Source organism: Vicugna pacos, chromosome 4 (assembly GCF_048564905.1).
Source record: "Vicugna pacos chromosome 4, VicPac4, whole genome shotgun sequence".
NCBI classification, from domain to species: domain Eukaryota; kingdom Metazoa; phylum Chordata; class Mammalia; order Artiodactyla; family Camelidae; genus Vicugna; species Vicugna pacos.
Genome location: NC_132990.1, coordinates 74,094,091 through 74,164,809, shown reverse-complemented (window position 1 = coordinate 74,164,809; position 70,719 = coordinate 74,094,091). Strand labels below are relative to the sequence as shown.

The following is a 70,719-nucleotide window of genomic DNA, read 5'->3' as shown; positions in this document are numbered from 1 at the left end:
CCAGGCAATGCTCCTGGACAGATAGATGAGGAAGGGGCCTAGGGAGGCGTCAAGTGCAGGCTGAGGAGGGAGGCAGGGAGTCCTCCTTGGGGTCCAGTGGGTACACAGCTGAGGTGGAAGTCCTGTCTGAGGGACGGCTCCGGGGATGGAGAGGCTTCAGGGGCCATTTGGCACCAGGGGGTGATGTGATGGCTTGGGCTTGGGTTGCGGATGGGAACTGACCTGGGCGTTGAAGGTGGGGCCCAGCCTGGAGAGGGCAGGAAAGGCAGGGGGAGGAAGGAAGGCCGCAGGTAGGGCAGGGGTCTCCTGGGAGAGTAGCCACTGGGGCTTTACAGGGGACACTGAGGGGGTTTGAGCGTTGGGACTGTCCTGGGAGCCGGGGCGTGGAGAAGGAGGAGCCAGGTGCCTCTGCATGTGCTTGTGTGCACACCCGTGTGTCATTGTATTGCTGGTTCCCCACGCTCTTATCTACCAGATAGATGGCTCCCTTCCGAAGGCCCCTGTCCTTTTCGGGTAAGGTGTCCATACTGGGGCCCTGCCTTAAGTCGGAATGAGGAGGGGGCTGCAGCCTCACCATCGCCCCTCCCTTATTAGCTGAGATTGAGAAACCTGGGGCAGCATGCGGATCTGGGCCCCGGGGCTGCAGCCTCATCCATTCTTCGCTGCACTGCAGGGAGCTGCGGGAAGGCCCGGAATAAAGGTGGCGCCTCTTACTGAAACTAAACAAAACCCTACTGGGGTCAGTTCACTGCCCCTGTCTCAGCCTGTCCAGAATCCCGGTGCTGGACCCATGTAAGCTGGCCACGGGGGAGAGGGATGGGGGCGGGGGGGGGCACGGGGAGAAGCGACCAGGGGGCATGTTCCTCCCAAGCTGGCCCCACAACCTCAGTCCTGGCCTCACTGGGCAGCCTCACCCGCTGCGGGAGGCCCCGATTCCTCCTCCCGCTGGCTGTGGGGCTGAATCTCGGCCTGATGCGTGGGCCGACGCTGGAGCCCACTGGGTTCCGGAGGAAGTGCTGGGTCTTGTGCTCTGGCCCCACGTGAACTGGAGGTGGGCTTCATGCAGCTGGTGGGGGGCAGCTGGGCCTGGAGGATGGGTGGAGATAGGGTGGAAACCACGATCCCAGCCTGGGCAAGGGCGGGCCTGGACTTTTCCCCCCACTTCCACTGCCAACAAAGGCCCCGCCAGGAGAAGAGGGCGTGTTTGTTCAGCTCTGAGACCGAGGGGGCAGGAAGCAGAATTTCAAAGCGATCTCACCCTTTGTTACCCCTTCCCAGCAACCCCCCCACCACGCCCCAGGCTGCATTCCAGAACCTGAGGGGGTCCTGCCCCGGGAGAAATCCGCTTAACCAGAGGCTCAGGTTACAGCGTAGCTGCTCCCGCGGAGCCGGGCCCTTCCCAGCCTGACATGGAACATTCTGGAAGGCTGGTCTCCAGGTCCACCCCATCCCCACCCTGGGACCCCCTCCAGGCCCTGGGGCCTTGAGAAGGAGGAGCTGGGAGGAGAGGAGAGAGGCGGGGAGGACCCGCGTCCTCACGGACACACTGGGTTCAGGTGGCTTTTTTTTTTTTTTCCACTGGGGGAGCCCGGACTCGGTTTCTGCCCTGAGTGGTGACCTCAGACTCAGCCGGCAGGGTGACTCCTGATTTGGCTGAGGTGGGCTGGGGTGAGGTGGGGGTCTCTCCTTCCAAACAGGGCAAACTATACTTATCTTCCTTTCAGGACTTTCTCAAGGTATACTTTACGCAAGATAAAGCGCTCTCGTGTTACGGGCACAGCGCTGTGATTTCTTACATTTGTGTCACTGTGTGATCACCACCCTGAGCAAGAGTCCCAGCAGCCCTGCCACTCGGGAGGTTCCCGTCATGCTCCACCCGGACAGACCCGCTAGCCTGACCTCCATCACCCTGGACCGTTGTGCCTCTACACACAAGTGCAGTCACAGCACCTTCCCTCTTGTGCCTGGCACTTTCACTCAGCATAATTTGGGGATTCAGCCATGGCACCGAGTGCATCAGGACGTGTCCTTTTTCATTGCTTAGTTTAACTCCACTGTTTATTTATCCCTTCTCCTGTCAGTGGCCATGCCAGTCATTTCTGATCTCTGATGTGTGAGGCTGTGAACATCGAGTACCTGTCCTTTTGTGGAGAGGGAGGGATCTGATGTGACACTTTTGTTTATCCTGATTCCCAACTAGGAGCGTACAGAGACACAGGGCCTATGCACATGCTGTTCCCTCTGCCCAGATGCTCTGCTCCCTGCCCTTCCTAGGGAGCCCTTGCTGACCCCGTGGTCTAATGATGTCTGCCAGATTCTGTCCTTTGGTTTTGTTGTCTTTGTGGCATTTACTGCCATTTGTAGCCATCTTATCCCTGTACTTGTTTCTTGGGTGTCAGGCCCCTACCCACAGGTTTCTGTTCTCTGAAGGCAGCCACTTCTGCCTCAGGTCTCCCAGTGCCCAGCACAGGGCCTGGCATGAGGTGGTGTCAGTCAAACCTTTGTGGGTGTGTCTGTAGGCCCTGGGAGGTGAGGACCCTGTTGGGCTCAGAAGGATAGCCTCTCCCGGGAAGGTTTCCTGCCACCATGACCTCTGACCCAGGAGGCCAGCTAAGAAGGGGTGGGAGCCAAGGAGGGGTGGGAGATCTGTGTGCTACACTCATACCTTCCTTATCTTTTGGCTAATGGTTTGTCAACAGTGTTGGGCTTCCAGGAGAGGGGAAGATGGGGGCAGAGTCCAGCCTTGCTCCAACTCCTTCCTCAGCCTGAGATGCTCAGCAGTCATCTGTTTTACCAACACAGGTGTTACAAAGTCTCCTTACTAAAAAGGGAGGTTTGGAAACTACAGCTGTAGGCAATGGGGAGCCATAGAGGGTTAGGGAGAGGAGTGCCATGGAGGATGCCAGCAGCGACCATCTCTCCCAGGTTGGTAGAAAGAAGGGCTGGACTCGATCATTTTGCCATCAGCCTTCTGTGGGCTGAGAACCGGCCACACTTATTTGGAAGGTAGCTTTAGGCCTGGGAGCAGAGTTGGGGGAGACCCAAAGGTCTTCAGAGCTGGGTGAGTTTAGCGCTTGAGAGCAGCAAGTTGAGATTACACAGCAGGAGCAGCAGACTTGCTTTGAACTGGGAAACAGTACAAGTCCCCACGAAAGACATTTAGACACTGTGCCTTCCAACAGGATGCAGGGACCCTGGTCCCGAGCTCTGGGGCTCCCTGGTGTTGAGTCCCATTGGCTGAAGGACAGAGGCCAATCACCCATCTGGTTAGAGACAGGGACAGGTGAGAAGCAGGGATCCTGAATCCAAGGCAGAGCTGGCTCCTCTCACACCGCCCTTCCCCAAACCCATCCCTTCCAGCCCCCAAGAGCTAGGCTGCTGAGTTCTCCCTCCTCAGACTCCTCTGTTTACCCGCTGGCAGGAGGCCCAGGGTGGTGCCTCAGGAGAGGCAGGGAGGCTGTGGAGGGGCGCTGCATTCCTGTCTGGCATTTGGCAGGGCTGGCCTGCTTCTGCAGGAGGGGGACAGGGCGGGGGGACCAGACAGCCAGCCGGCACCTGCCCGGACCCCGTCTCACTGCCAGAATTTCTGGGGGTGCAGAAGAGTCAGCGACATCATGGACACATTCAAGTTTACTGAGCCAGGAGTAACTTGGGAACACCTGGTGGTTAGGATAGGACCCGGCCTGCCCTGGGAGGCCCCCAGCCCCGGGGGAAGCCACAGTCTGGTGCTATGATAAGGGACACTGGCCGTGTGGGTGCACCAATGATGGAAAGAAGAAGGGAACCAGAAATCAGAGGAGGGCAGGGGGCCCAAGCTGGCCCAGGCCAGGCCCAGCACATGCATGGCTTTGGGGCTGAGCTGCAGGTCAGGCTGGCCGTAGAGGGGGTGAGTTACACAGGACTGGGTCCTCAGGGCCCCAAAGAGGCTGCCATGAGCCGAAGCTGATTCTCATCAGCGTTCTCCTGTGTAGATTAAGCTGTGGTCACCTTCCTGTTCCAATGCAGAGTTTCTTTCTCACAGTTCAGTGTGCAGCCGTCATGCGGGGTGGGGGAGGGAGAGGGGGAGGAAGAGCTTGCTTAATGCAGAGAGGGGAGGTGAGCAAGGAGGCGTCACCACAGATCTTTTAGCAAAAGATGCAGGCTACTCCTCACCGCCATTCGCAGCAACAAAAAATCCTGTCTAATTTTCGCCCAGTTGTAAAAACCACTTATATAGAAACACTTCATTTAATCCAGGGACAGCTCTGATCACCCTGAGTGCTTTCTGGGTGCAGAGACCTCTACTAAACACTCTATGCCCTTGACCTCACTGGACTGCAACCTTGTAAAAGGCGTGCGTTTATTATTCTTGCACACTGAGAGGGAAACTGAGGCCCAGAGAAGGTAAGTGAACGCCCATGTCACCCTGCTGGGAGAGGCAGAGACAGGATTAGAACTCAGACTTCCTGGTCCTGCCACCCACTGCTACCTCCACAGGGGGCCTGCTCACCAATCCTCAGGAAGGAGGTGGCAGGGGCAGGAGACAAAAGGGGAAAGTGTGGGAAGAAGGCCCGGATTCCAGGGCCTGCTCCACCTAATCCTAGTGGGGTGACCCCAGGCAAGAAGGAATTTCACTTTTCTGAGCCTCAGTTTCCTAGTCTGTAAAATGGGCACAGTAGTGGTGTCCACCTCACAAGGCCATTGTAAGGATGGCAGAATATTTTTGTGGACTGTTTCCTCTGTCTGGGAAGTTCCTGCCTTGCTCTTTAAATGACCGGCTCCTTCTTGAACTTTACATCTCATCTTGAATTAACCCTCCTCCAGGAAGCCCTCCCTGACCATCCCTATCCAGAATAGCTACCACTCACCTCTTGCCTTGCACACTGATTGCTCTCTCTCTTATTACCTTGCTTATTTCATCCCCACCCCTTGTCACCAGCTATGACATTCATTAATTCATTTGTCTGTTGTCTCCTCTCCACCAGACTATGAGCTCCATGAGGGCTCGGAGCCCCTCCAGTGGTCTATCGCCAGCATCTGGCAGGCTGCCTGGCAAGAGGAGGGGCTCAGCAGACACTTGTTGAAGTGGCGGGCGAATGAGCCAGTGAAAGAGGACACATGTAAAATGCTCACCTCAGTTAGTGCCTGCTACAGAGCAGTGGCTCAGAGAATGCTGGCAAATGTCCTTACTACAAAACAAACCCAGATCCAAATTTCGAGCCTGTCTACATAGGACACCTTTGGATCAGTCACTCCTCCAGCTCTACTGCCTTCAAGGGAGCACAGGGTGGGGCCATAGTCTTCCTCAGCCCCCAGCATACTTTGAGTGCTGTTTATAGTGGTTGTGGGAACAGAACGGGGACAGGCAGCGCTGGTATGGGGGTGCTAGGGGTGAGGAGGCTGGGGTGCAGGCTGAGTAGAAGCCAGGGTACCTGTGAAGTCCTCAGAGACCCCCCCTGCCCCAGCCCAAGTTGGGCTGGCTCCTCTGTCATTCCCACTCAACCTCTCCCCAGTTCCTTCCTAGCCCCAGAGCGCCTGTAATGACATTCATTTGTAGTTTGTCTAATGTGAGGGTCTTTCTCTAGAATTCATGGCTGCACTCCCAGGACTTAGCACGCACCCGGCACATAGTAGGTCTCAATAAATATTGGTTGAATAGATTAATTAAAAAGATGCATGGGAAGCATCTCAAGAGCTGTGGCTTTTTACTTTTCTGAATCACTGGTTTCTCCGAAAAACCCACAAAACCTTTGACACCCCTCCCTCCCATCATGCATCCAAAGCGGGACATATAATTTCAGGGATTTCATGGACCCCTTCCATCCCAAGGTCATTCATAAAGCTCAGCTTAAGATCTTTCTGTCTGGGGCAGGGGCGGTTCCTGAGATCTTGGGGAGACAGTGGGGAAGACGTTACCAGGAGGCACACTGGGGAGCCCAGCCTCCTCCCAGGAGGCTGGCGACGAACGGGGAGAATGAGCCCCTTTACTTTGGCTTTCTGCTGTCCAGGAGAAGGCAAGGCAGCGAGGACGAGGCGATCAGGCAGGAAGGAGAGAGAGCGGGAAACACAGGGCCAGGAGGCGAGGGAGAAGAGAGGAGAAGGAGAGGACGGAGAGTCAGGGAGGAGAAGGGGGCGTGATGGAGAGGCTCAGTCCCGCGGAGGGCAGGGCAGGGCGAGCCGCGGGGGCGGAGTGGGTGGGGGACAAAGAGCGGGCGCGCGGCGAGCGCGGCGCGGAGGCGCCGGGAGGGAGAGGGGCCGAGGCCGGCCGGCCGCCCGGGCTGTCTGATTTTCTGTCAGCCGCCGCTGATTAACGGGCCGCCTTCCAGCTCCGAGCGCGCCGCGCCGCGTTCCTGGCAACGGGACGCGCAGCTTCCTGGCGGAGGCGGGGCCTGCTGAAAGGTTACATTTGCACAAAGTGCCTCGGCGCGGCCGCCCGGAGGGGCTGCGGGGGGCGAGCGAGCCAGGCGAGGGGGAGAGAAAAGGCTGCGGCGTGCGGCGCTGCCTGGGTAATGGAAAAATTCCTCCGGGGGCCGCGCAGAGAAATATCAGGTTACACGGCGGCAGCCCACGCCGCTTCTCCGAGGGGCGCCTCCTGCCGCCGGCCGCCGCGGGCGGCCCGGCCGAGGGGGCGCGGGGACGGGCTCCCCGGGGCGCCCTGGGTCCTGCGCCCCAGCGGGTGCCCGGCCGCCTGCCCGGCAGCCCGAGAGCCCCAGCCTGTGCACCCCAGCTGGAGCGCTCTGGCCTGTGCACCCTCGCCGGTGCGCCCCAGCCCGTGCTCTCTGGATCATCGCCTTGCCTCCGCAGTTCCCTTCTCTGCCTCGGAAAGCAGGTGGAAGGGCCCCGTTTTCCCAAACCTTAATGTCCGGTCCTCCCTGCTGACCATTCCCCTCTCTCCAAGAATGCCGATGTATGGCTGGGGCCAGGCCCTGCAGTGAGGGCTGACTATTTGCTGTGACTTGGGAAGAAAATGTCTCCACTTGTGCCTGTCCTCGCCTTCCCTGGTGGCTTCCCAATTCTCAAAAGAACTGGGTTGTTGCCTCCCGCGGCACCGGCACCCAATTGTGTGGTGTAAGCAGTGTTCCTCCTCCCCACCCCTAGGCATTGCGTCACTCCCTGCTCCCAGACCATCTGCGGCTCCCTATTACCACCTCTACATTCTAGTTTACACACTTGGGTCCTGTCCAGCATCGGGGGTGGAGTGTGATGTCAAAACTCTCCAGCACCTGGGGTCCCCCTTGTCTGGTTGTGGCTGAGGGTTGAAGGGCTTCTCACTGAACTGATTCTCTCAGTAGAACACTGTATTCATTCAATGCCAGCTAGATATCAATCAGATTCTGGGCCTTGCACCGGGCTCTGGAGGAAGCCTGGGCTGCACCAGAAGCAGTCCCAGCCCTCAGGGAACACAGGATCTGGCAGGCAGAGTGGAGGCTGCCCACTCAGGAGGTTAAAATTTGGAGCCCAGTAGGTTTGGGTTTAAATTCTGCTCTTCCACTTCCTGGCTGTGTGTGTCCCTGGGCAAATTACTCTCAGAACCTCAGTTTGCCCAGCTGTCAAATGGGGATAAAATAACAGAGCCACTTCCTGGGGCTTAGCTGGCCAAATTTAAGGAGACAACACCAGTAGCTCTTGGCCTAGAACACAGCGACACTCACTCCGTGGGGCATTTCATTACTGCTATACTAGGGCCATTCTAGCACCCAGTGAATGGCACGAGTCTCAACTGAGGAAGCTTAAGCAAAGGTTCAGAAGGCAGGGTGATTTGGGACGGGGCCGCTGGGTGTGTCACGGTACTTCGGTGCACACACATTGACAGGCCCAAAGCATGACTTCCGTAAGGCACATGTACACTTGGACCAACCAAGGTCAAGGTGGTAGTTCTCCTGTAATTGGCCCTGGGGGAGCTGGGCCACTTGGCTCAGGGGCCTGTAACCCTGGAGGGCACCTCCTGCCACCTAGCTGAAACAGACATTTCTCTGAACCAGCAAAGCAGTGAGCAGGACCTGCTTCTGCCTCCCAGGGAAGGCTGGCCTCTGTGAGCCCAGCAGGGACAGACTGGGAAGGGAAGGACAGACCAGGGAAGGACGGGTCCTGTCAGGCAGGTTCCCTCCAGAGCTTACTCAGGCCCTTGCAGGAGCATTGGTCCATGGGGTCCTGGGCTTCTCAGAATATGGTCCAAGGGCAAGTGGGGCAGGGATGTTGGTGGCGGCGGGAGGTGTCAGGAACATTTTGTGCTCGCTGCTGCCTTGGTGTCGCTCCCTGGGCCTTGAGAACTGGTCTGCATTCAAAGAGAGTTCTGACTCCGTCTCTGAGCTGGTGACTTGCTCCAGGCCATTGTGGTTACCTTGACCCCTGGGGCTCTCAGCCAACCACAAAGTGACAGTTGGCATTGACCGAGTACTTAACACTCTCTATGAGCTCGCAGATACGGTCTCCTGGCAATCCTGGGGAGTAGGTGTCTGTTAAGTTCATTTTTCACAGATGAGGAGACTGAAGGTCAGAGAGTTTAAGCTACTTGTTATGCAGCTAGTCATTGGTGAGGCTGGATCCCAAAGCCAGACTTGCCAGAAACCAAGATCAGAACTCATAACGAAGTGCCCTGAGCTGCCTGTATGGTGGACCCAATGAACGAGCAGCAATAGGTATATTGGGTGAAAATCCACTCTAGCTGACAGGTGACCTCTGGTAATGTACCCATGTCATAGATGAGCTAGCAGGGGCTTTGCTTCAGTGGCTCACCTCAGGCCACATTGCTAAGGAGTGAGTTCAATTTAAAAAAAAAAGAAAAAAAGGAAGTCGTAGGATATTGGAGCTCTAAGGGGTCTCAGAGCCCGTCTAATGCAAAGCTCACTTTCCAGACAGGGAAACTGTGACCCAAAGAGGATCAGGGCCTGACCACCCACTGAATCTCTCTCTCCATCATCTTGGCCTGTTCACCCTGCCCTGTGAAGTGATGACCCCCTAATCTGTGAGTTCCATGGAGCTTTTGAAAGGGAATGGAAGGTGGATTGTGAGGAACAACCATTCAGTGAAAGAGTCCAGATTCTCATCCCATGAGAGAACTCCTTTGACACTCTGCCAAAATTTCCTGATGGAATTTCCCAAGGTTGGAGAGGTGGTGGGGAGAGGGGTGGAGGAAGTGGAGGTAGGGGAGAGGGAAGAATGCAGCCTAAGTCAACCAAGGTCACAGCCTGTCTTCTGGGTCCCCCCAAGTCCCAGATCTGACCTGCGCTCCCTGGCCCTAGGGAGGGTATAGTTGGGGCAGGGCAGGGGCATGGAGGGGTTCTGGGGTCCTTGAGAATGAGGGCTTCCATTGCTGTCCCAGCTCATTAGGGTCCCTGGATGCCTGCACCCTTTCTCCCTTCATCCTGTCCATCCCTCCCTCCCCTCCTATAGCGAAGAGAGAGACTCACAGAAGCCCATGAAGTCACAGCTTCTCAGCTCTGCACCTGAGCAATGTGAGTGCCTCTCACCTCTCTAGATCCTTCAGTCCAAGAAGCTGGGGGACTAATTGGCTGTGACCCTGACATTGAGAGACCAGGGCCTAACTTTGTGATGAAGAGTCTAACACGCTGCACTCATGCGTTCTACCAAAATTTGTTAGGCTCCTGGTTGGTGCAGGCAGTCCTATGCTAGGGACTGGGGTGAAGCTATGAGTGAGACAAACACGTGCCTGTCACCATGGAGCTCCCAGTCCCACGGTCTAGTTCTCAGTCTAAGGGTCCAATGTTTTGAGTCTATGAGAGCCTTATTTTGACAAAAGCAGTTCTATCAGAACTCTGATGTTGTGAAAGGAGGAAGGAGGAAAGAAGGGGTAGGGAGAGAGGTGGGGGGGTCACACGAGGGCACTAATTCTCGTGTACACGTTCAGTAAATTTAACCTTCTGAGATCTATCACACTTTCCGATATGAACGTCTTAAACTACCATTGCTAGTGGAAGAGGGGCACTTGTCTCTTTCAGAGGGCCATTCACCCAGGCATCGCAAATGCTCTGTGAACATCCATTAATGAAGCCACGATGAGATAGTTATCAACTGAAAATATATCTGCTGCACACGTTCAACTGGCTACTGGTTTACCGATTGTGTGACTTAGCCACTGCTGTCATCATGCTTGAATTCCATGACATGAGGGCATTAGAAAATCCAGTTCATCTCTGGTGATGTGCACAGAGGTGCTGGGGACACACTCTCCTGGAGACATCAATTCTAAGGACTCTGAATGGGCCCTCAGGTCTTGTCCATTCTCTGTCCTGGGGCTTCCTTTATGCTGGGAGCTTACAAAGATGGACCATGCATGCCAGACTCCTCCGGAAGAAAAGTTCTAGGTCAGCAGTAGCCTGGTTATCACTCCTGCAGTGTAAGTCTTTCCCTCCCTTTAAACCCTGAGTTCAGTAATCCTTTAGAGGATTACTCTGATGTTTAGAGCTTCTCCACTTCTCTGCCTTCTGCTAGAGGAAATTTCCTCTAAGTTCTGTGTTGGCATTAGGAAGCGGAGGGCGGGGGGTAGTGAAGGAGATCTACCAGATACTGAGCAAAGACCTGCTATGAGTCAGGCAGGAGCTGAGCCATCATGAATGGAAATTTTCCTCATCAGCATTTCCCCAGGGCACGGGGGGGATGGGACTGGCTGGCTGGCATGGAGGTCTGAGATCCTCTGGACATCTTAGGGCAGAATGGCAGGTAGGAGCAGAAGCCCCTGCTCCAGGATTTACTGGGACATGTGGCACCTCTGCTTGTATTCGGGTTACACCAATGGTAGAAACACAGCTGGATTTGCTTAGGAAAAAAGGGGAAAGTATGAGCTCACATATGAAACCAAACAGTGACAAGGGCAGGAATGGAGCCAACCTCAGTGAGGTCTTCCAGGTCCCTAGCTGTTCTTGCCTGCTTCTTTCTGCCTCTGAGGGACAGCTCGGTCTCATTCTTTTCCACTGTATATGTGATTTCTTTGAGGAGGTGGAGAAGGGTGATTTTTAAAATGCTGATTTCTTTTCTTTAATGGTTATTCATTTATTTAGTTTTTTCCTCTTCTTGAGTAAACTTTAATCTATATTTTTCAGGATATTCTCGATTTCATATATTTTCATATATAGTGGCATAAAGTTGCTTATACTACCCACTTAGGATTCTTAAAACTCCTCTATCTGTAATTTCAGCCTCCTTTCATTCTTAATATTGGGTATTTGTGCCTTTCTCCTCTTCTTCCTCCTCCTCCCCCTCCCCTCTTCCTCCTCCTCTTCTTCTTCTTCCTCGATTAGTCTTGCCAGATGTTTATCCATTTTATTGTCTTTTCAAATAACCAACTTTGTTGATCACTTTTGTGATTGTGGATTTCCTTTTCATTTATGCTCTTCTCTTTGCTGTTTACTTTCTTCAACCATATTTTTTTTAAGCTTCTTTAGTTAGGTAGAAACTTTACTCATGTAGGTTTAAGTCATTCTTGTTTTAGAGTAAATGCACTTAAGACTGTATATTTCACTATAAATGTCATTTTAGTTCCATTCTACAAATTTCGTTGTGTGTTTATCTTTTTATCCTCAGTACAGAATATTTCATAATTCCCATTTCTATTTCTGTTGATGTCTTTGAGGGGGCTCAGCAAATAACTTCCTTTCCTCTCCTGGATTCCTGGATTCTGATCTGAGAGATAAGACAAAGTATCTTGGTGGTGGGGGTGGGGCGGCTATCTTTTTTTTTTTTTTTTAATGATAATGATAAGGTTGGAGGGTGAGGATGAGGGTAGACATGCCAGCCAAATGGCTTTCCTAATAGAGAAAATGGGGGTTTGGCAGCCTTCACCCCTAGTCACTGTGATGCTGTGGGTGGTGGATGGGGAACAGAGAATGACCACTGCCTGTGGGCAGCTCACTCCCAAGAAGAGGAAGGAAGTTGGTGAATCAAGCAAGACCATTTTATTTCCCCCACATTGACCAGTCAGCTTAGAGACTCTTCCGCCCTGGGGCAGAGGACCTAAAAGGGCAGAGAAAGGCTGAAATTGTTATACTAATTTGCCTCCCTCCAGATAGGAGGAAACATCAGGACTAGGAAAGATATGTTCCTACAACAATTTCCTATTTGAACTCATGACATATTTAGGAGTGTGTTTTTTAATTTTCAAAAATACACCTGTTGGTGTTTTTAATCTGCCTTTGCTGTTGTTGACTTCTAGTTTTGCTGTATTGTGGGTGGAGAATGTGGTCTGCTTCATATCCACCTCAAAATTTGCACAGGCTTTCATTTATGACCCAACATAAGGGCAATTTTTATAAATGTTCATATGTGCATGACAACCATGAACCCATTCCTTTTGTGAATTCCTCAGTTCTTCCAAGTAATTCTTCCGGTTTTTGCTTTACTTATTTCAAGGCTAATAGTTAGATGTAAAAAGCTTATTATTGGTGGATCTTTTTGGTGAATTCTTACTTTAATCATCTTGTAGTGTCTTTATTAATATTTCTTTGCCTTAGGCGTATTTTGTCTGATATTAATGTTACTATGTCAGCTTTCTTTTGGTTAGTATTTGCCTGGTATATCTTTTCCCATTCTTTTATTTTCAGCCTTTCTCTTTTTCTTTTTCTTTAGAATGTTTCTGCTAACCAGCATGGTATTGTATTTTGTTTTGATCCAGTATGACATTCTCTGTCTTTAAAGAGACAAATGAAATCAATTTACATTTATAATGACTGTTGGTATATTTAGACTTACTTCTACCACTTTATTTTCTTCTTCTGTTTACCCTACCTTTAAAAATGATTACTTCTCATGTTCTGTCATCTATTAAATTTACAGTTTTTTATTCTCCTTTTTTCTCTGATAGTTTCAAAACTACAGCTGTATTTCTGTTATTGTCTTTGATAGTTCCAAAACTATTTATTTCTGTTGTTTAAATTTTTTAAAAATTATTTTTATTTTTGGGGGAGTAATTAGGTTCATTTATTTTGATGGAGGTACCAGGGTACACGTGCTCTACTACTGAGCTATGCCCTCCTTCCTGTTTAAATTTTTAATATTGATATCTAGATAGATATTTTCCCAACAATGTCCAAAGCAGGGCTGTCCCAACAGAAATATAATGAGTCATGTGTGTTATTTAAAATTTTCTAGTAGCCCCATTACAAAGTAAAAAGAAACAGGTGAAATTAATTTTTAGCAATATTCTTTATTTAAAATAATATATCAAAAAGCGTATTTCAAAATGTAATCAACATAACATTATTATAGATAAACAACAAGTTTATACTATATAGCACAGGGAACCACATCTAATATCTTGTAGTAACCTATAACGAAAGAGAATATGAAATTGAATATATTTATGTATATGTATGACTGAAATATTATGTTATACACCAGAAATTGACACAACATTGTAAAGTGACTATACTTCAATTTAAAATACATATATAGCATTGTTAATGAAATAGTTTATATTTTCTGTGCTAAATCTTGAAATCTGGTATGTTAAGTATTTTACACTTAACAGCACATCTCAGTTCGGACCAGCCACATTTCAAGTACTCAGTAGCCACACTTGGCTGGTGGCCGCTAGATTAGACAGCACATATCTGAGGTTATTCAGCCCCTCTGTACGCCTCCAGGTGAAGACAAGCACTTGAGCAATTTTTCAGTATCCTCTGAATTTCTCCTTCCCTCTTCCTTGTTACTTTGTTCTTTTTCATATCAATTTTATCGATATTTAACCTGCATGTAATGCTCATGCAATTCTGATGAGTTTTAAAAAGTGAATAAACCCACACAATCACCACCAGAATAAAGACAGCAAGCAACTGATTTTTGCTTTCTTCCCCCCAGATTAGTTTCGCCTTTCCCCAGATTTCATGTAATTGGGCTCATCCAGTATGTGCTATTTTGTATCTGGCTTCTTTCCCTCAACATGCCTTTGACATTCATCCCTTTGTTACATGTATCAGTAGGTTGTTACTTTGTTCATTGCAAAGTAGTCTTCCATTGTGTGGCTGGACCACCATTTGTCTCTCCATTCACCTGCTGGAGGACACTTGGGTTGTTTCTAGGTTGTGGCTGTCATGAACATTCATATACAAGTCTTTGGGTGGACGTATGCTGTCATTTCTCTTGGTTAAATACGTACCTAAGAGTGGACTGGCTGAGCTGTATGGCAGGTATTGTTTAACTTTATAAGAAACTGTCAAACAGTTTTCCAAAGTGGTTGTGCCACTTTAGGTCCCTCAGTGTTGTCTGAGATTCCCATTTGCTCCGCATCCTCTCCAACACTTAGTATCACTAATAATGCTGAGTATTTTTTCATGTGGATGAAAAATACACGTATTTTCATACAGAAGACATCATTTACAATGAAAAATTCATCTATCTTCTTTTGGGAAGTATCTGTTCAATTCTTTTGCCCATTTTAATTGGGATATTTCCCATTTTCTTATTGAGTTGTAGCTGTTCTTTAGACATTTTATATATTACTATTTTTAAAACTGAAGTAGTGTTGATTTAAAATGTTACATTAGTTTCTGGTGTACTATTACTCATTTATCAGTTATTTGTGCTGTGAATATTTTCTCCCAATCTGGGGCTTGCCTTTTCATTTGGATTATTTTTCTAAGTGGAATAATTTCCAGCAATTCCAGCACCAACTGTTTAAAAAGTGTCTTCTGTGTTGTGTTACTCTGGCATCTTCACTGAAATCAATCAACAGTGTGAATGTGGGTCTATTTCTGGATTCTCTGTTTTGTTCCATTGATCTATTTGTCCTTAGGCCAACATCTCATTGTCCCAATTACCATAACATTATAGTAAGTCTTGAAATCAATTCCTTGTTATTTTTATCTGGAATTTCAGCTCCACTTGTTTGTTTGTTTTTTTTTTTAACAGGTGGGTACCGTACAGGTTTACAGCATATCAACTGAATCTGGTTTGATGTATCTTACCATATCAGTCTAATCCTTAACATTGTCACTTGTACCATCTCCATCTTTGTGGAGGTCTTAATCTTTACTTGCTATGTCCCAGATGGAACCTCTTGGTTTTAGATGAGAATTTCTCTCTTTTGCAGACACTAGACACTGAGTGAGTGTTTGTGATTTTGCAATGTGCACATTATCACACACACAAAAATATCTCCCTCTTGCAGGCTTCTTTGCTTGGACGTATTTCCTTCTTGAACTAATTATATTCTTCAAGGTAAAATTTTAATTAGGATTATATAGCTTTTATAGTCAGTTGTTGTGCTGGAGTTGCTTGGTTGTCCCTCAATATCTGTTCCATCTATTTGCAGAGTAAGAGGATTTTGATCTGGGCAGATGGCCGTCTTGCTAAGGACTATGTTTTCTAGCCTCCCTTGACTTTGGCTGGTAAGATGCAGGTGGGAGTGATATATGTGCAGCTGACAGATCCTCCTCTGTAAAGGAAACAGTGTACTTTGCCCTTTCCCTGTTTCTGCTAATGGGAAGGTAGATGCAGTGGAGAGCCATCTTGAACTCTGGGGACAAGAGCAACGCTGCAGGAATCACAAAACAACAAAACATAAGGAACCTGAGGCCCTGACACCTTGAAGCTGTTATATGAGCTACTTAGGCCCAGACTGCTACAGAGGGAGAAATAAATTTCTGTCTTCGTGAGCCAGTAGAATTTTGGATCTCAGTCAGATCAGCCAAACTTCTATCTTAATATAATAATTAGATTTACCAATATCATTTACTAACTTATTTTTTCACTATTGCTTCTTGATATTCCCTCCTTTTCAGTTTATATTTCCTCTTGGCCGAGAACATTCCTTAGGAGGATTTTCATCAAGAGTTTGGGGGGATGAAAAATTCTTAGCTTTTGTAAGTTTGATGATGTTTTCATTTTGTTTAGTAATAGTTTAGCTAGGTATATTATTCTAAGTTAGTAATTAATTTTCCTCAACACTCTGAATGCCTGAAGGTGTTATTGCATTGTTTTCTTGCCTCTTTTGTGGTCAAGAGTTCTCATTTTGGCTTATTTATCATTTCTTTGTGGGTAACCTTTTATTTTAAATTCAATAGATTTTAAAAAATTGAAGTATAATCAGTTTATGGTGTTGTGTCAATTTCTGGTATACAGAATAATGTTTCAGTCGTATGTGCACATACATACATTCCTTTTCACATTCTTTTTCATTATAAGTTACTACAAGATATTGAATGTAGTTCCCTGTGCTATACAAAGAAATTTGTTGCTTATCTATTTTATATATGGTAATTAGTATCTGCAAATCCTGAACTCCCAATTTATCCCTTTTTACCCCCTGGTAACCATAGGTTTGTTTTCTATGTCTGTAAGTTTGTTTCTGTTTTGTAAATAAGTTCATTTGCATCTTTTTTTTTTTTTAAGATTCCACACATTAGTGATAACGTATAGTATTTTTCTTTCTTTTTCTGACTTATTTCACTTAGAATGACAATCCCCGGGTCCATCCATGTTGCTGCAAATGGCATTATGTTATTCTTTTCTAATGGCTGAGTAGTATTCTATTGTATAAATATACTACAACTTCTTTATCCAGTCATCTGTTGATGGACATTTAGGTTGTTTCCAACTCTTGGCTGTTGTAAATAGTGCTGCTATGAACATTGGGGTGCATGGATCATTTTGAATTAGAGTGCCTTCTGCTTATATGCCCAGGAGTGTGATATCTGGATCATATGCTAAGTCTGTTTTTATTCTTTTGAGGAATCACTACTGTTTTCCTTAATGGTTGTATTAAATTACGTTCTGTGGGTAACCTTTTTCCCCTTCAAGGTCGCTTTTAATATTTTCTCATCATCTTTGATATTCTGCATGTATCTGGGTGGAATTTTTATTTTTATTTATTTAGCATGTCATTTGTTGGGTTTATTTTGAGAATATGTGCTTTTTTTCACTTCTTGAAAATTCTCAGCTATTATCTCTTTGCATGTTGCTCTCCTATCATTCCTTCAATATCATACTTCTAGAAATTTCTGTTATATGTATACTCAATCTTCTAATGTTATTTTTCATTTCTCTTAACTTCTCTTATATATTTTCCATCATTTTTTCTATATTACCTCCTAAATGAATTCTTCAGTGCTGTCTTTCTATTACCCACCTCTCTCTTGGTGTCTGGTTTACAGTTTATACCATCTTTTGAGCTGCTTTGTCAGTGACTATAATTTTTATATCCATTTGTTCTTCATTCATATCTGTTTGCTTTATATTATGTTTTTGTTGTTTTTATTCCTTTCCTTATCTCTCTGAGGAGCTGAAGCATGTGTATTTAAAAGCATTTTGGTTTCATTATTCGAATTTCAACAGTAGTGATTTCATCTCCTGACTGAACTTGGATACGGATTCATCCCCAGTCAAGCCTCCAGTTAAAAACACAGCCTAGCTGACACTTCGCAGCCAAGGGAGACCTTAGTCAGAGGAAGAAACTAACCTCTACCCGGACTTCTGACCCACAGAAACTATGAGAAAATAAACGTGTGTTGTTTTAACTCATTAGATTTGTGACAATTTGTTTGAAGATTAGAGGAGTAATTATACATGTCCCTGTATTTGATTTATAGCTTATGAAGTTCCACCTTTAGTATGAGTGAAACTCTTGGAATGTATATACACTGAAGGGGATAGTCCACCAAAATGTGAAGAGTGGGTTATACATGGATAGGAGAACATGGGCTATTTTTATTCTCCTCTATACTTTATAGTACACCAAGTTTTAAAATATTATATCTATATGGAACAGCTAAAACTATTTGCTTAAGGTAAACATTTCATTAAAGAATAACAACATACTCATTGTAAGTGGCACAAATCTTAAACGTTCAGTTTGGTGAATTTTGACAAAGTGAACACGTCTATGTAATCACCCATCCATGACAAGAATCAGGCTACTAACAGCATCCCAGAAGCCTCCCCTCTCATCTCCTTGGTCATTAACTCCACAAAGATAATCATGAATTTGACTTTTATCACTGTAGGTAAGTTTTGCTTGTTTTCGAACATTTTGTAAGTGGAATCATTGAGGATATTTTTTTGTTTTTGACTTTTTTATTTAACATTATGTTTGTGAAGTGAATATGTTGTCCTGTGTAACAATAGTTCAATCATTTTTAATACTTTTTTAGTATTCTGTTGTGTGAATATACCACAATTTAGCTGTATATTCTACTACTGATGGATATTTTGGTAATTTTCAGTTTGGGACTTGCTATGGACTGAATGTGTCCCCCCCAAAGTCTAGATGTTGGAATCTTAACCCCCAGTGTGGTGGTAAGACATTCACTGGTCATTTGGACAGCCCCTTTTTTGATGTCCCTATACAAGTCTGTTGCCCATTTTCTGAATGAAGCTTTTTTTTTCACAGATTCTGTAAGAGTTCCTTATATATTCTGGACATGAGTTCTTTATTGAAAATATGTATTGTAAATATCTTCTACTCTAATTTGGTTTTTTTGTGTGTGAACAAAAGTTCCTATGCCGATGAAGTCTAATTCATCAATTATTTTTAAAAGATTAGAACTTTTTGTGTCTTACTTAAGAAATCTTTTCTTAGTCCAAGGTCTATTTCCAATTCTCTTATGTTTTCTTAAAGGTTTATTGTTTTACCACTTTCATTTAGGTTTATGATCCCACAGAAATTTATTTCTACACATGGTGTGTGGTAGGGATCAAGATTCATTTTTTTCCCATATAGATATCCAGTTTACTCAGTATCATTTACTGAAAAGAGTTGCCTTTCTCCCATTACACTGTAGGGACATCTTTGTCACAAAGCAAGTGACATATATATAGGTCTCTTTCTGCACTCCATTCTGTTCTGTGGTTCTGTGGGTGTATTTTTTTCTTCTATCTTTGTACAAATATCACACCATCTTAATCTCTTCAAATTTATAATTCTTAATATTTGATGTAAGTAACTCTTTCAATTTTGTTCTTCAGTATTGTCTTGGCTATTATTGGCCCTTTGTATTTCCTTATACATTTTAGAATCAACTTATAAATTTCCACAAATGTTTGCTGAAATTTTGATTGGAATTACATTAAATCTATAGATCAATTGGAGGAGAATTACATTCTTTCCAATATTTAGTCTTCTGATGCAAGCTCTTGGTATATTTATTTAGGTCATTAATTTTTCTCAGTAATGATTTGCAGTTTTATGTGTAGAGATATTGTCCATCATTTTCCCCTAGGTATTCAGTGTTTTCTGATGGTATTGTAAATGGTGTCATTGTTTATTTTCCATTTTATAATTGTTTATTGCTAGTATATAGGAAGGCAATTGATTTTTTGATGCTGACATTTTACCCAGGGACTTTGCTAAATTTGCTTATTAATTTTAGTCATTTAATTGTTAATTCTTTTGGATCTTCTGTGTATACAGTCATGTTGTCTGTAAATAGTACCAGTTTGTCCTTTCTTTCCAGTTGTTATACTTTAAATTTTTGTCTTGTTTTACTGCACCAAATAGGATCTCTTCTACAATATTGAAGAGAAGTGATGATAGTGAACAGCCTTATCTTCTTCCTCACCTCTGGAGGAAAACTTCCAGCATTTTGCAATTAAGTATGATGTTTGCTGTACTTTATGGTAGATATTTTATTAGACTAAGGAAATCTTCTATTTCTAGTTAAGAATTTTTATTCTGAATGAATATCAAATTTTATTGAATGCTTTTTATGCACCTACTGAGATAATTATATGATTTGACCCTTTATTTTGTTAATATTGTGAACTATCTTGACTTTTAAAAAATTTATAATTGCTAAATCACCCTTGCTTTCTGGAATAAACCCAACTTGATCATAGCATATTATTGACAACATTTGGTAACGTTTGTTTATTTTAAATGTAGCCTCTTTAATAGTTGTGTAACAGTATCCCATGTGGTTTTAATATGAATTTCCCTAGTGACTAGGAAATGAAATTGAGCATCTTTTCAGCTTCTTATTTACCATTCATATATCTCCTTTTGTGATGTGACTGTTCAAATCTTTTGCCCTTTTGAAAAGCTGTCTATTTATTGTTGAGTTTTGAGAGATCTTCACACATCCTGGGTGTGAGTTTTTCTTGGGTATGAGATTTGTAAATATTTTCTCTCAATATGTAGTTAATTTTTTCATTCTCTTAGCTGTCTTTTACATAAGCAAAGTTTAAAATATTTGATATAACCTAATTTATCATTTTTTCTTTTATATACTATGCATTTGTTGTCATATCTAAGAATGCTTTGCTTATATCCAAAGTCACAATGATTTTCCCCCTGTATTTTCTTCTAAAAGTTTTATTATTTTACATTTATCATTTAGGTCTATGATTGACTTTGAGTTAATTTTTGCATAATATGTGAGATAAAGATTGATAATCTTTTTTTTAACATGGCTATCCTAATTTTTAAACCTCATTTGTTGAAAATGTTAAAAACCCACCACAACAACTAGCTATCCTTTCTCAATAAAATTGCCTTTGCATTTTTGTAAAAAATCAGTTTGCCAGATTTGTGTGGCTCTTTATGGATTCTCTAACTTGCTCCTTTGATCCGTGTATCTATCCCTTCACCAATTTCATACCAATTACTGTAGTTTTATAGAAAATATTGAAATAGTGTGAGTCCTGAGAATTTGTTCTTCTTTTTTCAAATCATTTTGCTTATTCTGATTCCTTTGCCTTTCCATGTAAATTTTAGAGTCAACTTGTTGATTTTTACATAAAAGTCTGCTATGATTTTGTTTGGGCTTAGACTGAATCTATAGAGCAATTTGGAGATAATTTGCAGCTTAACAAAATTGAGACTTCCAATCCATGAACATGGTATATCTTTCCATTTATTTAGGTGCTTAAATTTTTTTCATTAGTATTTTATAGTCGTCAGCATACAGATTTATGTCCAAGTATTTAATTTTTTCCAGTGCTATTTCTTAATTTCAATTTCCAGTTATTCACTGTGAGCATGTAGGAATACTTTTTTTGTGTATTGTCTTATGTTAACTTATTAGTTCTTTAGAATTCTTTAACATAGTCGATCGTGTTGTATCTGAATAGAAGCAGATTTCTTTTTTTTTCAAGCTGTATGTCTTGTTTTATTACCTTATTACACTGATTGGGAATTCTCTTATGGTGTTGAATAGGACTAGTGAAAGCAGGCATCCTTATTCCTGATCTTAAGGGGAAAACATTCAGTCTTTCATAATTATGTATAACATGAGTAATCCACCATCAAATCCCACACCAAAGGTCTGCTTTCTAGGGTTTCAGTAAGCATAACTGAGGTGACAGTGAAGTTCCACGAATGTTTTAGGGAGTGCAATCCCAGGAAATCTGGAGTGGGAGAAGAGAAAAGGAGGGAGAAACACTGTGAAGATACATTCCTGAGCTGACCACTTCGTGATGTTAATCGCAGTTAATTGCTTGATCGTATGGTGGTACTTTGCACATGCCAGGGCATTAAGGAGATCCATGGCATTTCAAGCATCAGCAGCCACAGGGAAGTCCATGGGTTAGGAGGCTGAAATGCTCTCAGGTTATTTATGTGTGGAGTTAATCAGAGTCCATGCAGAATTGGTTGGGACAGAGCTACTGGCCAACACTCTTGTAGAATGGTGGAGCTGAGAGGATTCAAGCTGGCACTGGAGAGTATAAGACAAATTTATTTTTCAAATCTATCTCATCTGTTTTTAAATTTTTTCATTTGTATAAACGCATGTATTTTAAAACATCAAGTGGGTCCACAAGGCTTATTCTTAAAACTGCAGCCTCCTGTCCCCCATCCCCAAATCTTCCATTTGCTGCTCCCCAGGGGCAAGCAACTTCAACTCTTTTAACTATTGCTTTTGAAATTTACCTCTACATCACTAAATAATGCGCCTTATTATCCCTCCTTATTATCTGTCAACCTTCCACAATAGGAGATGAGGAAGTATCTGGTTTTCACCCCTCCCTCCACCTTCTACACACACACTTCCTGTCTCATCATTCTTCCAATACAGTTTAAATCATAAGTTAAAGTTTACATTATTGTGATTACATAAATTCTATTCACCCTTGTACCATGTAGACCACAATAGTTATTTTGCTTTTCTTCCACAATCTTTTGTTTTCCTTTTAGTTAATATTGTCTACATTTTATTTATTTGGTTGCTCAGTTTTCTATGTAATTATCATGAATTCATCCCAAAGCCTTTCCCAGCAGCACAGACTGCCCTTTAATACACCCAAACACATTTCCCAATTTGTCTTAGAAATGTTTTTCACAGACCCTCTGGTCTGTTCCAATTTCTTCTGGCTGCTCCAACAGGCCCTCCCTTCATCAGTAGCTTGAGGATTCACATTATTTCTCTTACGCATTTGGTTTCCCACATTAACCTCTTTCTTGATTTATTCCCTTGTTTACTAAAGGTGCATGTCCTCTAGTAAATTCCCGGGAAAGGATGCATGGGAGTTAAACTTCTTGAGACTGTTATTTCTGAAAATGTCTTTATTCTATACTTAAAATTGATAGTTTGGTTAGGTATAGAATTCTAACTTTGAAATATATTTTTCTCTGGATTTTGAAGGCATTGTGGTCTAACTTCAGAGTTGCTGTGGAGAAGTCTGATGCCATTCTGATTTTTGATGCTTTATGTAAAACCTAGTTTTTTCCTCTCTGGGAGCTTATGTGATTTTTCTTTTGTTATTAGTGATCTAAAAGTTCACATTGATGTGTCTTAGTGCACAAAAAAATACCCACTTGTTGAATACTGATTGGGCATCCTCAATCTGGAAACTCATGTAATTTAATTCTGAGACATTTACTTGAGTAATTTATTTGATGAATACTCACCCTTCTATTTTTCTGTTCTTTCTGGGACTCCTTTTATTTGGATGTTAGGTCTCCCAGGTTGATTCTCTAATGTCTCTAAAGACATGAGCTTTTTCTCTGCTATACTTTGTCCTTTTGCTCTGCTGTCTGGGAAATTGTCTCGTCTGCAACTTTATCTTTAAGACTTTCCACTAAGATTTTAATTTGTGCTGTGCAAGAGATGTTTTTTGTTCTCAGAGTGTTCCTTTTCAGTAACATCCTGTACTTGTTGAATGTGTGCTGTATCTCTTATGTCTTTGATGATACTAATATTTTTTTTTTTTGCATTTTCTTCTTATCGTCATCATCATCTGTGTTCCCTCCCAGTTGCTATTTACTGTCTGGCTCTGAGTTAGGAGCTTCCTTTGTGTGCCTGGTGATCCTTGGCTTCTGTACAGTCTGCTTGGAAGCTCAGATATCAGAATTGGCTGCCCACCAAGGACTCCACTGAAGGGTGATCTGGCTGGGTTCTTTCATTGAGCAACTTCTGATGTCACTGCCCTTAGGTTGTTCCTCCTAGGTTTCTCAGATCTGCAAAGAATTATCTTTCAATCTCTTGCATGGAGATTCATACTAAACCTGGTTGCCAGTTGTACTGACATGCAATGTGAAGACCTTCACTGAATTCCTCCATTTTTGGTGAGATGTCCTTGCCCCCAGCTGGATCTGCTCTTCCCCAGTGCAGACTCCCATGGTTTTGCCCTCCAGGCTATAAACGATCTGTCTTCTATTGGGCTATAGTAGAGGCAGTCACCTTGGGGGATGAGATCTTGGCTACTAACTGCTCTTTAAACTGTCTTTCAACAAGTCCTCTGTGGTTCCCTCTGCTTTCTCACCTCTGCTGCCAGAGGTAGCTGGTACTCAGTTCCTGAGCCTTCAGGGGTTCTGTGTGTCCTAGACTTTCTTCACTGCCAGCTTAGGACTCAATTTTTTTGCATTCCCTAAGTCGATTCCCACTCATCAGTCCGCTTTCCAATTTCAAAATTATCCCATTTTCTCTTTCATTGTAGTATTTTAAAACTTCCTTTTCTGCCATTTTAAAGGAGTTTCAGGAAGGAGCAGGGATAAGTGCCTGTGTTTAATCTACTATCTATAACCAGAAACCCTGGCTGTTCTGTTTTCATTACACTTAACTCTTTTTGATATTTCCCCAAATGTCTTAGTCGCTGCAATCACAGCTATTCTGTGGTCTTTATCTCCTGGGTCTATCATCTGAGGTTCCTGGGTTGGTGGGAGTGGGTGAGGCAAGTTTACTGTTGGTTTTGCCATTGGCTTTGTCTTTGACTCCGCTTCTGTTTTGTAATTTTTCCTTTGTGAGCTCATCTGCAGGAACCTTTTTCTGTGGGAACCCTGAGCAGTCTGAGTTGAGGTCATGGTCGTCTAGCAAGTGTTTGGATTTGTTTCTGCCCACTGCCCACAGGCATCTCCAGCCAGGGACCCCTTTTTGTATTAATTTCTTGCTTTCAGAGTCTCTAGAACATACAGGAAGCAGGGCAGTGTAAATTTAAATCCCAAACCCCTCGGGGCTAAGTCTGTGATTACAAATTCCCAGAGCTCAGGCTGTAGCAGATGAGCTTCTTGGTGATCTGTCTGAGCAGAGAGTGGGTTTTTTCGTTTTTTGGATTTTTAAATCCGCACCCACCTTTTCACCGAGAATATAGCTCTGAAGAGTCTGGCTTGGCAGTAGGTCTCATCTACAACTTCCAGCTTTGTGGAGCCCAAAGCCTTATTTCTTGTCCCCACTGGGGCTGTAAAATCCAGCCCCGGGCTGCTAAGACCCACGGCGCCCCCCGCCCCGCCCCGCCCATCCCTGCCCAGCACAGCGTCAGTACTAGCCCTCCTGGTTCCTGCTCTGGTTTTCAGCTATTTCTTTGTTTTTATCCCTGGGGAGTTTCCTTTCTTTCTTGCAAGCTCAGCCGTGCATTCAAAAGGATGTTTGTTATATTTTAGCCACCATTTCCAAGTACAATTCTGTAGCAGGAGGGTTTTCTGCTGTGTAACTCACAATTCTGCTGGAAATGGAAGTCCTGTGTATTTTGCTGGCTTCTACTGTCTTTTACATCTCTGTATTCCCCACAGCAGAGCATAAATAGAGGCCCCATGAATAGTGGGTAAATGGAATTGAATTGCCACCATTGGTGCCTGATCGCCTAACTGGCGATTTTGCCAAGGGCCACAGCAAAGCCAAGTCAGGGTGTCTCTGGTGGTCCTGCTGTTTGGAGCAGGAGTCTCAGAGAACATTCAAGACATCCTGGGCTGGACCCATCCAACCCGTGGGTACCATCTGATGTCCAGCCAGCCCTCCTTGGCACACACCTCATCACAAGCTCCGTCTCACCCTTCTTTGAACTTGCTGTTCCCACCCCCTTGCCCAGGCAGAGCCTCTGCAGTGCTGCCTGCAGAGCTTCCTGGGGCTGTTTGCTTGCTGGCCAGCCTCCTCCAACAGCCTTGCCCTCCCCAGGAGGAGACCGGGCTGCTTCCCTTCTCCGTATCTTCAGCATCCTCGTGGTAGTGTAAACATTGGAATCGCTGGATAAATTTGTGTCTAATGCATGAACTAGAGAGCTGGCATTCCCACAGAACCAGCTCCAAGCACTGAGTCTGGATTTTACAAAATCAAAGCAGCTGTTTCAGCCTGGTTGCTAAACCTAGCTTTATGCTCCCTCCCCTGAGGCAGACACTAGCCCTGCACTGGAGGAGCAGAACTGTCCACTGCCATTCTAATAAGGAAGGGGCAGGTCTTTGGGGTTTAAATGAACCCTAATTAGCCCTCTCTAGAGCAGCACTGCTCTCTGCCTGGGGGAGGGGAAAGAGGGACTCCTCCCTCAGCCCCTCCCCTCCCCCTCTTGCGGGTGGGTGGGGCTCCCGGGCCCAAATTTGGGAAGACATCACTTTCCACAAGAGGAACTGGGTGCGTGCGTCCCCAGAGCTGTGGCCCCCAACAGCTTTGTCTGTGGGTCCCTTTGGCTGCCAAGGTGCACAGATGAAAGGAAGGTCGCACTGTCCTGCTCACAGTGATTTTACAAAGCACTTTCCCTTTGATGAAGACGCACTTGGGAAGGGACTCGGCCAAGATCACTGCAGCTACAGTGAGTGAGCACTTGAAATGCAGCTCTTCTGAACTGAGATGTGCCTTAAGTATAAAATATGCACCAGGGTTCAAAGACTTAATGTGAAAAACCAAAGGGTAAACATCTCATTAATAATTTTAAATATTTCTGACATGTCTAAATGATAATATTTTGGATGTATTATTATCCAAATACCATGTATTTGTGTTTGTAATAATTGTAATAATAATACAAATATTATTAGAATGATGTAATGACAATAATACAAATATTATTAGAATGAATTCCACCTGTTTCTTTTTTTTTAAATTTTAAAATATATTGTTATTGAAGTATAGTCAGTTTACAATGTTGTGTCAATCTGCCAGTTCTCTTTTTACTTTGCTCTAATGAAGCTATCAGAAAGGTTAAAATGACCTACATGGATTGCATTTTGGCCACGTCTTATTAATGTTGGACAGTCCTGGTCTAGAGTGTGGGCCATGTGATTCCTAAGCAGATCTCCCTCCACTCCCAGCCCTGGGCACCACCACGTCAGCTCCAGGACAGACAGGGGTCTTTGCAGGCTGCTAATCAGGTCTCCGCTGAACCATTGATAAGCTGTCTGATCTTCCCTGGACAAGTCCCTGTTTCCTCATCTGGAAATGGCAATTACATCGAGCCCTTCCCCATGGCCCATTCATACCCTCATCACAAGGGCCACTAGGTGTAGCAGCAAGAGGGCGGGGCCTTGTCTGCTGTATCCTGCACAGAATGAACGGGAGCTTGTTCAATCCCACTTAACACCAGCTTATCGATGAAATAGCTCCCTTTGGCTGTGAAGACGAGCCATTCACAGTCTATTTTCCACCTTCGTGTGTGTGTCATACTCATGAGATGCACAGCCGTGGGCAGAACTGGATTTTGAGCACTGCCGCTGTCCTATTTTGGGATCTTTTGAAGGCAGAGCATGAGTTAAGGACTTAGGGGTGACCCGGGGCGATGGGAGAGCAAGGCAAGGGAGGAGGAGCCATGGGGGTGTCCTTCCTGCTGTGGGCAAGAGAAGGCTGCTTTCCACCAGGAACTCTGGACGCATACAGAATGCCTCCCAGAATTGTTTTCTGGAAGACAGGAGGCAGAGGTGTCCATCCACTGGCTCCTGTCCTCCATTGTGGAAGCTTGCTCGGCGGTCTTTACTCCCCACTCCTGAGCGGTCTGGTGGCTTCAGGAGGCCTTGGGAAAAACCCACCCAAGTGGAAAATCTGCCTGATGTAGCACAGTCAGCGTGAGTCAGGACTGTCCACCTCACTGCAGCTGAAATTAGAGGTGGGGCAAGGGGATGCACCATGGCACAGACATGTCTGCTGCAGTTCCTGAAGCTTCTAGACACCAAAAAGAATTCATAATTGCTACAATTAGGCAAAATCAGTAGCTCAGCTTAAGATCTGTGCTTTGACAGAATGGGCTGTGGCAACTCCTGGAAAGTTAGCTGAAATCTCTTTCTACTGGTTGATTGATTGATTGAAGTACTGTCAGTTACAATGTGTCAATTTCTGGTGCACAGCACAATGTTCCAGTCGTGTATATACATACATATATTCGTTTTCATATTTTTTTCATTAAACGAGACCTTTTTCTTTTGTTCATTCATTCATTCATTCCTCCATCAACCAATATTCATTGTACACTGCTTCTGGGACAGTTTCTTGCCCACCCGAGAAAGGACAGCAGAATGAAAGAGGGGGGTGAGAATGTCATTCTATCAACAAAGTGGAATCTTTCCTAAGGCATAAATTAGGTGTTACTTGCAAACTTCAGTACTTTAATCTCCACTGGTAACAGGGTACTGATGCTGCAAGTCACCCATCATTGGGTGACAGCACAACCCAAAGCCCCTGGCGAGGAAATTGTCTCTTCCTTGGGTCAAGGAGGACTTAGAAATGAATTCACCCACCCATCCTGCCTTCCTGCCATCGCTCAACCTACAGCCCCTGAGCACTACTTGGTGCCAGACTCTGTGCAAGTTCCAGGAGCACAGTGGTGAATGAGACAGAGCCCTGCTCTTGGGAGCTTACAGTCTGGGGGAAGAGAGGGTAGCACCTTTGCAGAGTCCAAAGGCAGGCTCCAAACCCTGGGGTAAGGGGGAGGGGGCTGCAGCCTGCTGGGTCTTGGAAAGCTTTCTGGAGTAGGTGCACTCAGATATTCACCCTAAGGCCTCTGAGCCCCAGATGTGAGCTTCTGGCACAGACCAGACCTGGCTGAACCCCATAACTGGCTGCTTGGCAGAGGACATTGGCAAACCCAAGCTAACTCCAGGTCATTTGCATATCATTTGCATCTATCTACATATGCAGTGGCACAGCCTGGTCTCTTATGCATTTAAATTGCAAGTTATTTGTCTCTCTTTGAAAGCTCTCATTTTTTTTCCCAAGGGGGGCTGGCTCCATTTCCCCTACTTGCCCTTATAACACAACACTCTGCTGAGTTTGCCAAGCACAGTGCAAGGCTGTAGATCTTGGGGTGCAATATATGTTTGTTATTCTGGCTTTTAGAGTACTTTGCCATTTGTAATGGGTTCATGGCAGCCTGGTGCAAAAAAGGAGTACTGACCATGTGTACCCTGTGTCACAGATGGGGAAACTGAGGAAGAGAATGACTAAGTGAGGTGCCCAACCTCATTCCCATATTGGAGGCAGGACCATGGCTAAGGGTCAGGGCTCCCGATTTCTGATCCCATGATGAGACGGCCTTTAGGAGTCATCTCTTGGCACAGGTGGTGGAAGGTGACCCAGAGAGGGGCAGGAACTTGCCCAGGAACTTGCGGCTAGTCCAGGATGCAGCCTTGGCTTCCACACTCTGCCTGAAGACAGTGAACCCCTCTGTCAAGGTGCTTGTTTTGGCCACTGTGTCACTGGCCTTTGCCCCTTCAGAGGGTGATGAGCCTCCCCATAAATACTAAGTGTATTGATGTCTTCCTCTCTGGATTGCTGTTTAAGCCTAGTGAGTGAGTGTCACTCAACCCAGCCCAGCCCATTTGATCAGGACTTGACTTAGCCCAGATGTGAGCTGGCAGGAGTCCTTGTTGGTCTTCTATCTGGGGACTGTCTCCTGCTGAGGAGGCACAGTTTGGGCCATCCCAGAGGGTGTAGGTCCCTCCCTGCACTCAGAAGATGCACCCCTGACATGACTGTGAAAACCAAACATGCAGACATCAACTTGTACCTTAGAGTGTCAACAGAGCAGAGCTGGGACTTACTCAGGGTCAGCCTTGGGTCTGGCTGACCATCATGTCATTGGGACTGTTTACTTGTAGGAATAGAACAGTGTAACTCACTGCTAATAGTGGCTCCTATTCATTGAGCACTTTACCACGTGCAGACATGGGACTGGGCTTTTGTTTAGGTTACTTCCATTTCTCATCCTGAAGACAGGGACTGTTATTCCTGTTACACAAGTGAGGCCACTGAGGCTCAGTGAGATGAAGAATTTTGTTCAAGGTCACACAAGCACCAGGGTCAAGACTCAAGCACAGGGCTAGCTGGTGCCAGACCCCAACAAAATGGCCTCCACTTTCCACTAAACCATATTGCTTCCAATGCCAAGTCTAAAACTAGATCTAACATGAGCACTAAATTGTAAGTCTTAGGCAGCATGATGTAGTAATCTATAAAGCATAGACTTGCCGGTAGTGGAGGAGTAGTTTATATCAGATTAACTTTCTGCTGATAACAATTATAAAATCTGGACAAAAACATATAAAAGAGATTTGTTTGGAACTACTGGAGAGTGACCAAAAGCAGGCAGAAACTAGAGGTGATATGAACCTTGAAATAAGGAAACCATACTGGTAAGAGACACATTTATCTGGCTTTCCCTCTAAGGGCATTGCCTAGTTTATGTAGTGCATGGGGGATAGAACTTAAGCAGAAAGCAGAAACCTTATTGACTGAGGAGAAAAAAATCCCAGAAAACAGAGCTGCAGAGGGAGAAAACTCCCTGCAGATTCTTGGCTGACTCTGGTATAAGGCATGACTCCATGGAGCCCAGAGGAAAACACACCTGAAAGGCTGAAAGAGCTGAGCAGAAATTTCTGCAGCTGCTTGGCATTAGGGTTACAGAGTTTCTAGTTCAAATCTCACCAAGTTAGAGTGGCTTGGTAAACACACCAGGCTTTTCACTGAGATCCTAGGAGATTGTTACTTAGGAGTAAGGACCAAAATAAACCTGTGCTAATAAAGTCTAAAACCAGGGCTTCACAAGATTGAGGTGAATGGCCAACAATTAGAGAGAAATGATATACAAAATTCTTCAGAGGAAGATAACACAATCCAGAAGCTCTACATTATATCATCACAATAGCTAGAATGAAATAAAAAATTACTAGATATGGAAAGAAACAGGAACATGTGACATATAGACAAGTTTTTTTTTTTTTTTAAGGTCAGTAGAAACAGATTCAAAACAATCTAGATGCTGGAATTAGTAGGCAAAATATTACATTATTATGATAAATTTGTTAAAGAATTTACAGGAAAAGGCAACTACAATGGATGAAAACATGGGAAATTTCAGAAGTGCATTAGTTACCTGGGATGGTCAGAGCAAACTGGGTGGCTTACAGCAACAAAAATTTATTCTCTCACAGTTTCAGAGACCAGGAGCCTGAAATTTGGTTGTGGCAGGGCTAATTCCTTCTGAGGGCTCTGAGGAAGTATCTGTTCCATGCCTCTCTCCTAGCTCCTGGTTGCTCAGAGTGGACCTTTGCATTCCTCAGCTTGCAGATGCATCATTTGAATCTCTCTCTATCTTTACATGATGTTCTCCCTGTGTCTCTCTCCACTCCTTATAAAGACATTAGTCAATGGATTAAGGACCCACCTTATTCCAGTATGACTTCATTTTAACGTACCTAATTACATCTGTAATGATACTATTTCTAAATAAGGTCATATTTTGTAGTGCTAGGGGTTAGAACTTCAACATATCTTTTTTGGGAGGATATGGAAACTTTTTTTAAAAAACAGATCAGGTCAAATTCTGAACTTTAAAATACAATGGATGTTCCTGGAGAATGTCATTCTAAGTGAAGTAAGCCAGAAAGAGAAAGAAAAATACTGTATGAGATCGCTCATATGTGGAATCTTAAAAAAAAAAAAAGAACATAAATACAAAACAGAAACAGACTCATAGACATAGAATACAAACTTGTGGTTGCCAAGGGGGAGGGGGGTGGGAAGGGATAGACTGGGAGTTCAAAATTTGTAGATACTGACAGGCATATGTAGCCTAGATAAACAAAATTATACCGTATAGCACAGAGAAATATGTACAAGATTTTGTGGTAGCTCACAGCAAAAAAAATGTGCAATAAATATATGTATGTTCATGTACAAGTGAAAAATTGTGCTCTATGCTGGAATTTGACAAAACATCATCAAAAGACTATAACTCAATAAGAAGTGTTTAAAAAATATAATATCTGAAGTCAAACATTACCATGGGATGGGACTAGACCCATTAAAAAAGGACCAGTGAGTTTAAAAACAGATCAATAGAAATTATCCACGCTGATGCACAAAGAGAAAAATGATTTAAAAAATGAACAAAGCCTCAATAACCTATGGAACAGCATCAAGCAGTCTTAACATACATGTAATTGGAGTCCCAGAAGTGGAACAATAGATGATGGAGCAAAAAAGGGTTTTTTTTTTTGGATGAAATATTGGCTGAGAATGTTCTAAATTTGAAAAAGCAATCAACCTACAGATCCAGGAAGTTCAGTGAACCCTAACCAGGATAAATATAAAATCGTACTTAGGCATATCGTGGCCAGAATGCTGAAAACCAAAGATCAGGAGACAATCTGGAAAACAGCTAGAAAAAATATATAATAATCATGTATAGGAGAACAATGATGCAAAAGACAACAGACTTCTCACAAAAATAATGCAAGTCAGAAGACAATGGTACAGCATCGTAAAAGTGATGAAAGAAAAATTTGTCAACTTAGAACACTTTCAGGAAAATATATTTCAAAATGGAAAGATTAAAAGATTCTTGAAGAGACAAAAACAGAAAATTTGTTCCCAGTAGACCTGCATTATAAGAAAGGTTTTTAGGCTTAAGGAAGATGATACCAGATAGAATAGCAGATTTATAGCAGAAAAAAATAGCACTGGAAATGGTTAAGTATGTGAATAGAAACAGAAGACTATTTTCCTTTTCTTAACTTCTGTAAAAATTAATTGACTCCCTAAAGCAAAACTGAAAGTGTCCTTTGGGATTTACATCACATATAAAAGTAAAATACACGACCACAACAACACAAAGGACAGGAGAGAACGAAATGGAATTCTACTTTTGAAAAGTTCTTACAGAATACATGAAGTGGTGCATTATTATTAGAAGGTAGACTGTGATAACTTAAGAATGGATATCATAATCCCTATGAGAACAACCCAAAATATAAAGAGGTAGAGCTAAAAAGCAAACAGGGAAGACAGAATGGAGTCTTTATAAATACTTGATAAACCCAACAGAAGGCAGACAAAGAGGAACAAAGAAGAGAGGGGACAGACAGATAACAAGTAGCAGGTTGACAGACGTAAACTCACCCACAATAATAAGTACATTAAATGTAAAAGGACTAGATTCTCTGACTAAAAGGCAGGTATTGTCATGCTTGATCTTAAAAATAGTCATGTCTGAATTATTGGTATGTAAGCAGGAGAATTACATGAGATTGTGCACAAAAACTCTGAGCAGGGAGCCCGGCCCATGATGGCTGCTGCTTGAATGAAAACTCTGAACTTACATTTCGATTCCTTTATCAGAAGCCTGTCGGTGAACTTCCCATGGGGAGGCCCCAGTCGGCCGTCCACATAGCATCTTGCCCAACTGAGAATTCATCCAATCAGCTTCATGCCAAAGAGTTGGGACCCTTGTCACTGGCAGCTGCTTGTAGACTATGTGTGTGCTTTTCAGGAGCAGGAAATGACCCTTCTCCTTTACTTGCTCCAAAGTAGGGGGTAGGGACATGGAGGTTGGTAGGAGGGTTTAAGGCACAAACAAACAGATCCTCAAAGCCAGGACTGGAGCTGAGCTTTCCTGAGGCTGCCTAGGATCAGAGGCTTGTGGCCAATGTGGCTGCCTCATGCCGCCCAGCCTCCTATCCTTGCCTGGAAGCTGGTGCCAAGGTCTCCCCTAATTGCCAGCGCCCCAGGGCTGCGGGCAAGGTCTTCCCCAACAGGAGCTCTTGTTCTCTGGCCTGAAAGGTCAGCCCCTTTCTTACCGCTTGTCTAGTTTCTTCTAGTTAAGCCTGGGCACCTACGTTACCACTTGCGAGTTGGTCTGTGTGGGCAAGGAAAGGGGCCCTGGGACCCTGAGCTGCACTTTCATGGGTCCTCCCCCTCACCTCACATCTGGACTCACAGCTGAGTCCAGAGCCTTGAAGACCACACTCACTTTTAGCAACTTCCTGTCTAGTCCATTGGTCTGTCCCTCCTCCAAATCCCCAGTCACTAACCCTCCTCCCACATGTGGGTAACTCTACCCCGATTTCTAACACCATAGACTAATTTGGCTTGTCTATATCTTTTGTATAAATGACAACTTTTGCACATCGTATTTGTGAGATTCATCTCTGCTGTTGAGACTAGTTGTAGCTCGTCCATCCTTAAAACTGACCAGTCACCTGCTGCGGGAACAGTCTACCAGTCGTTTGTCCATTCTACAGCTGCAGGACATTCGATTCATTCCGTGCAGGACTGGAACACTGCTGTGAATGTTTCAGGTCACATTCTTTGGAGAACACACGAATGCACTTCTGTTGGGTACGTGCCTCAGAGTGGAAATGTGGGCTGGGGGGTAGAGTGTGCTCAATTTGAGCAGATCAGATACACACTTCCCATCAGCTGGGTGTGAGTTCCGGTTGCTCCGTGCGCTCACCAGCGCTTGCAATTGTCAGCCTTCTTCACTTTAGCTTTTCTGGTGTCCGATGTGGCAGCTCAGTGTGGGCTTAATGTGTGCTTCCCCCGATGAGTCATGAAGCTGAGCAGCTTATCACGCATTTCCAGTCATTTGGCTATTCTCTTGTGAAGAAGTTTAATTCAAGTCATTTTCTCCATTTTTCTCTTGAGCTGCCTGCCTCTTTCTTCTGGGATTGTAAGGCCAGTCGGCTCTGCCCCACAAACTCAAAGCCATGGTAGTGGGGTCAAATTTGCATTGTAGGTGGTGATGAGGTTTCAAATAGAAGACATAGTGTGTCATATAAAATTAATCCAATTTGAATTGATTTTGTATTTGATTGATCAGCTTGTCTTGGTTTTATCGTTGTATGAGAGCTGTAAGGAGTTTATGCTTTATTTAATCTTGGTGCATGTTGAGTAACACCACAGTAAAAATCACTGAAGGTAACAAGAAGGGCCCACGAGATCCCCTCTCCTCTTGGAAACCAGGAGGAGAGTTTTCAAAACATAAATCCAGTCTGGTAACTCCCCTGTTTGACACAACTCAAAGGATCCCTTCTGTCTGGGATGGAGACAAGGCTCCTCACCTGGCTCTCTGGCCCCACTGACACCTTGCACCTGCTCCCCTGTGTCATTCACTGAAGCTGTTGCCCCTTTCTGGTCTGCGATCTCTCACATCGGGCCTTCGCTCTGCACAGGCCCTCAGCTCTTGCTGCTCCCTGTTTTGAAGCAGCTCCGGCCCATGCCCACTCTAGCCACCCCTTTGCTTAGAGTTAATTCCTTGCTCAGCCCTCAGCTCAATTATCACTTCCCAGGGAAGCCCTCAGCAAGGCCCTGAAACACACCATCTCAGCTGATGTTTGCCTTCTTTGCATAATCTCAGCTGCAGTTTTTGATTTCTTCATGTCAGTGTCCCCTCCTGGGCTGCAGGTTCCACAAAGGCAGGGATGGCATTCCCCCCACCCCCAGCTTTTCTCCAGCATCTACGCCAGGGCTTGGCAATTGCTGGGCGCTCAATACACATTTGTTGAGTGACTTAATGATCTGAGCTGGTGTAACCCTCTCACTGTATTGGTGCTGAGGGCAGGGAAGGCCCAAGGTCACATGCAGGGAAGGGCCAGAGGCAGGCCTGGGGCCCAGCTCTTCTTTTCCAACCACAGGAATGCTCCTCTGGTCAGGAGCATCGGGGCCAGGCCCACCTCTTCACGATAATCTAGTCCAATTCTTTTGTGCTTCAAATGAGGAAACTAAGAACCAAGGAGAGGATAGGGATTTCCTGGAGTCACATGGCGAGGCAGAAGCTTGGCTGGGTTTGGGACCCACGGGGTCTGACACTCAGCATTCTTCTCACCGCCCCACACTCTCTTGGGGGCTGGAGACCGAGGCAGGTGGGGGTCACAGTTTTCCTAACCCTGACTGGGAGCCTCTGAGCGTGGCTGGGTTTCCCGGTGGGATGCAGGCTGGAGACTGATGACAAAGACCTTCCTTGTCCTCCTCCAGAGTCCATTCTAGAGTCCCATGGGGAGCAGTATTGAATTCCTGTATATGTGAAGGTGAGAGAGGACAGGAATGTTCCAGAATAAAGGCTGGGGACCCTCAAAGTGAAGCAGGAAGGACAATTCACAGCCAAGGAAAACTCCAACTGCCTGGCAGGTGCCCACTTGTCCCTGGTCTCGGTCTGGGTGGATGTGATGAGGGGGAGGGGAGGGGAGTGGTGAGGGAGGGATTTAGACCGAATTGCAGTGGTTCACTTAACCCTTTCTGGGCAGAAGCAGATGACATTTAAGTCGAAATTTCCATTGAGATCATTGTAGGTTGTCATGCAGTTGTCAGAAATAACACAGAGAGACCCCTGTCCCCTTCCCCCAGGCTCCGCCGGGGGAAACATGGAGCAGAACTGGAGGACAGTATCACAGCTGGGATGTGGACATTGACCCAACCCACCCGTCTTCCTCTGATTTCCAGCTTTACTTATACGCTTTCATATGTGTATTTAGTTACACATAATTTTACCGCAGGTTTGGGGAGCTTCCATCACAGTCGGGGTACAGACGTTTCCACCAGGGCAAGAATCCCACCTTTGCTCTTTTATACCCACACCCCCATTCCACCCCCATCCAGCCTGTCCTCCTAACCTGGCCCCCACTGCTAACATTTTGTGATTTCAAAAATGTTATCTGGATGGAATCATAGCATCTGTAACCTTTGGGGATCGGCTTCTCCCCGGGCAGACTCCACTTTTGGAGGCAGCACCCTGTCTGCAGACTCTCAGAACCCCAGCGGGTGGCTTCTGTTACTCCCACTTTCCAGCTGAGCAAACCGAGCCTTTGAAGCTCCAGAACCAGCACTCTTGATGGCCACAGCAGGAAGCATCTCCTCAAGGAGAAGCATGTGAGGGGGGCCGGGGCTGGTGACGCGATGGCCCCCTGCCCCTTGCTCAGCCCTGCTGTGACCTAACCTGTCCTCTGCCTGCCTTGCCTGGGGTAGGTCTCCTCTGCCCCCACCCCGTCCCCAGGGCCGTATCTCCTCCACACAGAGGCGGTGACTGGGGGCCCCATTCGGCCCCTGAGATGCTGTGTGACTTGCACGGTGGCCCCATCCTCTGAACTCAGCATCCTCCCTGGGTAGAACGGGGAGGCGGGGGAAGGATCACACCCTGCGAATCCGTGAAGATGCAATGAGGCAACGTGTGAGGAGCAGTCAGCAAAGTGCCAGGCGCAGAGTGAGCCCCCCGCGCACAGCCGCCCCATTTGGCAATGAATTATGTATGGCCTTCTGGTAGCCCTGCTCACTGGGGCTGCGTGCCTTCTCCAAGCTTCTCCCGGGTCTCTCTCTTCAGTGAGGGGCTCAGGCTCCCCTGGGAGGAGGGGGGCAGTGTTCTTTGTCTCTCCTGCAAGGACCTGATCAGCTTCTGGTGGCCAACGCCTCGGCCCCGGGACACCCATTTCACAGGCTGGAGAACCAAGGTCGGGGCTCAGCTCAGGAACGTAGTAATGATACTACTACTAATAATTGCGGCAGCATCAGTAACAATAATGATGATGGTGGCAGCTGGGCTTCACTGAGCCTTTTTGATGGGCGAGGCTCATTAAACAGACAATCGTTCATTCAACAAAAATCAGAGCTCCGCCTGTGCAGGCACTGTCCTAGGTGTGGGGGCAAAGAACAGAGGCCTGCCTTCACGGAGCTCAGATTCTACTGTGGGAGAGCCGGCTGTTAATGAGTCATTGATTCAGTGATTCCTCAGACGATGGAGACTGGAAAGAAAGAGAAGAGAGAGCAGGAGGGGTCAGAGGAGACGGGTCGGCCAGGGCAAGGCTTGCTGAGGAGCGCCCTGAAGGAAGTGAGAGAGCGATCCCATGAGACATCTGGGGAGGAATAGTCTAGAAAGGCGCAGCAAGTGCAAAGGGCTTGGGGGAGGGCAGGGGCCAGTGTCTGAGGCACGCGGACCAGCTGGTATCATGGGACGTGTCAAATTCTCAGGGCAACCCTGTGAGCTGGGTACCACTGTTGCCCCATTTTAGAGATGAGAAAACTGAGATTCAGGAAGGTTTTGTATCTTTGTTCACATGCTTTGCTGCAGACATGCTGATGTGTTTGATTACTGGGGTTGCCCCACACTTCACTGGGGGTATGAGGAAATGCCTGGTATGTGTCATATAGTATCCTTTCTACAGCTAGAAAGATTCTGAGTTTTGGAACTATCTGCCCAGGGATGTGGAGTCAGGGAAGGTGGGCCTGGTCTTCCGCTTTACTGCTCCTGTCCCACCCCCACCTGCCTTCTAGCATGTGCCTGCTCCTGTTTAGTCCTTTCCCAGGCTGCGAACCCCCAGTATCCGATTCACAACAGCGTTTCAGTCTACAGACAGGAGGTGCTGTCTCTGTGTGCCTGCAGCTCCCCATCAGGACTCTGTTGCACTTTCCAAGTCAAGCCCAGAGAAGCCACAACTCAGGCCTGTGACTGCATCTCTCCGAGGCAGGCCCTGGGGGGCAGGCAGGCAGCTCGTCGATGGATCTGCCAGTGTTGGCCCCCAGTGGCCACAGGAAGTGTCCAGGCGTGGACTCATGCTGTCTGACATTTCCGTCAATGGGCCTTGATGAGGACTGAATGGTGAGAGTCGCCATAGAATCAAAATGACTCTGCAGAAGGAGGAGGGGCTGGGGATGAAGACAAATCTGCTGGGGAAGGAGGCCTCCTGGCCTTCTCCCCAGCCTCCCTGCCTCAGGTTTGCCCCTTTAATCCAGCCTGCAAAGGGTCCAGATTCATCTTCCCAGTTAATCCTCCTACCTGAGCCACCAAACCTTGGCTGTTAACCTCGCTTGTAGCGGCTGAACCTGCCCCACTGTCTCCCCTCCAGAGCACACCTCTGGCTACACTCCCTTCCACGCCTTTGTCCTCACTGTGTCCATGTCTGGAATGGCACTGAAGGCAAACTTGTAGGCCAGCTCCCAACATCATGAGCGGCCATCTTTCTAAAACTCCTCAGGGCCTCTTTGCTACACCTGGCCTGCTCCATTCCACATCCTCCTGGTTATCACAGCCCGGCTTCCAGGTCTCCTACAGTCTCCTAACTGGCCTCCCGGCCCTGGAATAGGTCGCAGCTCCTGGCAATTGAGGCCCTTCCAATTTGCGGGTTCCAGCCTCGCGGCTCCCCCCGTGCCCTCCCTGGCCCTGCCTCCACGTGGGCTGACAAAGCTGCTTAGGGCTCTCTGGGCCTCTGAGGACCCTGTTCCTCTCCCACTTCAGGACCTTCTTCCGTGTGGTCCCCTCTGCCTGGAACACCTTTCCCTCTGCTCTTAACCTGCCTAACTCTTCCTCATCCTCCAGGACAGTGTTGATTCAACCTCCTCCAGGAAGACTTCTTGGATTTAGGGTCCCTCCTATTGGCTCCCAGAGGCCCTACATCCCTCATGTCATACTGATCCTGCCCCCACCATACTGAAAGTGGCTGACTTGCCACTTCCCTCTGAGCCCTGGTGTCATGAAGACAGAGCCCCACATTGGCCTCTCTCTCCCCCAGCCTGGCCAGGGCTGTGAGCCCAGGAGGGGCTCAAGAAAGCCCAGAGGGGAGAAGTGGGAAGTGGAATAGCTGCATTTATTGAGCGCCTACGTGGGGCCAAGCCTTTCACAAGCACGGCAGCCCGAGTGGTTTGTTAGGCCTTTCTGACTCGGGGTTCAGTCACCATCTGGCCACACCCAGCACTCCTGCACTATTCTCTTTTGATGTGAATAATGGGCACAATCCTGGATCCTGTCTAACAGCGTTGTGAGGATAAAGGAAACAGTACGTGTCAGGTGCTCATTTCAGCCCCAGTATTCAGTACGCGTTTAATGTTTGTATTGCTATTAATTATTGGGGCTCTAGAGTCAGCCTCTGTGGCTTCAAATCTAGGCTCCTCCACTTGCTTGGCTCTGTGACTTTGGACAAGTTACTTAAGCCCTCTGGGCCTCAGTTTCCTGATCTATAAAATGGGACAAATCATAGGCTTAGTCTGTCTCTCTCATAGGGCTGCCGGGAGGATGACATAAATGATTATGCATACAGACTGCACGATGCTTGGCGCAGGGAGACCGAGCAAATGCTGGCTGTTATTGTTACTGACTCAGAATCACCCTGAGGTCCTGATTCTGACCCTAGTGAGATTCCAGACCCTGGAAAATCTTCCGAAATGACTGATCTGAGTTGGGGCAGGAACACATCTTAAAACTCGTGAAAATTCCCTTCCCGCCCCCTGTATCTCCTGAAACTGTTCCATCCGTGTCTGATGGTCAGAGGCACCAGGAAGGTCTTCCTTGGACCTCCGGGGATTCCTCTGGGTTCCCATCCGGTGGAAAGATGAGGGAAGGAGCTGATGAAGCCCAGAGCTGCCCAGCTCAGCGCAGAATCCAGCAAGGTGAGCAGCCTGGGCTTCTGGAGGGTTCCGCTGAGCTCAGTCTTCTCCCAGGCCTCCCAGCCAGAGCCAAGTGCAAAACCACTTTTGTTCCCTGGATTTAAGTCCTGCGGATGCAGTGGGTGAAATTGAGTCTGAGAGTCAGAGGGGGAGAGGGAGAGAGAGAGGTAGGGTCTGAGCAGGACGGAGGCAGGACAGGGACCCTGGGCCGCCTGAGAGGGGAAGGGGTGTGGGAAACGCAGGGCAGGGCGTGGGGCAGGGCCAGCAGCGCTGGGAAAGGGAGCCTCGGGGAGGCCGGGGAGGGAGGCCTCATACCAGACACTGTCTAGACGCAGCAATTATTGTCAGCTCGGAACACCCAGGCTCTGCCGGCTCAGCTGAAAGGGAGCTTAACAAAGAGCCGAGAGAGGAAGAAAGCGGGGAGAAAAGCGCCCGCGGAGCCGGCTCCTCGCCTGTCGGGCTCTTTTTCTGCCCGGCTACCCCCCTTTGTGCTCCGTCGCTGTGAAAGCCAGTTCAGAGATGCCCGATGGGGACTCGGCTCCTCCGGGGCCCAGAGGGCCTGGCCAGGGTCACTGTGTGGGTTTTGGGCAGGGAGAGGAGGGTGTCCTGGAGGGGAAATGCATTTTGCACTTGAGTTTCTTTATCTGGAGGGCAGTGGTGGTGGGAACCGAAATGGGAGGAGAGAGCAGGCCCGAGAATTTGAACCTTTCCTTTTCTGTAGTGCTGAGCCAGTGACAGAATTCCCTGAGCCTCTCTTTTCTCATCTGCAAAATAGGAACAATACCACCACCTGAGCCGTGGTCCAGTTCTCTTCCACCTTGCAGCGCTGAAGCCCACAGCCCTCATCATACTGGTGGGGAAGCTTCAGGGGCTCAAGTGACCTGGCACAGGCCGCTCTCCTTGCTAAGGGCCTTACCTCCATAGTTTCTCTGCCTCTGTTATTATTATCCCCATTTTGCAGGTGAAGAAACTGAGGCACGGAGGCCAGAGCTACTTGCCAGAGCTCACAGCCAGCCAGGCAGCAATGGGTTTGTATTCCAGTTTTCTCCCTAACCTTAACCATAACTTTATGATGTTCACCCACCCCAGGGGGTTGAGTACTAAAGGAAGTAGCAGGATGGATGGGAAAGCCACAGGCCCACGTGGTCCAAGACTGAAAGTAGGGTCAGAGCAGCAGGTGGCCAGGCCACAGTCCCCAACCACTGTCTGGAATCAGGCCTCAGCCAAGCCACTGGGTGCTCATATTAAGGGCAGCACCAGGCTGAGCAGACCTGCTCTCCATCCCGGGAAAGGACCAGCCCAGGTCCTGAGTGGGAAGTGGGTTTAGGTGACCCTGGGCTGCTGCATCAGGGCCCCCTCGGCACCCTGCGATAGTTAAAAGCATACAGACATTGACCTCCAGCCACTAACCCAGCACTGCCCACCCCATCTCCTTTGGGGAGGGGATCAGGCGCTAGTTCCAGGTTTCAGAGTCATGTGTTCATGTGTGTGTGTGTGTGTGTGCGCGCGTGTGTGTGTGTGTGTGTGTTTGTGTATCCAGGGATTTCAGGGCTGGGGCCAGGGGCTGAGGTCCTCCTCCATCCATCATCCCCCTGGTCTGGTCAGGCCTGGACAGACCATTCCCTGGTCCTGGAAGGTTTGGTTGTACCCCCTGCGTCCTGTCCTCAAGGGGAGGGCAGGACACTCAGTGCAAGGGACACACACTCAGTCAGTCTCACACCCACCACACAGGTTGCCCCAGAGGCTGGCCCCTGACACGCCTCCCTCATCCACATCCCTCCTTGGAGTGCAGGCACGGGCTGCCAGAGACTCAGCCCCTGTTGGCCCTGGTCACTGTTTGCTGAGCACCCTCCCTGTGTTCAGCACTGGAATGTACCTTCTTCTGCTCCTACAATTCCACTGCTCAACACTGACTATAGTTTGAGTTCAGACCCCTTTGCTTGCAGTGAAGGCCACCATGAGCAGACTCAGCCCCTTTCTGGAGGATGCCAGCGCATCCCACAGTACCACAGGTGGTTCCCTTTGCCCTTCTCTGTTCTGCTCCTTTGCTGGAGCTGTTCCTGCAGCCTGTCTCCACCTTGTCCCGACACAAATGCCTGACCTCCTGTGAGCCTCCTCCCTTGGCTGCCCTCTGTCTTCCAACAGCACTGGCCTCTCTCGTTGCACAAGCCAGAGGCTGGCACTTCCCTAACACCTCCTTGGCCTCCTTCACCTCCATACTATGACACACCATCTCTGTCCTCAACCTCCCAAATCATGTCCAAGGCCAGCCTCTCCTCTGTCTCCAGGCCAGGCTGCCATCGCTCTCCCAAGAACTTGTACCACTCCTGTATCCACTCTTGTCCCCTACAGCCCAAGTCAGCTTTCTGGATCTGGTCTCTTCCCTCTGCTCTATAAAACCCAAAGCTTCCAGCTGCCTGTAGGACAAGGGCCACGAATGGGACACACTAATCCCCTCTTGGGGGCCCTGGGGTCTCTGCCCTTGGGACTCTTATCCACGCCGGCCCCTCTCCCTCCACCAGTCACTCTCCCTCTGGTTAGTACCTCCTGGTCCTCAGGCACCCCTTCTCAGGGAGCCCTCGTATGACCCCTGCAGAGATCAGGCCCCTGGGACCAGCCCTTCCAACCCCCTGCAGGGTCCCCTCCCAGCCGGATACCCTCTTGTCATTATTTAATGTATTATTCATAGGGATTTGTGCAGCCCCTGCCTCCCCTGCAGGACTGTGAGCCCCGTGTGGGCCCGGCTACGTCCGTCTTGTCTGTTACTGTGTCCCCAGCCCTCTCCAGGTAGGTCCCCTCTCCAGGTTTGGTTTTCAGCTTAGCTCCATCCTAAGGCAGGAGAAAGGGAGCCCTAGGTCCCTTCTGTCCTTTCCTCCAGGAAGCCCTCCTGGCAGAGGCCATGGGGTTTCCAGGGCAGCCCTCCTTCCCCTCCTCCCCCAGTGATCACCACCCTGACAAGGACAAGTCACGATGTTGATGCCACTATGGGCTGAAGAGCACCATAGGGCAGGGCTGCAGCCACCTTATGCCCCAACTCTCCAAGCCCCAGGGCCTTGCACAGCCCGGGGCTGGTGGTATCCAACAGAGCACCGCTCTCAGCTCAGGCTTGGGAAGGTTAGGATGGTCAGCCTTGGGTGGATCTAGCAGGAGAGCCCCACAGATTCCGGGCCTGGGAGAGGAGCCAGAGGGGTGCAAGGAGGGGCTGAGGAGGATGGCAGTGCCCTCTCCACATCCATTCCCCTCCCAGAGACCCCCCGCCAGCTGGTTTCCCCCACTCCAACTGGTCCTGCCTCTCCTGGCACTCCCCTCCCTGACCCCACTGCCTGCCCCTCTCCTCCCTTGCCTCTTGCCTTCCCTCTCCCCATATCCTGCTCGCCTTCCCTTTCCCTCCCCCTCCCCAGTCCCCTTCCCCGTCCTCTCCTCTCCGCTGCAATCCTCTCCTCTTTTCTCTGAGTCCTTCTCCCTCGCCTCCTTCCTTTCTTCCTGGGTTAAAAATAATCAACTTTCTGGGAAGCAGCAGCTCCTGCTGAGCCGCCCTCCCCACACTTGGGAGCCCCTGAGAATAGCTTTCTGCGGTTCTCAACTGGAGCCCCTCCCCTCCCCCACCGCCCCCCTCCCTGCGAGCTGACTAATAAGCCCAGGCCGCAGCAGCACTGCCAGCTCGGCTAGAAAGGTATTAACCGCTTCGTGCCCAGGTAGCTTGGAGGGGTGTGCGGCCCCCTGCAGGCCGGCAGGCCGGGAGGGCGCCCCCCTCCTTCCCTGGGGTCCCGGGCAGCCTCGGAAGCCGGCTAGACAGCAGCCAAGCCCGCAGCTCTGAGCTACACGTAGTAGACGCTCAATTAATATTTGTGGTTGGAAGAACTTTGACCAGTGACCAGGCTCGATCTGGCTGCTTTTGCATCTAACTCGGGGCTTGGTGGCAGCAGAGGGGAATGGCGGGGCGGGGGGAGGGGTGCTCAGACATGCAACGGAAGGGAGAGGCTGATGCTTCGGGGCTATGTAGAGCTTGTGACTGGACTGGTGAGGTTCCCTCCGTTTGGTGCCCAGGATTCCTCGCTCCCTGGCGCTGGGCATCGCCTGAGGAGAGTCAGGGCCATTCCTGCTACATTGTGGGCCAAGGGCAGGGAGGCGCTGAAAACTGTCCTGGAATCCAAGACCGTCCACCACCTTAGCGATCTTCTTGCAAAAGGGGAAACTGAGTCCCGGAGGAGGCAGGAAGTCTCCTGCCGTAGACCTTAAGGATTCAGGGCCGCCGGAGACCCTCAGCTCCACCACAGGGTTTTCTGCGGGTGTAAGGCTGCGGGGTGCGGTGGACATCAAGGTCAAAGGTGAGGAGTAGATGGGGAGCGAAAGAACTCTAGCGGGCAAGGTCCCCGCTGGCTCCGCCCACTCCGCGCGGTTCTGGCATTACCTCATCGCGGCGCGCGCCCATTGGCTGGTTCCCCCGGAGGCCGGCCCAATGCGGCGGAGCCCGTTAACCCTTCCCGCCCCGCAGGCTCGGCCCTGGTCGTGCCTCTTGTCTCTGCGGCCCCACGCTGCCTTCGGGCGCCCATGGGCCACGGAGACTAGGGAAGGGTACTTGGGGGGCAGGCCAGCGGCCTGAGAGCTCAGTGGTTAGAGCACAAGTCGGCCAGCCTGGCGTGGACCCCTTCCCCCTACAGGCTTCGTGACCTTGGGCAACCGGCCTCACCTCCCTGAGCCTCCTCCGCTTGTTTTCTCAGCTGTAAAAAGACGTGGATGATGTAACTCCTGCCCTTCCTAATTCCTTCCCCGAGTACTTGCCAAGTGCCGGGCACACGTGGGCTCCGCGTTCCTCACTGCCTCCTCACTGCAAGAGGTACAGTTATGATTATGGGTTTTCAGAAGAGGAAACCAGCTCAGAGCAGCGAAGCGCCTCCCAAGGTCACACAGCAAGAAAATCACAGAGGTGGGATTTGACCCCAAGCCGGTGTGCGTTCTGAGCCTGGATTCCTACCCAAGGCAAGAAACTGCTTCTGCTGGGATGTGGTGCTTCTAGGAGCTCCTGGTTTCGCAGGAGGGACAGGACTCCCATCCCCAGCTAGCCAGACCACCAGGAGCCACTGTGACCAAATAATACTAGTGACAACAGCTGAAGAGCCAGGGCCTCTGGGAAGAGAAGGCTTCCTGGAGCAGGCGGGTCTAGAGGTGAACATTTAACGGGGGAGGCGGAGGACCCTTTGCTAAAGGCTGAGGTACTGGTTGGAGTGCAGGAAGGGCACAGGCAGTAGGGTCAGGAAGCTCTAAAGAAGCCTGGAGGATTCCCTGGGGTGGACCCGCTGGTCCAGGGTCGGCCACCCAATGCCACCCAATGCTGATGTGGAACATATGGAGACTGCTCACATACCTCACGTCTAAGTATTTACAAGTTATAAATCAAGCTAACGAACTGCTAAATAAAATATGTTCTGTCCTCCTTCCTTGACAAATACACCTTCCTAAGGGCAAACATCCCTGGAAGGCTGGGTTTGTATTTAGAAGTCTCAGACGCCAGGCTCCACGCTGGAAGTGGGGCCTGGGCAGAGGCAGCGCTGGCCTGCAGTTTCCACCCAGCTCCTCTTTTCCTTCTGCCCCAGGTTTCATTCTTTTCCAGGTAGGTTTTTGGTATGGACACTCCAGCTTCAGTGTATAAACTCTGCCCATACCCTAGGGCTTATGGGTATCTAAATGGACAACTCAGACCACCCCCAAGAGGATGGACCAAGGAGGTGGGTTGGGGGTCACTAAGCAGGAAATTCCACGGTCCCAGGTGTCCAGATCACGGATCTCCCTGGGACTGTCTCCTTGGTCTCGAGCACTCCCTGCCCCATGAGGAAAGGCCCACGCGGAAAAGGGCCAGAGTGCTGCTGTCTGGTTGGGACTCTAACCTGAGAGCACTGCCGGGGTCTCTGGGCACTGCTGCCGCTGGGGTGGCCCAAGCTGGGTACAGCGCTTCCCTCTTTTTTGAACTTACTCCTGACCAACACTTCCAGATGTGCATCCCAGGTGCTGTCTCCTCCCCAACCCCCAGCCCAATACTTACCCAAAACTAAGGAGCTTCCCACTTCAAGAAGTCAGCTCTTTCCCTCCTTCGCCCACTGCCCCTGCCCCGATCCAGGCTGGGCCCCCAGCTCCCACTCTGCCCATCTCCCTGTCCAACCTGCCCCCTATGTCTGCCAGACAGATCTTTCTAAAAAGCAAGCCTGACTGACCACTTCCTTCCCTCTCTACCCATCCCTGGCTCTCGGGCTCTGGGTGTAGCATTCCCAGGCTCCATCACCTTTGGTTCTGAGCTCCAGCCGTTTGGACCTTCTCTCCTGTCTGGACAGCTTCATGTCCTTTCTTCCCCGGGCTTATTATTCTCTCTGCCTAGAACCGTGCTTTCTGCTTTTCATCTTGCCAACTGCAGCTCCCTGAATCCCTGGACCAGCAGAAATGACACCAGCACCATAATGAGCTGATTGGCTCTGGAGTTACCTGTTTCGAGTGTGTTTCCCATCTGGACTGTAAGCACCAGGTGGGCAGGCTTGATCCGTCTTGTTCATTGCTCCATCTTCAGTGTTGACAAAGTGCCTGGCCCTGAGCAGGTGACACCGAAAGTTCCCTGGACAGAAGGGTCTGCACTGGAATAGAAATGAGGAGACTGAGGACAACAGAATCTATTGCATGCTTACTGGGTCCCAGGCCCTGTTTTTTGCATAGAATATGCTTATTTCTGGCAATCATATTTGAAATAGGATCCATTATTCTCTTCATTCTCCAGAATGAGGACACAGAGGGTTCAGAGACTTAGGCTCACAGCTGGTAAGCAACAGACCCAGATTTGAACCTGGGCATTTGAGTTCCAACGCTGAACCACTTCCTCCCATCCAGTCCCAGCTGGGCACTTATCTTGCTGTGGGTCCCTGGGCCAGTGTCTCCACCTCTCTGAGCTGAGGCTTATCCATGTGTGCAACACAGGGTTCCAAAGTGGTGATCCCTGAGGTCTCTTTCAGTCTGACATCCTGGGGTCTCATGACCCTGCCTGGGAAGCTCCCCTGGTGATCTGCACCTGCTTTCAGCCCCACTCCCCAGGTCTCAGGCCAAGGCTCTCTGTGGAGGTCCTGCAGGTGATGCTGAGGAGTTGAGTGGATGGAGAACAGTCATGGGTGTGAGGCAAGGCGGGGACTGGACATGCCTATTTCTCCACTGACACAACAGAGAGGGGAGAGTAGCCAGGTGGGTAAGAGGTCAGACTTTGGACGCAGAAAATTTCATATTCTGGCTCCTCCAGGAAGTCTAGGGAGCAGCTGCGTGGCCTGGGGCACAGCGTTTCCCCCTCCCAGCCTAGGTTTCCTCATCTGTTGTGCATCATTTGAGTTGGAGAAACCTCGCTGTCAGAATATCTCACAGTGCCTGGCTCACATCAGGTTGGGGGTGGTCAATACTTAGAAGCTGTGATCAATTTTCCCTTTTTAATCAGTGGGTCCCAGCAGGCAGGAGGCAGGGTCCATGGCTCCCCCAACCAAACTGATCAGGTGGTTCTAGAACTCCTCTCCATTTGAAACATTCCACCTCAGAGAGCCAGGAGCCTAGAGCACTCAGCCAGGGAACCAAATTGTCTTGTCATCATGGTCAGCTGGTGTGGGGCCTCCATCTCCCAGGGACTGCTCATCCCCTCCAAGAACTGAGCTGCCAGGTCCTAGGGCTCAGGGAGAGACTGGAGACTAGTGGTCTATGGGGGCTGAGCATGGCAGGCACGCCCATGGGCACTTAGAATAGAGCCAGGCTTGGGTCTCCACGCCAGAGGGGACTTTTTACAACATCTCAGGGGACCCAGTTTGCAGGAAGGACATGACCAGGACACTCACTTGGGGAAGGGGCTCACCTAGGGGATGAGCTGCACCTCCCAAAGCTCAGTTCCCTCCCAAATCCAGCCCCACAGGGACCTGGTAACCCTGAAATGACATCCCCTGTGACATTTCTGAGTTTCTGCAAGGTACTGTCAATGTGACCCCATTTTACAGATGAGAAAGTTGAGACCCCAGACAGAAGTCACCTTAAGGCTCTGATGCAGGTCAAGTCACCAAATACTCCTGAGGCCCTGGGCTGACCTGGGGTAGGGGTGATGGGGGTAGGAGGGAGTGGGGACAGGTAGCCACTGGACATGGTTCTTCCTGTTAAGCAGCTGTGGTCTGGGTGGGAGTGGGGCTGACCACAGCCCAGGTAAGTGTGACCTGTGGGTGAAAGGGTGGGGCCTGGAGCAGCTCTAGGGGGAGTGCAGACAGCCTCTAGCAGAAATGGGGGCTGATTCACATATGAGAGGGCCTTGCTGGAGGTGGAACTGTGACAATGTTGGCCATGGGAGGGGTCAGGGGTTCAGGCATTAACTGAGCAAGATTTGGTGCAAGGCCCTGGGCTGGAGAGAGAATGGAGGAGGAGAAGGATGAGTCCCTGTCCTCATTGGAGGGGGTGGGGTAAATACCGTGGTGGGGAGATAAGACTAGAGGTTGCAGGAGCCCAGAAGAGGGGCACCAATGCAGACTTGCTGCGTGTTGTTAGGTCTGTGTGTGAATATGTGTGTTTTTGTGTGGTCAGGTTATGCAAGGTGTGTGTACTGAATGGTCTGTGTGATGTGTGTGGAGTATGTCTGTGGTTTCTGGCATATGGAATGTGTGTGTGTGTGCGTGTGTGTGCACACGCGCCTTTGTGACTGTGATCTGTATAGTGGGGTGTGTCTGTGCCTGTGTGTGGTGTGGTCTGCATGATGTGGGGGAGAGTGTGCTGGTGTGTGTGTGTGTGTGTTGTGGGGTGGTGGTAACTGGGACACTCCCCAGGGGAAGAGCTAAGGAGAGATGGAGGAGGAGATGTTAACCAGGAAAATGGGAGAGGAGAGGGGGTGTTCTGGGCAGAGGGAAGGAACAGTGTATGCAAAGGCCTCTAGGCAAGAAGAGGCCACCCCGCCCCCTGGAGCACTGGCGCACTTGAAAGAGCTCCAGTGAGGCTGGGGGGCAGGTAGGGGGAAGGCAAGGATGTGGGGGCTCGCAGGGCGGGCCTTTCTCAGGTAGCTTGAGGGTGTGCATAAACAGGAGTTGGGGGTGGCGCTGAGAGGTGCCAAGCCACACTGACCAGGCAGGAGGGGCAGATGCTGGGTGGAGGTGGGGATGTGTTTGGGGAACCGCCGGAGCCTTGGCCGTGCTTCTGGGAGGCTGCGTGGTCTGGGATCCCAGCCCTGAGCCTAATCCCTGCTCAGCTCCTTAGAGCAGTAGCCCGAAGCTTCTTAGTTCCCCATTTATATATTGGGTCCCTAGATTGTATGCCGAAGGCACAAGAAAGAGCCCAAGAACTGTCCGTGTTTTGGGTGCACTCACTGTGCGTCTCTGGTGAAGGACGGGGTGGGCATTTGCTGAGAAACTTTCCCAGCATCCCAGGAGGCTGAGATATGGAAGATGGCAGCCTTGGCCCAGGACTCAACTGTCAGTACCTGGCCTGAGGGCACAGAGGAGGGAAGGGAATGGGGGGTCGGGGTGGGGGAGCCAGGATTTAAACCCAGGTGACTCCAAAGTGGCCCTCTCACCTGACTGCGACTACGATCATACTCTTCATCAAGCTTCCCCATACTCTTCACACTGGGTGGTATTTTCTCATTTGATCCTCTGGCATCATAGATTCCCCATGGCTATTACACTGGATTATCAGTCCTGCTTCAGAGATGCAAAAACTGGCCAGGATGCAAACCCAGGCAGCACCCCCACCCCCGCCCCCTCCTTGTCTGTCTGCAGCGTTTTCTCAGCATATGCCAGAAAGGGTCCTCAGGCGTGGGTAACAGACAGCATGTGGCAAGGCAGAAAGAACTTGGGCCCAGAAATCCAGCTCTGCTGCCCATCTGCTGTGTGACTTGGGGTGAATCCTTTCCCATCTCTGGGCCTGGGTTCACCCAGCTGCACAATTCACTCGCTGCATCTGAGATTTGTTGAGCCCCTGCTAAGTGGTAGATGAGGAGCCTGACGTTCAGAGAGCCTAAAGGACTTGCCCCAGGTCAAGCAATCCACATTAGGCGACTGTAGACTTGAACCTGGAACCCAGAGTGTGCCCTTCACCTTGGCCTAATCCACAGCCCCCAGGGGGGCTGTTCCCACCCCTAGCGGCCCGCAGAGCGGGGCTCAGGGGCCCCACGCGGTTCCAGGCCCTGCCAGCCTGACGTCAGGCCGGGGCCAGAGGGGCCCAGCGCTCCACAAACAGACGGCGCGGGCCGGGCCGGGGGCGGGATGACTCAGGGCCCCGAGACGGCCGGGAAGCGGAAAGTTTTGTGCAGATGACATCACCGGGCCGCGAGGGCGGGAGGGGGCCGGCTCCGGGAAACGGCGGCCTGGCGGGCGGCCCGGCCTGGGGCAGGGCGCGGAGGGGCGCGGGCGGGAACGCGGGGCCGCCACGCTCGGCCGCGCCGAAAACACACCGACCCCCACCCGCCGCGAGCCCCGGGTCCCGGATCCAGGCCCCGGAGCCCGATCCCGCGCTCGCGGGCGAGGAGCGAGCTCCACCCGCCTGCGAAGACGCCGCGCTCCCCAGCGCTCCGGAGGCAGCCGCATCCATCCTGCTGCGTCCCTGCATTTTAATTACCGTCGTATTAATATTCATGAGCCGGGACTCGAGGGGGACCGCGGGCTGTCATTTCCCTCGCCCGCGCACCACCCCCCGCACCCCCTCTTCCCCGGCTGAGTCGTGGGGTTTTTTTCCCTGCCCGCTCCCAGCCCCGCCCGCGCCAACAGTTGGTGCACAGCCGACTTGAAAGGGGGGGGTGTGTGAGTGTGAGCGTGAGTGTGAGCATGAGTGTGAGCTGGTGTGGGTGCCAAGGGCAAGAGTGAGGGCGGAGCGGAGACACAGGGTGAGGGGGCTGAATGTGAGTGTGGAATGTGCCCTCGAGGTCTGAGTGTGTGTGTCTGCCTGTGTGAACAGTGTGTGCTGGTGTGAGCATGCGCCTGTGCGCACACGTGTAAGCCTATGTGAGTGCCTCTGTGTGTGTGTGTGTGTGTACGTGTGCACGCGTGCCTGTGTGTCTCTGGGCAGTGCCAGGGACCGTGTGCAGGTCTAGGGGAGGCAGCTGTGTGTGCAGTCCGGCATGGAGCTTGGGAGAAGGGTCACAGGGCCTGACTATCAGTGGGGAAGTTGAGGCCTGGGGAAAGGCTGGGCCTTACCTAAAGTCACCTGGTAAATGGGTGGCACGAAGAGACAGAGCCTGTGACCTGTCTGTTGGGTACTTTCTGCTCCCTGCTCTCCTGTGCTGTTTACAACAATGGCAGACAGGATGTGCTGAGCTCCCCAGCAAACCTGGGCAGCAGGCGGCTCTATCACTCAGGCCCCTCTGTCAGTCAGGCCCCTTCTCAGACAGGACACTGAAGTACTGATCTAAGTTGTGAGAGGTGAAGCTGGAGCCCAGAAATGTCTGAGGCCAGCGCCCCCGACTTCAACAACCACACCAGGCTGCCCTCTGTGGAATTGTGTGTGGGGATCCCCGCTGGGGCAATGTCGGGGTACCTGAAATTTCCTCAGGGATCCTGGTACTGCCTGTGCCCAGGCATCAGAGAAACATGGCTCATGATCTGTTTCCCTCCCAAGCAGGGCCTATGCCCCTGGCGCTTCTGGTCCCCTTACTTGCCTCCCTCGAAGCACCCCCCCAACCCCGCCCTACACAGCAGGGGCTCCACAGGATGCGGGAGGTCTTGTTTCACAAGGCAGCAGGCAGACAGACTTCAAGGCTCCTGGCCCTCCTCCTTGGGCCCGGGGTCAGGCAATCACTCCTTCATTCATTCATTCGTTCATCAACCAATGCTGAAGACTGCTCTGGCAGAGACTGCCAGAGACTGCTCTCGGCACTGGGGATCCTCTGAGTTTGGGAGGAGCACACACTACACTGTTCCCAATTCTGGTCATCTCCGCCCCAGCGTGCGGGCCTCTAGGCTCTAAGAGGGGGCTTTCAACTCTCTGCGCGCACGCTCCCTAGGGGTGGGGTCTAGGGCACCTGTGCACAGAAGACGGCTTCCCACCCCCCGCCTTGCCTCAGAGGTCCAGGTGCACGCATGCTGGGAGGGCCCGGCAGAAAATGGCTTGTTGTCTCTGGGCTGGTGGAGAGCTGGCCAGACCATGCTAGGCAGCCTGGATCTTTTCTTCCCTCTCCTTCTGGAACTTGTCCTTATCCTGGCCTCTAAGCCAAATAATCCCAGGGGCTGGCTGATCCGTCTTTCCCTGGGTGAGCCAAGGCCAGCCTCCCTCTCACGTCCACCCTGCCCAAGTCCTGCCCTTCTGAGCACCCAGAACAAGCCCATCATTCCCTCCTCTCTGCCCACGCGGGGCTGGGCTGGAACTCATGTTCCAGCCAAGTCCCCTGAGTTTTTTCCTCCCCTCTTGGGGAGCTCTATGGGAACAGATAAGAGGACAGGAGGTGCTGTCTGGGACTCTCTGAGAGGAAGCAATGGTTCCACTGGGCTTCACAGGTTAAGTAGGAGTTTGCCCTGTGAATGGCGCTGAGAAGGGAGGAGAGGCATTCCAGGCAGAGAGAATGGCTCAGCGGCATGACTGCAGCCCCTGTTCTGGGAACCAGAGCAGGCCAAATGCATGAGGTCTGCAGTGGGGGAGTGAAAGATTTTCTCCTGAGAAGCCAGAGGCTGTACAGCCTAGTGGTAGGGGCTCTCGGCTGAGCCCACCCTGGGTGAGAATCCCACTTCCCCACTCACTGTACGAGCTTGGGCAAGACACTAAGCCCCATTTCTCCATCTGTCAAATGGGGAGAGCAACATATCTTTTTTCTGGATTATCTTCAGATTAAGAGATACTGCCCGGAAAGCGCCCAGCATGGTGCCTTGTGCTTCTATATGGGACAGTCTGTCCTCAAGGACACAGGGAGGCCCCTGGGATAACTGTTCCCATTTAGCCCAAAAATGAGATTTAAGGATCAGCCTGTGTCCCAAAGCCTAGCCCAAGGGGAGGAGTTGGGATGCAAACAGACTTCTGGGGTAAGCAGGGACTGGCTGAAGCCATCAGTCAGGGGAGGCTCACGCTCTAGGTAAGAGGAAGGTCTCAAAGCCTGGTGGCCCCACCTGTCAATCTCTGAGAAGGGGCTGCCAGCCCATCACTCAAGCAGCCGCAGAGCCAGCAGTCAGAGAGGCCACCTGGGCCCACCCATCCTGGCTCAGTCCTGCTGCAGCCGCCCACGCCTCTGCCTCCCAGTCCCACTCTTTCCTTTGAAAATTTTCTTTTTTTTTTTTTGGAATAGTTATACCTTTAAAAGGCAAAAAAAAAATTTTTTTTTAAGGAAGCACTGTAAAAGTTCATGCAATGCATAGCAACTCATCCTTCTAGTTTTCCTGTGTGTCCTTTCTAGTTCCTCTGCCGAGAGGACTGTCTTTCTACAGCTCCCACAGGATGATAGCCACCTCTGCTCAAAGACCTTCGATGGCTCCCCACTTTCATACAGCGAAGGTAGCTGCCTAGGGCTTTTAGCAACACCATCCGAGTGTGTTACCTCCTCTGATGCTGCTACGCCTCTGCCCTTGCTGTGCCTGCCTCCAGTGCCCTCCACTAAAATTCCTCTTCATTTCTCCAGACCAGACTTCCCTGTTTCCTGGCCTCTGTGCTTCCTCCCCCGGCTCCCACCCTCCCTGCCCCCCACCTCTCTCCTGGTGTCCCACAGCCCTGGTGGTACTTTTACAGTGGTGCTTTTCTGCATCAAACTTCCATGAGGGTGTCATTGGAGTCATGTGTGTTCTCACTCAGGTATGAGCTTCTCGATGTCTCTGCCATGCGTCCTTATTTTTGTTCCCACTTATCTCGATGTCTTACACATAGTAGGTGCTTGAAATGTTTTATTTTTGAAAACATTCAACTGGCATTTTCTTTAGGGATTCAGGCTTTAAGCCAGCATCTTAGGGTTTGAATCCTGACTCTCTCATTTCCTAGCTGTGTGTCTTTGAGAAAGTGAATCGGCCTCTCTGAGTCTGTTACTTCATCTGGAAAATAAAGTCAATAACAAAACCTCCCCCCAAGAGTAGCAGGGGGATGACAGTGTATGTACAACACCCAGCACTGGCCTGAAGCAGAGAGCCGCTGACATGTTCTACTCACTCACATTATTCAGAATTATTCAGTCTCGTTCAGACTTGTCCAAGGTCACCCGCTCAGTTTAGGGCAGTGCTGGGACTTGACCCCCATCTTCTCCCACTCCAGAGCTCCTTACTTCCCTCCGATGAGTGAGGGTCACAGGTCACTGTCTGTTTTGTAGATCAAGAGAACAAGGTCCAGAGAAGCTGGGTTACTTAGTCTAGGTCACACAGCCCTGTGAGCAAAGCAAGGGTCAGCTTGTCTGCCAGGTCCCTGGTGGGTTCTCTAGGCCACTCCCCCACAGCCCCAGTGAGACCCACCATCCTGATCAGAGCCTCTGGTCCTCCTGGTGACCAAGGAATCTGCAATGTGGGCCTCTCAGAGGCCTGGTGGCCCCCGTGATTGGGACAGTCACTAAAGAGCCCTCACTTATGGCGTACTCGGAACTGTGCTAAGTGCTCATAGCAACCCTGGTATGCCATCTTCCAGGGGCGCTCACTCAGACTCCCGGAGTACAGGGCTTGCTCCAGGAGGGCACGGCCAGCACTGGCTCCTGCCCCAGCCCTCCGCCCCCTCCCACCCCTCGCCCCCCCAGGACGATGGGCTCTTGCCTGCGCTACAGCAGCTGGGGGCTGGAGCTGCAGGCCAGGCGCTGCCCAGGGCCGGGGGCGCTTCCCGGGTCTCACAGACCAACTGGGGGCCCTTCCCCAGCCCTGTCCCTGCAAAGCCTGCCTGACTGCGTCTCTGAGCCGCACCCAACCTCTTCCCAGCTTTGCCAGGAAGACTGGAAATTTCTACCCAGCAGCTTCTCTGGGATGATTTCAACACACTCAGCTCAGCGGGGGACGGGGAGGAGGAGCCGGGCTGCTTCACAGGCTCAGCATTCTCTCAGCTCTGCTTAGGGGGACAAGGAGGGGGGCTTCGCTAGGCCCCAGTGAGCCCTTAAGAAATAACAATAATAACAAACAACCACCTCCAACAACAGTGACAATGCATTGAGTGCTCACGGTGTGCCAGACCTGTGCTGAGTCAAGACTGCCATGGCCTCGTGGAAACTTCCAGTGCCCAGGCAAGGCTGGGACTCTTACTAACTCATCTCACACATGAGCTAGAGAGGCTCAGAGTGGTGGAGGTGGCCGCCCCAGGCCACAAAGCTGGAATCAGAGGCCAGGCCTGTGACACTCCAGAGCCCAGCAGGTCCAGGTCACTAACTGGCGGGAAGCAGGCAGGGCTGGCAGGAGCCCAGTTGTGGCTGGGGTAGGGGAAACACTGGGGACCCATAAAGGAAACCGTGATACACAGAAGTCAAACATGGCTAGACCCCCAGTTCAGGGGAAGGCATACTTGGACCCTGGTCTCTGTTAGCATCTAAGAGTGTCCATTGGGGTACACTGAGTCTCCTTGGAGATCTCAAGGGGTCTGGAAACTTCTCTCTACAATTCGTCCTGGTAAAGCAATAATTCCAAACACCTCTCACCCCTGCCTGGCCCTGGGGCTGGGGGCATTTGACGCTTTGAGCTCAGATGCACAGGCATGCTCACTGCTCTCCGAGGTTCCTGAAAAAGTGACTCAGTCAAATTCAGCCAATGGCCAAGGTACCCCTACCGTGTGCCTGGCCCTGAATCCCAAGGGATATTGCCAGGCCCAAAGTCAAAACCCTGGTAGAGGGCTGAATGGAGAGTCTCAGGCTAAGGAATTGAGGCAGCGGGGATCAGACACCCCGGGCAGGCAGTTGAGCGACCTGCCGCAGCGATGCCCCTCACTGGGCTCAGGTTCCCCACCCCTTAAATAGGCAATCCGATCCCGTCCTTCCCGGGCAGCTGGGGATTCAGTGAGCTCCCGGGGAACCGCACAGGGAGGGAAAGGAGGCCACTCCAGGCCTTGCTCCCCGCTCCCCCGTGTCCTGCCACCCACACGCCAGGCCGGCCGGGCGCCGTTCCCGCCCCGGCCGGGCTGCCGAGGGCGATGCGTGCAGGGCGCGGCGGCGGCGAGGGCCCAGGCGCCCAGTTCAGCGGAAAGGAATGTCTTGCTCGGCGGGGGAGGCCGCGGCCCCCGAGGCCGTGTAAACCCCGCCGCCCTCCTCGGGCCTCATTTATTGCGTCTCTAAAGCCGGGCTCGTTCCGCCAGCCGGGCTGATCGCCGGGTCCGCGGCATGACTCACCCCCGCGCCCCACCGCCCACTCCAGGCCGCCACCATCAGACCCTCTAACAACGTTCGCCCAAAGTTGGGGAAGGTCTCCCAGCGAGGGTGCGCGCGCCCCGCCCGCACCCGCAGCGGCGCCCCCCTTCCCGTTCCCTCCCCCCCCTCCGGTCCCCGCGCCGCCCGCCCGCTCCCTCCTCTCCCCCCTCCATAACTCAAAAGCTTGTCAAGCTGGTTCCAGACTCCTGGCGCCGGGCTTCGCTCCAGGAAAGAAAAAAAGGAAAAAGAAAAAGGGAAAAAGCCGGCGCGAGGGAGAGAGAGGGAGAGAGAAAGGCCTGCAGAGCGAAACTGCGCCCCCCGGACCCGCTCAGCACAGCGGTCCTGGTCCCCCGCGCAGCACGTCCTGCTCCCCTAACCCTGATGGGGAACCCTCGCACCCCGGAGGCAGAGGGCGCGCGCGCAACACTGATCAATTATTTATGGGCGGATCAATTATTCAACTGCCCAGGGAAGGGGAGGGGCGGGTAAGGCCGAGGATGGGGAGAGAGGCCGCGGAGATCACCCCGATGGAGGTCTTGGCTCTCCCGCTGGGCTTCGGGGGTCAGGAGGCGTCCCCACGCCCGGGGTCCTGTGGTGAGAAAGCTGCCTCGGGGTGGGCTCCGGGAAGAGCGCGGGGTAGTCCACAGAAGCAAGAGAGATGGCTTAGAAACCTCCCAATTAGACTGCAGAGGGGGCTGGGGAGCGGGAGACCGGGGTTGGAAAGAGATGGCTGGGGGGTGGCGGGGGGGGGTGGCGTGGGAAGAGGCTGGCCTGTGAATTCTTTCCTTTCTTACTTCATTCATTCCCATCTTTATTTGCACTACGTGCCAGTGTGCCGACAGCCCAGGGTGGTGTGGTAGGAGAGGGTTAAGAGCAGGAATTTGGAATTAGAGCTGGGTCCAAGTCCTGGTTTGTACTGTATTCTCCCCTGCTTGTGCCCTTGGCAAGGGTCGTGCCCTCTCTGAGCCTCCACTTCCTCCTCTGCTGGATGGAGAAGAGCAGAATGAGGACTTGGAGGACGTGGGTGTGAGGATTCAGTAAAATGGGGCACTTGGGCAGGGCCTGGCCCAGAGTGAGGTGTGTGTGGGGGGGTCCTCCTCTCTTCACATTGAGGGGAATGTGCTGGGGGCTCCGATATCTTTCCCTCTCCCGTGCCCCTAGCTGTGGGTCCTGGATAACCTGCATCTTCCCCTCGTTTCAGACATTTCAAGGTCATTATCAAAGCCAAGTCAACCCCAAGGCCTCTGCCGAGGGCTCTTACCTCTGGCTGGCTTCTCACCAGCCTGGCCCTTCAAAGGCTGGAGCATAAGGCAGCCAGAGGGGTCTACATGAGCCCTGATCTAATCCTCTTGCTCCCCAATCTCTCCCTCCTCCACAGCCTCCTCCCTTCCCCATGTCCTCCATCCTCCCACCAGCCTGCTCCTCCCTGCTTCCCATCTGGGCTAGAGAAGTTTAGAGCCCTGAGCTCATGGGGGCCAGGGGCTGTCAGAATAGGAGGGGGACTCAGCTCTCAAGAAGGTCCTGGCCCTCCAGGGTCATACTCCACCCCTTTTGAGGGTGCCAGTAGGTTCTCCTTTCAAGGCTCAGAAGCCGAGGAGGCTTCTGTTTCCAGACTCAGGCTTGCCAAGGCGTTCGCTGTTTTCTCACCAAACCTTACAATAGTTCGGCCTGGGCAGATCCAGGTTTTGTGGGGCCTGAAGCTTTTACAATATAGGGGACGCTCCTTAAGAAAAATAATACAAAGTTCTGTTCTGTCTTGTCTGGCAAAACATTTCCAGCTCTCAGCCCAGGCAGGCGCAGAGCTGACAAAATATGTTTAGTGATGACATCTATTCCCAGCTCAGGGAGGAGGTAGGGTGTTAGGGACAGCGGAGAGGATGCTAAACTGCAGATTCCTGGGTCCCTCCAGACCTACTGAATCAGGCAGGCTCTCTGAGCACAGGGCCTGGAACTCTGTATTTTAAAACTCCCTTAGGTACATCTCAAGCTCAGTAAACTTGAGACTCACGGACCCAGGGGCCAGAAAATGCAAAATGTGTGGCTGGACCAATCTCCTTTCACAAAGGGAATTCATCTCCCCTAATTCTGGCCAATTTTAGCAGAGCACCAAGCTCATCTTCCAACTGAGAGCTAATTGTTTCTAATACTTGCTAAAGACCTAGTGTGTGCCTGGGACTGGATCTGAGGCTTCAGATAGTTGACCTGATTGGACACTCACAGAAGCCTGAAGAAGTTGGGACAGTTATTGTCCCCATTTTACAGATGGAGTAACTGAGGCCAGGGGAGGCAAAGTGACTTGCAGAGGGACAAGGCATTGGGGAATGAGGAGGTTGGAATAGGAGAGCTGCCTGCAGATCCACTGACCTCAGCGGTATAACTTGTAACGGTCTTGCGAGAAAATCCAGAGATGAGGGTTTATACACTGTCTGTGAATGTCTTGGAGAAATCAAACACTCTACAGTAACTACAGGGACCCCAGGCTAAGATGTACAACAAAATTAGGTGACAGACCCCGAAGAAATCTAATCAAGCAGGCCTCTTCTTGATATCTTTGGAGTCAGCGTTCTGGGGAATGCATGTTTGTGGAAGGATTTGATGTATTTGCTTCAGGCAAATCTTTGCTTTTTCTCTGTCTGCAGTTCTAGTACAAAAGGGAAGGCCCCAGACCAGCAAGAGGAGAGAACCAGGGCTGGTGGTGGGCAAGCGGGCTGGCGCTACAGGCCAGCGTGGCTCCCTGGGCTTATCTGCAGGGCTGTATCATTACACTTCCACTGAGCCAGTGCTCTGTGCAAATGCAGCCTCGCTCTTTCCTGCTTCAGTCAGGTGATCAAGGCGCTGGGAATGTGTCAGGTGAGGAGGATCTGATTTAGTGGCCTCTGTTCCTGGTGCCTGAGGGGCTAGTTGGGGCAGAGGGTGTGGACTTATTCTGGGAGGACCCAGAAGGCAGATGGACGGGAGGTCACCCAGAGAGGGTCTGTTTTGCCTCACAAGATAAAGTATCTAATTGTCAGGGCAGCCTTCTAGGTAGTGAGTGCCCGACCTGGGGAGGTATTCAAGGGCAGATGGGGGTGTGTGTTTACAGAGCTATGACTCAGGAAAAGGATTGGCTGAGGCAACTTTGAGTTGCCTTTATGAATGTGGAGACTTTGGGAATTTACATTCTTAACTTAACTGACCGGCCCAAGTGGGGCTGATGGGAAGAATTAAGAGAGGGAAGGTGGCAGGGTAAGGTGCCTAGACTGGGAATCCACAGACCCAGGGGCATGGAACCAAGTCCCCAGCCCTTGGCCCTCTAACAGAACTGCCATTTCTTTTTTTTTTTTTAGAACTGCCATTTCTTGATATTTAGTTGTGCTACTAAATGGGAGTCATCTGTGAATGCTCATTAGTCCTTTCATTATACTGATTAACAATAATATTAGTGATAACTGACAATCAATAACCGTAATACTCATAGCATGAACTGAGCATTTACTGAGACAAACTCTATTCTAAATGCTTTATATCTATAAGCCTATGTAATTGACGTGACAGTCCTATGAGCAATGTCCTTACTTTTACTTTCATTCCCGTTTTACAGATGAGGACACTGAGGCTCAGAGAGCTGATATGTGACCCAGGACTCAGAGCCAGGCTCAAGAAGTGAGCTGGGAAATGTTGGCAGTGGGCCGAGAAGAAACATGCTTGTCTCCATCTGTGGGGCTGCCCCTACCCTCAAAGGCCGGGGACCCTGGCCTCTCCCAACCCCATGTATACAAGCAGCAGAAATTGGGATGGGAATGGGGAGAGGGGACCAGCTCCTCCAACTCCCTCATTTTATACCTGGGAAACAGGTATCCGAGAGGGGAGGAGATGTCTCAAGGTCATCAGCAAGTCCATGGCTGCTGGTCTCCTGGGTCCTCCACATGGGCTTCTCCTACTGCACTCCCACATCCCATTCCTCTTTAAAAATGATATTTTAAAAGTTATTAGTGGTAGCATCTTACTAAGAAAAAATTGTTAAAAGAGTAACAAGACCCGCCACTTGTCGAGCAGTTACTATGTGCTGGTAACGTGTGAGAGAATGTTTCCTCACCTGTAGAATGGGAACAATAACCATGCCTCCTCTGCTGACCTCACAGGAGGGGGTCACAGTTAAAGGTGACCATGGGTGTGAAGCTACTCTTTGTAAACTGGAGGACACTGTTACTGCGATCGCCTTTGCATGCTGGGCATAGAAATTAGAAGTGCTGTGGCTCCTACCAGGAAAACCGCGTCGAATTTAGAGCCCAGAGCAATGAGTTCTTCTACTGTTAGACCCTCCTTAGAAAGTGTCCTGTTCATTTATTTATCTCTCTGCCTGAAAACCATGTATTGAGCACCTGCTGTGTGCAGCAGTGTGTCCAGGCCAGCAACTTTGAGTACAGGCTCCAGGTCAACACCTCCCAGGCCTGAGTTCAAGTCTTGGCTTCACCACTTCCAGACAATCATGGACCTCCCTCTGGGAGCCTCTGAGTGTGTTAGGATGCAGCCCAGCTGATGTAGCAGAACCCAGGGGACCGTGGCTAGAGGAGAGAGAAGCCGATTTCCTCACCTGTCAGTCTAGGGAGCGCCACTCTGGGAGCTGGTCCAGGGCCCAGGCTCCTTCTCTCTCCCATCCTGTGGGGATTGCCTCCATCCACAAGGTGGAAGATGGTCACCACCTCCCCCTCCCCGTTCTTTCCCATGTGTGTTGGGGGTACCCAGGAGGTGGCGGCTGCTCCTCCCTTTTAAGGGCAAGCTAGAAGGTGCATAGGTCATCTCTCTTGTGTCCCATTGGTCAGAACGGATCACATGACCATGCCTAGCTGCAAGGGAGGTTGGGAAATGTAGTATTTAGCCTGGCAGCCGTGTGCCTCAGTAAGACCTGGGAGGGGAGGTTCTGTTACTAAAGGGGAGAGGGCAGAATGGATACTGGGCAACAGCCAGCAGCCTCTGCCACTTAACATTTAGGGGGGTACTTTAGGGAAGTGCTAGCACAAGGCCAGGTATACAGGCTGGTGCTCAGGGAATGTGCGCTGTTGTCACTGGCATCACAGGTGAGTGCTTTGCACTTTCCCAAGGGACACGGGGCCTGCTGAGGTCCAACCCCTGGGACTGCTCTGGCTGCTTCATGGGGTCTCCATCTCATGCCCTGATTCCTCTAGGCAATTGGGAGAAGCACTGAGAGACTGCAACCCTCGGCACAATCCTCCAGGGCCACAGCCCGGGCGAGGGAGGATCTCAGGTCTCCTCTCTTCCTTCAAGTTAAAAACAGGAAAGCGGTCTTGTCTTCAGGATATGGGGACATGGAGAGATGGGTGACACGGGGCCTTGCAGCTCCACCACACGGCTGCCTCCACAGAGCAAGGTAACCTCTGCCTCTCCAGGGCTCGAGGCTGGGGCCCACCCTGCAGGGCTCAGGCTCTCCAATCCGGGTCAGAAGACCTGCAGGTGTGTTTGTTCAGTTCCCTCCTAATGCAGCACTGGCCGCTTTGAGCTCAGGTACATTCTCTCCCTAAATATTCCCCTCTGGGCAGGAAGCCCTTTTCGGCCCAAGGAGAACTGGTGGGTGACACAGGAAAGAAGTGCTCTACCTCCAGTGGACCTCCAGTGTGTCCCTGCAGGGCCAGCTCACCCCTAGCCACTGAGCAGGATGCTCTCTTCTGCAGATGCTGGGTTCAGGCTCAGGAGCAGAGATCCCCAGATCAGATAGACCCTGGCTCTGCCTCTTAGCAGCTCTGTGTGCTGATCTCTTCAATTATAGTGGGGACGATAAGGACACTGGTATCTCCATCTTATTGTAAAGATTTATAAAATAATCCATGCAAGGTGCTTGTGGAGAGAAAGAGCTCAATGAACGGTGCCTGCTCAGACCAGGATTATGACTACTATTTTCTTTCATCCATTTCCCAGACTTTGCCTGCCTGCCACCTGTCCACACCTCCCCACCGGCAACACCCTCCCATCCTGCAGTCTGCACACTAAGCCTTTTCCGAAGCTTCCAGACTGGGCTGGCCTCCTGCGTCCGTGAGCTTTGCACTCCAGCTTTCTCCTTCCTGGCACTTTCCAAATCATGATGAATTCATTACTGGGTAGAGCGCTGCCCTCCAGACAAGAGGTCCTGAGCCAGCAGGGACTCCTATTTCTTTCATTGGCATAGCCCTAGTGCCCAGCACAGTATGTGACATGGTCAGGAGTCTAATAAAGGCTTCCAGACTGAATGAATGAGCGAACGAATGAATGGCTGGATGAGTGGAGAGGGCATTTGGCTACCAGCCTGAGAATGTGTATTTAAGAGTAGAGTTCATAGATTTCGAAAGACTCATTTGAATTTCAACTCTGTCCTTGACTTGCTGGGTGACCCGGAGCAAGATTCTGCTTCTTTTTTATTTTTTCCACTCTCACCTCTTCCCTGATTCTTCTTGAGTTTCAGTTTCCTCACCTATAAATTAGCAACACTTCATAGAGCCTGATGAGGAGTCACTGAGATGGTGGGGAAATAACGCCGCGATATGGAGCTCCTAACATGTAATAATCGCTCAGTAAGCACTGACTGTAATAATAGTCATAGTGGTTTTTCTTCTTTTTTTAAACTGAAGTATAGGTGAGGTACACTATTATGTACATTACAAGTGTACAATATAGTGATTCATAATTTTTAAAGGTTATATTCCATTTATAGTTATTATAAAGTATTGGCTAGTCATAGTTAATGTTCTTCTTGAAACAAGTGGAGTTTGTTCTGTACTTCTAGATCAAAATACCTTGGACTCACCCACTCTCCTTGAGTCCTGGAAAGGTCAGGAATAACTGATAAAAACTTTCATTCATTCATTCATTCATTCACGCACATGGTGATCCAACAAACATTTTTTGGGTGTCGGGCCCAGGGCTGGATGCTGGTGGTGGCGGCAGAAAGGGGGCTCCTGCACCGAGTTAAAAACCATCATGTTCATCCTCTGTGCAAAGGGAAGTGGCTGAGACCCTCAGTCCACATCCTGTCATCCTCCCCCTCGCCCGCCATGGCTGGCCCATCTGTGTCCTTTTCCTGTGCCTCTTTCATCCCGGCCTGGGCAGGGGGCTCCGCGCCCCCCCCCCAGCAGCCATTTCCTGCCCTTCTGTCATCTGCTTCCTTTGATCCTTTTGTCAAGAGACTCTTAGAAGCCTCTCAACCGTTGGCAACCTGGCAACCTCCTCTGCTGGGCTGGGCCCGGCCTGCTGACCCTGCAGAGGTTGGAGCCAACTTGCTCTTCTCTTGGGATGCTGCCTTGGGAGGCACATAGATTTTGGCCTCATTCATTCACTTACTCACTCTCTCAGCATCCATCATTCATTCATAGGCTCCAGGCCTGTGTGGGGCCTACAGAGTGAACAAGACAGGCGTGGTCCCTGTCCTCATGGAGTTCCCAGTCTGAAGGGTGACCACCCATCCCACATCAACGGGGTGCTCCCTAGAACAACCACAGCGATCCAAGGACCCAGGCAAGGAGCACTGGGCTAGGAGTCAGGCCTTTACTTCTGAGCCTCAGTTCTACATCTGGTGGATGGGGCAACTGGCGGCTGCAGAGATGGGTGGCCTCTATGCTCTCTAAGGTCTTCCAAGCTCCAAGCCTGAGAGGTCCAGGGAGGGCTAGAGCAGGCTTCCTGACACAGGAGGGGGTCCTGGGCCCAGCAAGGGGGTGGAGTGGAGGCCAGAAGTGGAGGGAGCCCAGTTCTTAAGGGAGACGGATGCACATCATTGGTCAGAAAGTGAACAGGGCCTCCGAACACGGGCCTCTGTCCTTTACCTGGCCCGAGCCCCCATGGCCGGCTCAGGGCAGGAGCTCGGATGATGCTGTGGAGGGGCTGCTGTTTACGAGCAGTTACCCTGTGCTGGGCATGCTGGCTCAGCTATGTGTGCCGGGCAAGAATCTGCTGCCTCCTCACTCTGGCCTTGTGAAGGAGATATGGTTATTCTCCCCATTTCACAGAGGAGAAAATGGAGGCACAGATGGATGAAGACGTTTGCCTAGGGCCTTGTTGCTTGTAGATGGCAGAGCTGGGTTTTGAACCTAGTTTGCCCAAGTTCAGCCCCCACGCTCTTCTGTCCCTTGGTGAATGAGTAGTGGGGGGCGGTGCCCCAGGCCTAAATGCCCTAGACTCACCTTTGTTGCACACAGTGGGGACCTGCCCTTTCCGTGTTCTGGCCTCAGGAGTTCCGGCGGGCAGCTGACTGGGTGGGAGGGTGGGAAAAAGTCAGGAAAGTGAGTGGAGGCCCACCTCCAGGGGAGGCCCTGCAGAGGCAGCTGTGGTGACTCTGAGGCAGGTCTCCTGTCTGCCCCACCCCTTCTGGGGCCCCTGGGGACATTTTATTCCCCCAGTGCAGAGGCGGCCAATCCATCCATCCATTTATCCACTCATTCATTCACTCAGATGCCATGTGGGCAGCAGAATGCACTGGGGAGCCCAGTGCCTGTCCTCAGGGAGCTTCCTGCAGGGCAGCAGAGGTAGCTGGGTTTTGAGAAACACTATGAAGCTGGGGTGGTGGAGGGGCGAATGTGGTTGGATTGGGGCCTCCCTGAGGAGGTGACATCTGGGCTAAGGCTGGAAGGATCAGTAAAAGGAGCCCCAGGAGGCCTGGGGAGGGGGTCTCCAAGTGTCAGGAATGGCTAGTGCTAAGGCCTGGGTAGGGGCGGAGGAAAGCCTGCGGCGAGATGGAGGGAGAGGCTGAAGGGCCGTGGGGGCCGCAGCAGAGTCGTGCGTGGGCTGGTACTGTGGGTAGTGCCTGATGCCCTTCTGGGCACAATATGAAGCCACCAGGGGACTGAACTTGAACCCAGTCATGTATTTAAGGATGCTGTGGGCTTCCCTGCGGCAGGGGGACAGGGAGGCAGGGAGGCCCTGAGGAGGCTGGTGTGCAAGGAGAGATGGAGAGACTGGACTTGGGGGTGGCTGTGGGGAGGGACAGGGGACAGATTTGGTGGCAGAGCTGACAGGACTTGCTTACGACTGAATGTGGAGGTCAGAGAGAACCCTGAGCTTGGGGATTTTCACTTTTCAGCACTTGGAACCAAGGGACAGAGGAGGGCCTGAGGTTGGGGGTGAGAACGCCCCGTGGGTGGGGCAACCCCTGGACTACAGACTCTCTGGACCCACAGCCCCGCCTCACATCCTCCTTCTCTGTGATGGATGGAGGCCCCGGGCAGTGTTTGCTCAGCTGACTGGACCCTCAGGGACTGGCGGCCACTCTGTCCTTTGGCATCTGTCTGTCTCAGAGAGGAGGAAGCCCGAGGCAGAGGGAGAATCTGTCAGGGGTGGAGCCAGTCCCTCTTCTCTCTGCTTTGCCCTGGATGACTCATCCCGGGAAAGGGGCCCATCCAGGCTGAGGCTCGGACGCTCTGCTGGCTGCAGGTGGTGCCCCCTGTACCCTGGACTCGGTCCCCCGACTGCTAGCTGTTAACCCACAAGGCCCTCTACCCGCCAGAGACCCATGGTTTCCATGAGGACAGCTCCCCTTGGGGCTGAGGAGGGCAGTTTTATGGTCAGGGTTGTGCCATGGGGCCCCGGGGCTGTGAAGGTGCTGCCTGGCCTGCTTCTCCCCCGTGGCCTGACTCAGAGACAGCCCCCCAAACCACCCACTGTCCACCCTCTTCCCCCTCCTCCCTCAGCCCCTTGTCCAGCATATCTGCCCTTTAAGCCCTTTCCATCAGTCCTCTCTGCCCCTCCTTCTGCCACCCTAGTCCAGCCTCCCATTATTCTTCACCTGGACACCTGCAGGGGCTGCCTCACTGGGCTCCCTGCTTCTACCTTTGTCCCTGCAGTCCCTTCTGCTTGGGGCAGCCTCAGCAATCTTTCTGGAAGGTGCTTCTGAATGTATCTCTCCTCTGCCTAAAATCTCCCATGGCTCCCCATTACTCTCAGTGTGACATTGAAACTGACACAGGAATGGCCCAACCCAGGCTGACCTCTCTACCTCCATCCCTCAGTGGTACTTTCCATAGCTCTCTGCTTCTGAAACTGAACATTATTCAATTGTTCAAATTAGCCCTGTTTTAGTCTCAGCCCCTGGGCCTTTGCACATGCTGTGTGTCCTTTGCCAGGAGCATCCCCACAGCCTCTGCCTGGCTGACTGCTACTCAAGCTTTGGGTTTCAGGTCAGACCTCTTCTCTTTTTCTGCCCTCTCCCCTAAACAAGGCTTCCCCAGACTCTGGCATCCCCTTCATCACACCCCTGGCCACACAGGACAGGCCCTCCTCTTTAGTGCCTCTCCATGCCCACACACAAGAGGTGTCTGGGAGAAGGTTCACGGGTAGGGTGGGAGGATTGGTGGATCGGGCTCAGGCCTCCGGGTTATGTGTGCAGGAGACAGAAGGAGGTGGCTCATGGAGTCACTGTCACAGCAGATGTGATAAGATGAACTTGAGAGAACTTCAGACCTAGGCTGTGGGTGGAGGGTAAGATGGCCTTAATACCTTTTGAGAATTTGCCGGGGGCCACACCTGCCCACCCACAGAAGTCTGTCTTTCAACTGGAGAGTGGACCCTGTGAAAACCGACACTCTGTCCCTGCACGGGGGCCTTGCATTCACCTCCTGAAATATTTACTGGGTGCCTGCTCTGTGCCAGGTACAGAGACTCAGAGGGGAGGGGGTGCAGATGCAGCCCCCCCGGTGCTCGCAGCCTGGCCAGGCAAGCTATCCAGAGCCTGAGAGTTAGGACACAGTGTGGCAAAACCGACAAAGGAGTGAGGCACAACTCAGATCCCTGACCACTGAGCTCTGGGCCTGGCCTCATGAGGGATCATCACCTACATTTGCCAGATGGGGAATCGGAGGCTTAGAGAAAGTGGCAGTGAGCTGGGAGCCGGGATTTGCATGGAGGTGGAGCCAACACCACAGTCTCCTACAAACCAGACGTAGGAGTTGGCAGCCCTCAGGAGGCTTGCAGACTCCTCGGCAGGGCCTGCAAGAGTCACATGGTGGGGCCCATCTCTGCACCTCCTGCTGCCTCCATTTCAGCCACAAAGACCCTTTCTGTGGCTTCTAGGAGGCACCATGCTCCTACCAGCCACAGGGCCTTTGCACGTGTCAGGACAGAGGTTATAACTTCCTAGTGTTGTAACTGCCCCAGACTATATACCCATGAGGATGGGGTTAAGGCTGGTTTCTCCCTTCTTCATCCAGGAACTGGTCAGGTCTGGCATGGAGCAGGGGCTTCCCTTCTCATTGTCAAGACATGAGTGAGTGGTTGGAGGATAAACTAGAACAGGGAACATCGGGCAGGTCTCACAGTCCTGTTCTTCTCTGTCCTGGATGGGGCACCCATGGTTTGCTTGGGATGAGCTGAGTGATGAAATAACATTATGTAATTGAATTCTCGTAGCCATTCCGTGAGGTTACCATTACCAATATTCCATTTTCATAAATGAGGCTTGGAGAAGTGAGGTGACCCACCCAAGGTCACTTGGCCAGTGAGTCGTAGAGCAGGAATTAGTTGTTTTCAATTTACTGAGGTTTAATGGACATACAATAACTCACACATTTAAACTGTGCTTTGGCATATGTACAAACCCATAAAACCGCCACTACCATCAAGACAGTGAATACATCCACCACCCTCCAAAACTTCTTGTGCCTTTTTGTGGGACCTCCCAGCACCCAATGTCACCAGACAACCATTGAGCTGCTTTGTCACTACAGTTGGAGATTTAGTTGGAGATTTCTAGAAAGTTCTAGAAATGGAATCACACAGTATGCACTCCTTGTCTCTTGGCTCCTCTCACTCAGCATCGTGACCTTGAGATTCCTCCATGTTGCTGAGGTATCAGCAGTTCATTTCTTCTTTCCGTTCCATTGTAAGGATGCACTGCGACTTGCTGAGCTGGTCTCCCGCTGATGGACATTTGGGTTGGTTCTGATTTTGCCTGTTACAAATGCAGCTGCTATGAACATTCCTGTCCAGGGCTGCTTGGCCCTAAGTTTTTACTTCTCTGGGATAAATGCCTGGGAGGGGAATGGCCTGGCCATACCAGAGATATATGCTTCACTTTTTAAAAAGCTGCCAAATGTCCAAAGTGGTTGAACCACCTATGTCCCCACCAGCAGTAGAGGAGGCTCCTGGAACCCAGGCCCGGCCCACTGCAGAGCCTGTGTCCCTCACTGCCAAGCCCCACACCTCCAGGACCCTCTGTCTCAGCGGGCCTTGCCCCCCTGGACCACAGGCAGAAGGACCAACCCACAAGCAGAGGGCTGGGATGCAAACACCCCTCCATGCAACTCCCCCCACCGCCACAAGCAGGTCTAGCTGCCTTCCCAGGGGGTCCTGCGCTGCTGGAGGGCAGGGCTGGACACACAGCGGATGCCAGGCGGATGTCAGGTGTCCAGGGAGCAGCAGGCAGGTTCTTGTCTCTGGCTGTGCTGCGGAAGCCTGGGGTCTCCCTGACCCCTGACAAAGGCTCCTGAGGGGTTGGGGATGTTGAAGGTTTTGCTGGGCTCCTTACCAAGCTGGTGAGAGGTGAGTGTGTATTCCTGCGTGTGTGCACTCCCGTGTCTGTGCATGCACGTATGCTGGGAAGGGGCCTGTGCCTTTGAGCGCTGGGAGAGAGGGAGAAAGAAAGAAGCTTCAGAACCCAGCAGAGGGGGAGAGACAGAGACCAAGGACCAGACAGAAGCAGCCAAACCGAGGAGGGGCGAACCTCCCCTTCCAGACCCCAGGGAGGTGGGCAGGAGGCGGGGAGGGGTGCGAGAGAGAAGCAGGAATTCTTCATTAAAAATGAAACCCCGGAGCCGGGCCCGCGGCGGCCGAGGAGCCGGGCTGCCGGCAGCTTCCCGATCGCAGGAGCGCAGAGGCCCGCGCCGGCTGCAGCCGCCCGCGGCCGACCTCACGCGTCCTCAAAGCCAGCCTGGCCCACTTCCCCCGCCGGTTGCTACAGCAACTGAGCTCTGAGTAATCAGCTGCACGGTGACCTTTCTTCCCCCGGAGAGAGGGAGGGAGGGAGAGCTAGGGAGGGAGGGAGGGCGGAGGGAGGAAAGGGGGGAGGAGAGAGGATGGAGTGGGGGAAGGAGGCGGAGGGGAGGAGGGGGAGAGGAGGGAGAGGGGAGAACAGAGGGAGAAAGATGAAGAGGAGGAGGGGGGAGAAGGGAGGAGAGAGAGGGGGAAAGATGGAGGCGGAGGGAAGAGGAGGGGGAGGGAGAGGAGGGAGGCTGAACGGCTGGTCAGATCTGTAAAAACACTGCAGCTGGGGTCTGGGGGCTTTGCGGGGAGGAGCTGGCAGTCAGAAGGCGGAGAGGGGAGGGGGCAGCTGGCAGCACCGTGGTGGGGGGAGGGAGAAGCTCCAGAGCTGGGAGGGGGGAATGTGGAGGGTATGGACCTGGACTGAGTCCTGCCCAGACACCCCCTTCACTCGCCCCTCAACACATTCAGTGCTGCCCCTCCCAAGTCGCTGGGACACAGAGAGGGTGACAAGTCCCTGTGTGCTCTCTGGCTCAGAAGATATGCTTTCTGAACCGTTTTGACTTCCCCATTCCCCAGATGGGAAAAGTGAGGCCAGGAAGCTTGTTTGTAGTGTCAGGACTCAGGCCATTCACCTTGGTGACACCCCTTCCTCCCTCCCTACCAGCTGCTTCTGACTGTGAGGCAAAGCTAAGCCAGGGCCGAGTAGGTGGTGAGTCCTGGTCCACCCCCAGCTCTCCCAATGCCCTGCTCTCTGGCCTGGGTTTTCCTGGCTGTAAAGCAAAGATGCCCAAGGCGAGGCGGGGTGCATGCAGCCCAGAGAGGCAGCCCTTGTTGGAGGGGGTCCATCGACCCTCTCAAACCCAGGTATTGATTTGAAATTCTCTAAACACAGTAGAAGCCAGGCGGGGAAGATGTGAGAGATCAGGGAACCAAAGGAGCTCAGGGAAGGGGGTGGGTGCAGATGGGAGACAGGGCCACAGAGGGACCCCTGGGGAGTAGGGGCACCACTGCAGGAGGGCTTGGGGACCTCCTGGTACCTGGTATTCTGCCCGCCCCCCACGGGCTCCATCCCAGCTCAGCAGCCCTGGGCCAGTACCCGACCCATCACCTGCCTGGCCCTGGGGACCCGCCTGCCTCCTGTTTACAGGCAGAGTCACAGCCGGGCCCACGGAGTGGGGGAGGGACGACAGATGGTGCTGATGCCATTTCAACCAGAGTCTGCAGCAGTTGGGGAAGGGGAGGGGGGACCCCAGGGTTGGTGGGGGCTGGGATTTTGCATTGTTGTCACCCCCAGGGGCCCTGGGTCCCCATTTCTCTCCCCCGGCACCTCTCCCAAGCCTGGGTCGCTCAGGTCTGAGGAGGCACTGGCCCAGCAACCAGGTCACTTGGGCTGCCCAACCTCCCATGGACTCTGGGTGCCCCTTGGGTCTGCAAAGATTGGAGGGGTTCCTTGGGGGGGCTGTCTCTCAAGGCTTGATGGCAAGGAGAGTCCTGTGACCACCAGAGCTCACGACCAGGACTCCACCGCTGCCCAGGGAGTAGCGGCAGCAGGAGGAATCATGGCCCCAGAGCCCAACCTTCAGCTCCAAGCTTCAGCTGGAATACAGTGGGCAGGTTGAGTGCAAAGCTTGGGAGGGGTCTGCATTCTTATCCAGGCTCCCCGTTGAAGTCATGCAGAACCTCTTTGGACCTGAGAATCTGCATCCAGCGGTGAAGTGTGCTGGCTCCACCCACCTTGCCGGATGAGGGGAGGGCAAACGACCGGAGATGGGGAGGCAAACGGCAAAACACACGGGTACTCTGCAGCCCACCTTTTACACATGAGGAAGCCAAGAC

At 50.6% G+C, this 70,719-nt stretch overlaps 2 long non-coding RNA genes across 7 annotated transcripts in view; one reads left to right on the top strand and one right to left on the bottom strand.

Moving 5' to 3' along the window:
- LOC107033634 (uncharacterized) overlaps positions 1-5,658 on the top strand; it is a 21,773-nt gene extending 16,115 nt beyond the window's left edge. For both annotated transcript variants that reach the window (XR_012072311.1, XR_012072312.1), the window contains exon 3: positions 1-5,658. This exon is cut by the window's left edge. This is a non-coding gene — a long non-coding RNA (uncharacterized lncRNA).
- A 29,696-nt stretch (positions 5,659-35,354) lies between these two features.
- Positions 35,355-51,892, bottom strand: LOC140696179 (uncharacterized). 5 transcript variants are annotated; one of them, XR_012072310.1, is made up of 4 exons: positions 51,734-51,892; positions 46,176-46,321; positions 44,392-44,529; positions 43,420-43,998 (listed from the first exon to the last, which is right to left on the bottom strand). It is a non-coding gene; the product is annotated as an uncharacterized lncRNA (long non-coding RNA). The 5 variants fall into 5 exon arrangements; XR_012072309.1 differs by lacking the exons at positions 43,420-43,998; positions 44,392-44,529 and adding an exon at positions 35,355-37,066; XR_012072306.1 differs by lacking the exons at positions 43,420-43,998; positions 44,392-44,529 and adding an exon at positions 37,357-37,967.
- Between the last annotated feature and the right edge of the window lie 18,827 nt (positions 51,893-70,719).